This window comes from Emydura macquarii, unplaced genomic scaffold (assembly GCF_026122565.2).
Source record: "Emydura macquarii macquarii isolate MOO-44397 ecotype Brisbane River unplaced genomic scaffold, CSIRO-AGI_Emac_v2 contig_2897, whole genome shotgun sequence".
In the NCBI taxonomy this organism is placed as follows: domain Eukaryota; kingdom Metazoa; phylum Chordata; order Testudines; family Chelidae; genus Emydura; species Emydura macquarii.
Window position 1 is genome coordinate 19442808 of NW_027133034.1, and position 61712 is coordinate 19504519.

The 61712-nt window shown below is 40.1% G+C and overlaps 1 protein-coding gene across 6 annotated transcripts; it reads right to left on the reverse strand.

Annotated features, from left to right (window-relative positions):
• Nucleotides 1-23475: 23475 nt before the first annotated feature.
• PRRC1 (proline rich coiled-coil 1) lies at nt 23476-57175 on the reverse strand. Of its 6 annotated transcripts, none has more exons than XM_067568789.1 (9): nt 57010-57175; nt 53565-53699; nt 51795-52202; nt 51023-51186; nt 43266-43368; nt 36562-36725; nt 35622-35725; nt 32973-33075; nt 23476-24391 (listed from the first exon to the last, which is right to left on the reverse strand). In XM_067568789.1, exons 2-9 carry the CDS (start codon nt 53677-53679, stop codon nt 24182-24184), a joined length of 1371 nt encoding a protein of 456 aa, XP_067424890.1. In that variant the 5' UTR covers nt 53680-53699; nt 57010-57175; the 3' UTR covers nt 23476-24181. The 6 variants fall into 6 exon arrangements, with proteins under 6 accessions (XP_067424890.1, XP_067424888.1, XP_067424889.1 ...); XM_067568787.1 differs by having other exon boundaries at nt 53565-53715; XM_067568788.1 differs by having other exon boundaries at nt 53565-53715; nt 56953-57175.
• Nucleotides 57176-61712: the final 4537 nt, after the last annotated feature.

Consider the following 61712-nt stretch of genomic DNA (forward strand, 5'->3'; position numbering starts at 1 on the left):
GCCTGGGGTTCTTCCAGGCTGCACAGTTCCCTTCCTGCCTACACTGTGATATCCCCAGGAAGCCAGACTGCCTAAACAGACCATTGTCCGTGCTTTGCTTTTTCTTCAAAAGCTATGAATAGCAGTAATTGCCAGCAGTTACAAATGACCACGTAGCTCTTTCTAAGTAAGTACATTTATTCTTCATGTGAAAGCTTTACATAGAAAATACATTAAAACAACAAAAGAACCTACATGCATGCTAATAAGCTTATCAGAAAGCATCCTCCAACTCCAACAAGAACACTTGCAGGAGTCAGTCCTTCAAACCTCATCAAGGGGTTTTTCTGTGGTTCCAAGTTTATAACATCATTGGCTTAGAACTACTACAGTGAAGAATAGGTTAGTCTTTTCTTTATACAGCATGCGCCTTTGATCTTGAGACTCCAGGAACAGATAATGAGCAAACAATGGTCCTCTCCTTGGGGTGTGGCTTCAAAAGGCTGAGTTTTTGCATAACTGGAGGTGCTGAATTTGCATTCTCCTCCCACTTGAGAAGTTATGTACAGTCCCGGCCCACACTTTTAATAAACCACACTTTTAATATGGCGGACCCCAAAGCTACTTAAACTAAGTTTAATAAGTCTCCCAAGGAAACTGCCCTATCTACCACAGTAATTACTGAAACTGAGGATTCACAAACAGTGATTTACTTGACAAATTTAGTCTCTTTTCCTACTGGTGGAATATTTCTGTGTAGATCATGATTTCCTTGGATTTACTCTTTTGAAATTACTTGAAAAAATTTTCTTTCAAGGAATGAGCAAAAACAGCTCATTGCGAATATCCCGTTCATCTGCCTTATTGTACAATCTTATAGCTGAGTTGTGCTAGTTGGCTGTAACTGGTTTCATCAGTCATGTGGCATTGTTTCTGCTCTCAGACTGGTAACTCAGAGGACCTGAAGAAGTCACTGGCTGCATAGGTGGAATTCTCAACTACCTCTGTACAGCCTATACATCAGCGGTTCCCAAACTGTGGGTTGCGACCCCACATGGGTCGCAGACAGAGAGAATGGGATCGCCAGAAATAAAATTACTGCAATCTCTAAAATAGATAATGAATTTGTTCTCTACAATCTGTAAAATAGGTAATGAATTGCAAGGCAAAGTAATCGAGCTTCTCCAATGATATTTCTGTATGATATTTGTTACCAATACGCCACACACATACAAAATACAATACGCCACATCTACATAATGTATGTGACAGTCTTTCTGTTAGTTAGCTAACAGAAATTTGAGTTTAACAGGATGGACGAATTTCTGTGCAGACCTTCTACCTCCAGCAGCGAATTTTCTGTGGAAAAAGTAACTAAGAAATGTATTAGTAAATATGATGAGGCTTTTCTTGATTATGGGTCCATGAGTGTTTTTGACAAAAACAAAAAAATCCAAAATGCCTCATTTGTCTTAACGTACTGTCTAGTGAAAGCATGAAGCCAAATAAGCTTACGCGACGCTTGGAAACTGTTCACTAGGAATACATCAGAAAATCATGGTCATTTTTTCAATGTTGAAAAGAGGAACTTTCCCAGGAATAAGTGTAATTTAAGAGAGCCTTAACTGTCTCCGAACAATCTCCAAGATCATCTTTTGAGGTGAGCTACCGGACTGCACAGGCAAAGAAGCCTCATAGAATCACTGAAACTTTGATTTTACCTGCTGCATTAGATATGGTAAAAATAGTGTGTGGGGAGGCAGTGGAGGACTAGTGACATTTGAGTGGAATTAGCTTGCATCCACACTGCAAAATTGATTGTGTTAGCAACTGGTGAGTTGTGTTCACTCAAGCTTACATCTGGTCTCACTACAGAGTTAGGTCAATATAAACTGCCTTGCGTCAACCTAACTATGGAGGCATCTACATTTAAATGTCACTCCTGCCAATGTAAGTGCCCCACTACGCCAACTTAATAACTCCACCTCCATGAGTGGCGTAGAGTCAAGGTCGATGTAGTTAGAGCGTTAGTGTAGACACTGTTGCTTATGTTGACTTTTACTGGCTTTCAGGCCATGTCCCACAATGCCCCACACTGACAATACAATCAATACAAGCACTCCTGGTGAGGACATGCACTGCTGACACAAGGAACAAAGTATAGAAATGCACAAGCAATGTAATTACTGAGGTAGCTGTATGCCACCGTAAGTTAGGTTGACTTAATTTTGTCATGTAGAGATGGCTATACCCCCTGACCAGTCAGCCACCTCAAGAGTAAAAACACCACCACACTCAAGCTAAGGGATTTTTGTGTATGGATGGGACTTGAGTTAGGAGCAACACTTGAGCTATAACTTGAGTTAATTTTGCAATGAAGACAAACCCTTACAGAGATAGCTATCACTAAGATATTATGATGACCATAAATTTAAAATGTTTAAAAGCTTTTCCCGGCTGGACAAAACAGATTTGACAGAAACATTGTTCCTCAAAAAGTTTTTTTTTTAACATTTTTGAGTTGGGTCCAGAGTTTAAATTTAACATGGTCCAATCACATTCACACAAAGCGAAGGGTATGGTTAGACCCAGCCTAGATCCTTTAACTCCAAGGATGTACTTTGATGAGCATTCTGGGGGGTCCCCATCTATCTTCTGTGCAAAGCAGCATCTCAACCCATATACAATATACCACTTCCAGCATCCAGCACAAATACTTGAGTATTCAAGCTTACAGTTAGCTTTAAGCTATAAGAAGGCAACAAGCATAATTAAACCTGTATTTCTAGGTACAAAGTTATTGCCTATGGTGACGGAAAATATTCCCAATCTGCACCGATGCAATGTTTTAAATGTAGACTTGTCCATTGTATGGCATATTTCTGCAGGATCAATGGGGTCTGGTGGGCAGGAAAGATGGAACTTTGTCTTATTTTGATGCAACTGAGCAGCAGAGAATCTTGCACATCTTCAGTACAGCTTTTATGCTCTTCAGAAGGAGCAGCAGCACTGTGCAGATAACACTTAAACAAGCTATGACCATTCTCTTTCCACACACTCAAAGGGAAATCACAGAATCCATGACTCCCCTCGTGGCAAACCACCAGCACTACTTATGAGGCTTCCTCTATACAGCCCAAAGTTTAATGGGGCAGCCTTGGGATTCACTGGGAAGTCTGTTACCATCATCACACCCTCCCATGTGCACAAGCTTCAAAATGTGGAAGTTGTGAATATTTTATTTAAAACCATGAAAATCACAGGATCCGTGACGCCCATGACAAATATATATCCTTAGGACCTCATCCTGCAGCTGAGGTCAATCAGCCCTATTGTGCCATCCATTTCAGCATGAAACAAGTAAATAATAATGAAAGGCCCATGTTCACTCGTGAGAAGACTCATAACATGCCATCGATTTTTAAGCAGAACCTCCCCAATTAGTTTCAGTGGCACGAGTTGACCTAATGGGGCTCTTTACATGAGCAAAATTATTCACTTAAGTCTAGAGAATGTCATCTCTTTTAGGGCTGTCTTGCAATTTACTACCATGTATATATTAAAATGCATTACAATGAGTAGTCCCTTTGAAGACAATGGAACTGCACATGATTTCAAGTTCTACACTGGGGACTTGATGTTTGCACAATCAGGACCTTAGAGTGTAATCTCTTCTGCTCAGGAACCATGTCTTTATTTTGATTTAGAGAGTGTCAGTAATGGAGTCAATGGAATATACATAAGTAAAATTACTTGCAGGGATTTGCAGAATGGGGAGAAAGGATATTAATAAGCAATAATACACAAAAATAATAATCCAGAAAACCACATTGTGGGCAATATGTGCAAGCTATCACTGTGGCAATCTTCATTTTGCATTTGCTGACTTACTTTGTTTCCTTATAATTGTACTATAATTGCACATAATTTCACCTGCACCCCAGTTTTTTTGGAGGGGGGAACAAAGGAAAAATGCTAGCTATTGAATTAAAGAATGAAGCAGCTGTGCTTTATGCATAGATTGGAAACTATCTTACTTAGGATATAGAAATGTGATTTGTAATACTAAGTGTGACGCTGGCAGACCAGGTGCCAGCTAGTTCTTGCAAAGGCTTTAGGCCTCAGCCAAGCACTGACAAAATTCATTGCTGGAAACCAGTCCAGCTCACCTGTGTGTTAGGATGGTTAAGGTGGGTATTGGACTCATAACAATGTGTATAGTGTTTAGACTTTTTGAAATGCTTCTAAATTGCTACACGTATTAATCCTACTTATAATATCTTTATCACATGCTCTAAGATAAATATTTAAGTTTTTGCTTTTTAACTGTAGCAAATGTGTGCCCTGAAACTGTCAACCTGTCAGAAGGGATCATCTCCTGCTCATTAAGGCGGCCTGTCAAAACTACATGGACCATTGTGGGACATCACTATACAAAGACTGCTAATTGCCCCTTCACACCCATGAACAGAATACCTGCAAAAGGACTCATCCCATCAGCTTTAATTCTGGAAGAAGAAAATAAAGATAGTGGACTAGAAATTTTTTTCTCTTATGCTGTTTTGACTCTCATAGAGCTGAAGCTACAAAACAGAGGCAGATATCCCTAGGGCCAACCTGGGTTAGCCCTAAAAGACATTCAAAGCTGACCAATTACTACAATTCTGTCACTTTTTAAAACAATAGACTGTAACTCATGTATGTACATAAATTTTCTTCCTTTAACCTTGTAATAACACTTTCATTTCTTTTCTCAGTCAATAAATCCTTAGTTGAGTATAGGATTGACTACAAGTATTGTCTTTGATGTGAGATCTGAGGTACAAATTTGTTAGTGGGTTGGTGAAATCTAATTATAGAACATGCAACCATTTTGGGCAGTCTGCCCTGCTTTTTTGACAATCTGCTGTAAGGTTGGTATTCATGGTGGTGAACTGCTCCAGACGGCATGACACTAAGCAGTTCCATAATTTAATTTGCCGAACATCACAGTACTAGAGGCATTATACAACTAAAATCCGACTCAGTGTTTTATATTGTACATGCAGTAGAGTGAATTGTTTATAAAAATGTATTTGTTAAATTCCAGACTGGGCAGACTGACTATGATCTTTCAGGCCTAGCGTCATGAATAGTGTGAATTTTAAAAGTCAGCTGTTTGAACTATTTGTCCAAACATTCTGCAGATTTGTTTTAAATTATACTTCCTGACCCTGTCATTCAGCTAACTCCAAATGACTGAACAGATTTCCTGCAAACTTACAACAAGATTAACATTTGGGCCAAGCCAAACTGAGTGAAATTATAGGATTATAAAGCACCATGGGTTGCAAATTTATTTATAATTCATGCCACTGCAAATAGTATAACACTAATTATACAATAAAATTGCATTAACGTGTGCTTTCACATTGTGAGAAAAATTATCCACTAGGTTTATATTGCTTTCTCAGGGCTTGAGAACTGAGGTGCACCTATTGTTAACCTGCAAGGCAAAGTGCGGGCTAGCATTTCCCAGAGGAGTTTGTTTGGATGCCTAACAGGCTGGAGGTGTCAAGGAGCTGACACCCAGTTAAAGCACAAGCGATTCTTCCTCTAGCTGGGGGCAGGAAGGTAATAAGGAGACTCAGTCCTGGGTACCCCAAGAAAGCATCACAAGTGCCCATTATGAATTACTTAAAGAGTCTCTTTCTATGTATCACTTATCACCATAAATAGGATTTATACATTTTCATTATAATAATGAACTGGAAAAGTGTGTGTCTGTTCCAAGATGTCGACGGGCGGGGTGTTGTTTTGAAAGCAAACAAAGTACATCATACATTAATATTCTTCTCTATAGCTAATTCACATTTTATTTGAAAACATTTTTTAAAAGCATCTGAACACAATTTTATTTCAGCTGTATTTTCAATTTTAACATTTCATGGCCATTATTTGATCATCCTCTGCCTTTTAGAATATGCCACATAATTAATTTTTTTCTATGATGTTTCTATTTGTTTTATATATTAAATGGCAGATGCTTAGTAGACAAAAGTATTATTATTTTTGAAGGATAACTACGCTTCAGATAGATCCAAGAAGGGCTATAATCTTGATTAGTCAGTGTTATAATTTCATCTAATCACTGTGAGACATAGAAAATGTTCTGAAACTCTGTTACAAAGCTGCTTCAGATATAAATCTGTTTTGAAGTAGATTCACAACAAACAGCAGCCTCCACAGTAGAACGTCATGGAATTCCTTAAAGAGAAGCTGAATGATATTTATCTTGAATTACTGTGTCCGACATGCTTTAAAGGATTGCTGCAAGGATCTCCATCAAAATGGCATGTCTTTTTGCTGGGTTTTTTAATGCAACATCAGGAAAAATGAGGTACCCAGCTCCCCCTGACTTTCAAGGAATGGGCCTACATGCAGCTTATAACATTAAGCATGTGCATCAGTCTTTGTAAAATTGAGGACTTAAAGGTTTAGATCTAGAAAATGTTAAATGTTTAGAGTTTAACATCCATGAGATTCTCTTTCTTTCTCTGTCCCCACTACGCCTCCTCCAGTCCCCCGCCTCTTGTCTCCATGCTTTCCCTGGATGTTTGCACCCTGTTTCATGCCCTCCCCAGTGTCTTGCCACTCTTCCCTGACCCATTTGCACGTGCTCCATTCTAGGGCATCCTGTTCAGCCACCATGCTTGACTATCTAATCTCTTGCTCCCTTTCCATATATCCCTCTTCTCTATACCCCCCCAGAGAGCATGGGCTCCAAACCCCACTTTGATGCCATCCCACTCCCAACTCAAGAATACAAAAATCATAAGTCAGATGCAAAACTAATAGATCTTTTAAAAGTGTTAGATTTTGGATGTTCCTCAGCTGGATTACATCTGCCATGGTACACCACAGCCATGGGCTTCCCAAGATGCACCACAGCAGCTCACCAAGAAGTAAGGCCATGCTGCATCTTGGGAGAAATACGCTGACCAGTTGGCCTGGCCCACAGAGGAGAATAGAGCCATGAAGCACCTAAACTGCAAATACCACGAGACACCACAACTGCATTTCCCAATCAGTGTTTTTCGTTTTTAGCCAACATTTTTCAGGTTTTCATTTTTTGCCAAAATGAAAAAATTTTCCATGGAAAATTTTGATGTTTTTTTTTCTTTCATTTTCAGAGACATTTTGCTTGCAGAACAAACCTATTTTCTGACCAGCTCTAGATGGGATAGAGACATGGGGAAATCTAACACAAGAAATGTGCTGATGATGAAGCTACTGCTAGAGTTGCTAAAGAAACAATTGGAGGAAAAGATTTAGGAGCACAAAGTCCCAAAAAATTCAAGGATGAGAGAGATTAATGAGGGAACAAATCAACTGTGTCAGGTGTTGTCTACACAGGGGGAAATACATCACATTAAGAAATGTGTCAACTAACACCAAGTTAAACACGATTTTGTCCTTTTTGTGGGCAAGGACAGTCACATATAAATATGTCCTAGCTGGACATAGTTAATTCTAAGGTGGGGCTAACCATGACCATCTACAGTAAGTGCAAAATTATGTTTATCATCATATTGGTTAAAAAAATGTTAGTGAACATGTTATCTAACTTGATAAATTTTCCCAGTGTAGACATGGCCAAAATCAACAAAATGAGCAAAAGAAGTGGTTCTTTAACCTGCCTAAAAAGCAGTCCTTGGTGATCTTGATAATAGTACTCTCAGCTGAATGGGTGGCTGGAAACCAGATTGCAGGGCGTTCCAACAGGAATTAGAGAACAGAAGGTCAACGAAGCAAGAACAGAATTTACACTCAAGAACCCTAGAGGTGCTGAGGAGACAGGAAAATAAAAGTTGATGGAGTGGCAATTATGGGTAAGAAAGGATGTTGGATTTTTAAGAGCATATCTGAAAGCAGAGGGAAAGGAAGCCAATGAGAAAGTGGCTGGGAATCAGGAAGAGCGAAGAGAGCATAGAGGAAATGAGGTAAGTGAGAAGTTGCAAGAACTATGGTCGGGACAGGCCAAGGAGCTGGAATTTAATAGAACAAGAGAGTCAGCTTGGTATCTGAGACGAGGCTTCAGGAAGAAACGAAGTTTTACAGAGGACAACAGAAAGGGATTATGAAGAGAGAGCTGAAAAGTCTGCTTTGCTGGTGTCAATTCTGTTTTGATGAAACTAGTGAGATTTGTAGCTGAGAAGGAGGAAGAGTGACTGTAGTTCTAAAAGGATCTGAAGCCAAAGGAGAACCATTAGGCATTATCGGCACTGAAATCATTTGGATTCAGGCCCAGAGTTCCAGTTCTGGTCCCTCTTTAGTTGAGATAATTTAGTCAATAGGGATGAGGGAGGGTTGGTGAGGGAAGAAGGGACTGGGAGGAACAGGAAACTTATAGGGATTAAATACATAGGTAGAGAGACAGGTGAGTAAACAATTAATGGTGCTCAAAAAATAGGAGCACCTATTGAATGACTGGGGAGACTAATGACTGGTGAAGACAGGAGGAGATTGACCAACATAGCGAGTAGGAGACATTGCTTCAGAGGTGATCACATGAGAAAATCTGGGCCGAGAGGTGACGGACTTGTATTAGTTGTCAGTATGACAGCTGAAGGGTTGGAGACTGAGATGAGAGTGATACACTGACCATTATTGAAATGGATTTTATTGTCAATATTGAATGTTATTGCAAAGTGATGTTTATAAATAGTTTCTTCTGTTAAATCCTAACAGTTGGACAATGTATTTCTGGGGAAGAGACGACGTGAGTTAGGTAAAGAGAGGACTTCATCCTGCCAATTTCATGGCAGTTTAGGGTGCTGGGCACTTTGCAGGATCAGGCCCTAGCTCAGCAGTTCCCAACCTTGGGGTCACGACCCCATTTGGGGATGTAACAATAAAAAAAATGGGGTCACAAAGATGCGACAGCTCCCGGCTGAGAGCACTGGGCAGTGCGGGGCGGAAGCAGCACCGGCCCGGCTGGGTCAGAGGCAGGCAGCCTCACTCCTCCCCTTTCGCTTTGTGTCCTCCCCGCCCACACACCCTCCCCCTCCCCGCCGTGGTGAGGCCTGGGCACGTCACAACTCCCACCAGTGCCCAGCTCGGGGCGGCAGCCCTGGAATGGGGGGAGGCACTACTGGGGCAAGAGGGAGGCACAGTGCGAAGGGGGCAGGCGAGATGGGAGGGGTGTCATAGTGCTTGGTGTGGGGCTGCCTGAGGCAGTAGAGTAGGGAAGGGGTGTGGTCACAATGTTGTGGATGGGGCCTAAGTGAGATGAATGAGGACAATTACTGCAAGGCACTAAAGAGGTGTAGCACAACAAAACATGCAACCCAGGGGAAAGGGATAAGGTGGATTTAAGTCATTTTGTATCCTCCCATGTCTGGGCTGATCTGGGAGCCAGAGCCACCCATGGCAAAACTGAGACATCAGCAGGGAACAGCTTATATTACAGCAGTGTTGCTGGATACCTATACATAGCAGCAGTGTCTATAATCTCTGCAGTGTGCCCCCTTCCTACACTTCAGTCTCAATTTAGCAACCATGAAATCTAGGGTTTAACAGTATGACGGCACAGTAAATATAATCCACAGTTAAAGCAGAAGTAATAAATGTCAGATAAATGAATTTAATAGCTATTTCAGGCTTTGTATTCAATGTTGTATTTTTTATTTTAAAAAACATTAAAATGATTTTAAATGAAAAATATGAATACCATAAGCATTGCAATACCCTGACTTGTCTGCTGTGGTCACCAAAATTTTTCAGTGTTTAAATGGGGTCACGCAGAGTAAAAGGTTGGGAACCCCTGCCCTAGCTGATTACAAATAAAAAGGACTTCCTGTTTAGAAAACTGATATTATTTTCATATAAAGCTATTTTTCTGTGGGTAGTAAATGAAAAGTGGAGAATAACTTCAGACCAAGCATGCAGTTGTGCATATGGTACACAACAGAGAGAGCTTACACTTTCTTTTAATATTGTGGTTCTTGTCTAATATTCCCAGGCATCTTATTCAAGATTCAGTAGTTTCTTTTCTACTTTCCCTTGAAATCCGCAGCTCTTCTGTCACATTCCATGATTGACTGATAAAACAGATGAATCATCCCACAGGATAACATATCAGCCAAGGAAGTTTAAAAAAAAAAATATTTCCAGAAATCCACTTCTCAAAGCAAGAAATGTGGCATGAGGCAGATCAGTTGGGAGAAGAGCACAGTAACACATTCTACATAATTGTCTGAATAATAACATAAGCAGAGTCTGTGCAGCTAATTAAAAACCTATGGATCTCTGAGTGATAAACCTTGTCAATTGGTTGCTAAAGCAATTCCAGATGAGATACAACTTTTCTTTTCCAGAAAGTCCCTGACGTGCTTGAAAAAATGAAAAAGTTACTGGAGGAACACAGCTGTGAATTATTCTAGATATACAGGAAGCGCCCTTTGCACAGAGGATAGTGATAATACGCATGAAGTGGTTATATTTTGTAGAAATAAAGCTTGTGTGATTCAGTCCATAAAAAGGGTTATATTAGATCGTTCTTAAATGTAAATGTTAGATACCATTCTGTTTCACTGATAACAATGTAAACCTTTTATATCACAAATATAAATACATAAAATGTAGTGCTCTGTGTAGGAAGGTGCACTGGCCTTCCTCAGAGCCTGGGCCCGAGGAAGGGCCGCAACGCCCAGAGCAGACAGTGAAACAGCCAGCAGTCCAGTCTGCCTGGCAACCAGGGAGCCGGACAGGGATAGGTCCAACAGACCAGCCAATCCGGCCAGAGGGGCGGAGCCTCTGCCGGGGCTGGGAGTACAAAAAGCAGGTGCCACAGGTCAGTAGGGGACAGGCTGCTGCCAGAGGCAGACGTGCTGTCCCACTAGCTGCAGCAGAGGCCTGAACCCAGCCCCTGGGAGCGGCCCAAGCAACTGAGCCCTAAGGGGCCAGGGCAATAGACTGCTGGCTTGCCCGCCCACCCAAGGGGGGCCGGGCAATAGACTGCTTGACAGTCCACACAGCCGGAGGGCCAGGACTAAGGCTCGTGAGACACTAACATTCCCCTTTTTGGAAGGTGCAGTGGCCTTCCTCAGAGTCTGGGCCCGAGGAAGGGTTGCAACGCCCAGGCCACAATGGACAGTCCTACACTCTCTCCTCTATATTGTGTTCTCATTAATTGCCACACACATTTTTGTGACATGCAAAACCTTGAATATAAAAATCATATATACCTGAGAAGGCAGAAGCATTGCACAAGTATGTAAAACTAGCTTTCAGCCAACATTAGTCTCTTACATAGATTGACCCTATACAATGAAAATACAGTGGAATCTACTTCAAGGAGCCTTGGATATATTATGATCATCATAAGCATTCACTGAAATGCCATTCACCATAGTATCTAGGAACTCTACACATAGTGAATTATATTGAAGTACAATAAGGATCTGGATTTTTCAGTGAATTGTAAGTGTGAAAGTTGAAATTAATCTTAGAGTAAATTTATCCTGTAAAAAGGGTAAATTCACTAAAAGGCAAAGATAGATAAGTATCTGGTCCTGTAATTAATGTTCCTGTAATAAATAATCCTCAGAGAAACCACAGAAGTATACAAAAAAAGAGAATTTAAAAACTCTTGTGAACTAATAGGAGGACAATATCACAATTTCAGGGATTCACAAAATTATAACTGATTGTTTCTCCTACCTCTTTATCTTGTGTTTTCGTCACTAGTACTGGTTTCCTTACGATTCAGTGGTTAGTATCACTCAAAAGTACTACCTTAAAAGTCACATGTGGATAAAATGTTATTTGATTCTTGAATTTATTTAACTGAAATATTTTGCTAAATTTCACAAGACAAATTATCTGTTTCCATAAACTAACTGTATTGTTACATTTATAGCATATAGTTGCAATTGCTGAGGAGTGCTGTGTTGTTTAAAATGAGAATGTATTTTGGATTGTGTTGTTATTACTCTGTATTCACACAACACTCCTGTTAACACGTTTCATTTCAGGTTTTTTTTTTTTTCTGTCAAAATGTTTTAAACCCAAGTTTTTATAATGTTATTCTCATTATTAGGTTTATCTTATCCAGCTTAGTATTAAACCACCAAAATTTTATTTCTAATGCTAAATGGTGAAGAAACATCCACAGGGAATAGGACTGGAACCCTACATGCAATCACTTCCATAGCTTGAGAGAGAAATGAATTCTTGGTGACAGTTTATGTCCAGACTTTTGATATAGGAAATCAAGTCAATGTGTCTCATCTGGACTGAAGTGAGGGCATGAAACAGAAATTCAATGAAGCCATCAGTGTAACAATTGATGAAATAAAAGGTTATCCCAGGACCTGTGCACCTGACTGCCTTCACTGAAAGAAACAAGATTTAGATTACCATTTTATTTTTCTGCAACTGAATTTTGTATGCTATAGAGTGCTTCCTCTGTAGAAAGCAATTCTTAAGCATCTGACCATTTGGCAGTTTTCATTTAAAATAGATGTTAGTAATGGTGTTTCCTCACTAACCACTCCTAGATCAAATGGCCCTAGAATGGACAAGACCCATGTGTTTCCTCACTAGTTGCGCTTGGATCCAGATGTTTCCTCTAACACTTCCTTCACTGACTATATCTTGATTGTTTATTAACTGTACCTTGTGTTTCCATGGAACTGGCAGGATGATAGTATTTGTCAGTGATAGTGGCTGAAGTGGTCGGTTTTGCTGTGCTTCCCAAGAGCTCTATTCAACGTTGAAGTATGTGGAAGTTTTGGCTGAATAAGGGCTTTTCTCCTGAACAGGGGCCTGTACAGATATAGCAAGAATAAGAACATGTCCTGCAGGGCAATACATTAAAAAATATTTTTAAATGGGGCAATAATTTGCTACATCAGTGACTAAGCTGTGAACAAATAACTAAATTAATGTAATTAGGTAAAAGTCAACGAGTCATCTTAGTTCTTCCGGTATCTCTAGGCTAAAGGCTCAAGATTTCCTTAGTCACAGCTATCTGACTAAATGCCTTTTAATAGCAGCCTCTGTTTCAGAGATGTCCTACTCCTAGGCAAATACTAAATGTGCTTATCTTTCTCTAACTGCTTGGCTTATAGGTCAAAGGCGCACAGAGCCCAGGATCGCTGCTTTTTTCCTTTTAGTTGTAAATCTAAGTCAATTAAAAAAAAACCCTGACCCCTGGGAGGCAGTGTAGCCTAATGGATAGACCTGAGTGCTAGTCCTTGCTCCGCCACTGCCTCTAATGGGTGATCTTTGGCAAGTCACTTCAGCACCCTGTGCCTCAGTTACCCCATCTGCAAAATGTGGGTAATGATACTGACTTCCTTTATAAAGCACTTTGAGATCTACTGATGAAAAAAAGCCTATATAAGAACTAGGTTATATTTTGTAGTCAATGGGAGTTTTGACTTTGACTTCAATGGGGCCAGGATTTCACCCTGTAATTTTATATAAACTATTTGATGCTATAAAAGGAACAGGAGATGAAAAATGAACAAACAATACTACTAAAGACTTACTGCCGCCAAATTCTTGTTGTAAATTGTATGGTTAGCAAATCCTCCACACCTAGAAGAGAACACACTTGGACAGCTATGTGAATGGGGTAGACAAGCTAGGGAATTCCAATATCAATTAGCAAACACCGAAGAGATATTGATGTGGACTAACTATTTTCTGGCTCACATGCTTTATGGCAGAGAATATATACATTTGGGTTTTGCAGTGCAAGGCATTTCCCAAGACAAGTCAATACAAGTTCTATGGCCAGTGGTATACAGGAGGTCAGACTAGATTACCACAATGGCTTTTAAATGAATGAGCTTCTGGCTTTTAAATCTATGAGCCTTCAAACAAGCAAGTCATTAGTAGTATTTGATCTATAACTTGATCCAAAATACCTTTCCTTGTCAGAATGCATTACTGAGCACAACATGTAGCTCTATTCAAGCTGTTGGCCTGTGGTTTGCATCATTACTATAGGTCTAGCAAGTGAGTTCTACACTCCTAGTACTGGCGTTCTGGCACATCTGAAGTACCACAAGATGCCATTTTGGCTCCTCAAGAAAGTGCTGGAACAGCATCCTAGAATATTCCAGTAGGACTCAAGCACTGTATCGCTCAAACATTCAGTCTGAAGATATAAACTGAAGGAAATGAATATTTATGCTTCATCAAATATCTTAAACAAAAGTCTGAAGACCCAAAAACTAGACAGTTTACCATACATGAAACATCGTTTTGGGAAAGATTTGTCTCAATAAAATAGTGGATGAATGAATTAAAAATCTTTGTCTAATAGAGAAAATTTTTTTGGATCATGAAATTCATCATATAATATTATTTGGCTAATTTTATGGTTCATGCAACTGTGTTTTATTAGATGGACACCCCACCAACCAGAATATTTACTGGGATTAGCAAAAAGTAATTTTGTATTTGTTCTCCCATTTTATTGTTCCTCAGTTATGGAAACATTAACAATAGCCCACGTCAGACATAATCAGCAATGGCAAGTTACTATCCCATTTAATAGGGAGTTTTATGCAATCCAGAATGACACACAAGACAAGCAATGGCTGAAGTGCCAAAACACAGTTGGTTTGTGTGTGCTAGCTACTCCACTTAGATATATTTACTACAAGTCTTTACTTTTATCTGTCTCCGATTTCCAGAAAATGAATTTCTCTTAGAGCCAGGAGATCCTTGAAACATTCAAAGTTATTAGGTAGTATAAACCCCTGCAAACTGTTCTAATAGTTTGTGGGAGACTAGAGGAAGAAAGAACATTTCAAATGAAAGTTTGTTTTTTTCCCCCCTAGGACATATTGAACAAAATAAAAAAAAAAAAAGAGACATGTTCAAGTTTCTTAGATTACAGGCCAGATTCTGCTCTGTGTTCAAGTTCTACTCAGGGAGAGGGGAGTTAACAGGGAGCTAGCTGCAGCTTCCTGATGACCTGTTTATGCCAGGCCTGGCCCTAGTCGGAGTGAAGTAACCATTTGTGTAACCATTACAAATAAAAGATTCCATTATTTCTTTTTAAATTCAGCTATATAAAGTCTTTCCAGGACAATATAATTTCTCACAGAAAGAGATTGTGTTATTTTCTACAAGTTATCATATACATAAACCCAGTGCGTGCCTAAGACCATCAACACAGTTTGCATCTCTCTTTATCTCAGTTTTATGGAGAAATGAACACTTTCACAGGGTTCATGCAATCATATGCAAAAAGCTAATGAAATACCTGAGAGAATTCCCCCACTCAGTGCCACCAGCTCTCAAGAAATTTCTGTAGTAAAAGGAGAAAAAAAGAGAAGGACCATGTTCAGCTCAAATACTAGGAGGTACCCTTTACCATAAGGATATTTCATACATTAAATTAAACTGGCTTTAACCCAAGTGGCTACACTACTGCGTCAATAGCCTGGTTAGAGCACTCACCTGGGATGCAAGAGACAGAGGTTTAAGTCCCTACTCAGAATCAGCAGCAAACTGAACCTGGGGGTTTGTCTCAAGGTGGAATGGGAAAACCTTGACAATTTTTGAAGGATGGCATAATGTTTCCCACCCAGTCCTACCTATCAAGCTAGAGAAATGTTCTGTGAAGACCACTCTAGCCATTAGGCATCAAGGTCAGCAAGATGGCCACTGAGATTAATTGGCTCTGAAATACCCATTGGAAACATCTGCAATATATTTTGCAGTTCAGGCATGCCACTACATACATTTCTCCATTCAAACATCTGAGCTTTCTGTGCTAGACAAAATAGGTAGTTTCCTTTTAACGAAAAAGCTGAGCTGCACAGACAGGCCCAAATACTTCTACAATGCAGATGAGCTGTCAGGCACAACACATCAATCATGGTAATCAGGTAGCGCATGTCCTCCTACGCTAGGCCTTTCATAACTAATGCATATTCAACAGCTCTGTTTAAATAAGTGCAGCAACCCCCCTTTGAAAAGTCATTCTGTCAGAAATTCCACATACCAAAATGATCTAATCAGCAGTGAAATGATATCTATGCAGGGAGCAAGTTGATAGGACAGGCACACCTATAAATATTACCATTCCATTAATGAATCATCCTATCCAACCAAGCTGTAAAAGTGTTGGGCAGACACCATTCAGGAAAACAAAAACTCACCTGCTATAGTGACATCATAATTCTGTTGTGTCAGACCCTGGCTCTTTGAAGCAATCGATCTTTTGTTCTAATTGTCCTCACTGATGGTACTAAGCATGCCACCTTGTCCTGTATTCATGTATTCTCTAAACAAGAGGCTTGCTAAAGCTCCCATCTGGATCCCTGACAACTGATTAAACACCACATCTGATTCAGCAACAGGCTACCAAGCTAAAACCCGCTTCCCCTCAAAACATGAGTGAGGAGTTACACTCATGGACAACAGTAGCCATTTTAAGTTTAAGAAATACCTGCTTTTTGACTCTCACCCAGTTTTCAGTGAAGTACTACTACTAGCAAAAAAGCGGGTATGTGTACATGAACTGAATACAAAGAAGAGTCATTTGGTCCCTAGTTTTAATAACTAGAGGCTGAGCAGTGAAGAAGCTGCTACCATTTTCACCATTTCACCTCCATCAGAAAAACATTTTTAAAAGATGTCTGCATTTAAATCAGTTTAGCCGCACTTTAGTAGCATTATGGCCAGTTCGTAGTGCCTTCCTCCTCCCCCTTTTGGTCCTCCAGTAATAAAAATACACTATTTGGAGTCAAGGAAAGATTCCCGTTGACATCAACGAGAGCTGGATCAAGCCCATACAGCAGTGGTTCTGTGGGCTCCTCAGGAGGGAAGAGAGTATCCCACTGGCTCGATTCCTAAAGGTAGATAATAAAATACTGAGCTCATGCAGCAATTTTCATCTGCAGATCTCAAAGTGTTTTAGAAAAGAGGATAAACATCATGAGCTCCATTTTACAGGTGGGGAAACTAAGGCACAGAGATCTAAAGTGATTTGCTCAAGATATTATAGAGCAGGCCAGTAACAGAGCTGAGAATATAACCAAGGTCTCCTTATTCTCAGTCTAGTATCCTAGACACTGGAGTGGGACCTTTCCTTCCCTTTGCAGTTCCTTTGCTTCCAGCCACATTATACAAAGAGAGGGGAGCGTAAAGGTGTTGGAGACAGAAAGCACATTAAGACTCAGGCTACAAGCACCTCTTCATCTATGGACTGCTCCTGAAATTCTATTAACCTATAATCAATGATGTGCCACCTTTAGCATAGATTTCAGACCAATGCAAATTATTTAATGATTTCCTGTCAGATAGTAGAATTTTATAAATATTAGTAGCTGTCAGCACATTCTCAATAAATCATGCAACACTTTGTACCCTCATGTTTCCCTTTAAGGGCCAGTGTCTGTTATGCTCCTCAAACTGGAAAATACAAATGAAACTATACTTAAGTAGAATTTGGCTTTTGTGATGAACAGAGCAATATCACTGTTGCCACTTTTTTAAGAGGGGACAAACTATGGTGCAATAAAGGGGGATTCACTGCAATTGGGATCATAAAGCTGCTGGGTTATTAGCCAGGCTGTAACTTGGTGAACATTAGCTATTGTGTACCCACTCCACCTCCCACCTCCTTTACAGTAAAAGAATGTTATGATAGCAAAGGGAGCTAGTCAAAAAATGACCAAGTTATGGCTGCCTGCTTATGCCTTCAACGACTAAGAATACAAAATTATTTGTGATAAAAAAAATCTGCATTATGATGCACACATGGGGGCTCTGGAAACTGCAAAAATGTCCATCAGTTTTTTGTACATAGTAGTTCTCATGACAGATTTAGAAGACAGCAGCTAATCACCAGCAATAAATTGCTGCACAATTGAAAAATGAGATTTCAAAGGAACAAAGAATTTGCTAAACCAGTGCCTTATTCAATTCAGTTAATACTGTAATGAGAGGCTTAGTGTGTACATATAACATTGCCACCTTCTGGATATAATCAGAACTGCTTAATGAGGGCCAGAGATCCTTTATTAATTATTATTATTGCAGTGGTCTCAAAGCTGCTAATGAAGATTTCCCATGCATTTATGTGGTAGGGGCCTGTGTCTTTTAGAACATGAGGAGCTGAGTTCTAGCTTCTCTGGAACTGTGAAGTGCTAAGCAACCAAAAAGAAGGTAGCATTAGCGACAACTATAAAGTTCTAGGTGGCCATGGTTTTCTTACACCTGCATAATACAAATGAGTTTTAATGCATATAGGAGACAATTGATGAGATGAAATCATTAAAAATTACCTTTTAAAAAGAAGTTTGTTAGATGAAAGGATTTGGCCTCTGCTTCCTTATCCTTAATTCAGTGAAAACTTTACAAACATGAATATACCCAAGTCTCTTCTATGGTAAAATTACACCATAAATACTCCTTTGAATTATGGCTTCAAAGCTGTTTTTTAAATCTTCTCCCAATGTTTGGGAACATTAAATAGGAGTAGGTGGAATTCCCTAGGAGTGTCAGTAGATCCTTTCTGCCCTTGAATACCTTTTCAAATACATAATTAAAAGCAATCAATCAGAGGAGGGGAAAAAAACAAAAAAAACAAAAAACAAACCAGCAAGAGGGGAAACGTTTAACATCTTGCTTTGAATGCTACATCAACACACATTGATGTTAAGGGCTGAATGCAAAGAGAGAGAGACGGGGCAGCTTACATTCTCAGCTGATACTCTTTGAAGCAGGAGCTCTATGTAAGTTGAATGACATGATGACAACAGTATGAAGACGTGATGGAATCAGAAAGTTCAGAGCGACAGCGAGAGAGAGGATAAAAAGTCTGAGGAAGATATAGTAACAGCAGCAGGATTTCCACTGAATGGAGAGTGGTACGATCAGTTACATGAAGAAAGTTTAAAGAAGAACAAAATAAGAGAAGTGACTGTTTGGGAGGAGATGAGGAGAAAGCGACTTAAGTAATGGAAACTAAAAAAGGAAAGTTAAAAACAGACCAAATCAGATGTCATCAGAATGGAGGTTGTGTGGCTTGCTAAAGAAGTTTGAAGAAAACTAGGGTCAAAGCAGGGGAATCCAAGTGTAGCACAGAGAAAATCCGTACAAATAATCGCAGTGATAACAGGAACAGTTTCATTTTGAGACAGCATAACAAGTATGAGAGATCTGGAAATTGCAAAGAGATGGTCACATGTTTACAGGTTATTCACAAACATCACGTTTTGTTTTTGTCTTTGTTTTAAAATTTTCACTATCAATTAATTGTAACAGCAGAATAATGGCATCATAGTAAAAATGACAGATGGCAGTTTCCTAAAATATCCTTGGGAGACCTTACTGAATTAAGTATCTTTGGGGTCCATGGTATTAAATGAATGGTTTATGTATTACTGTTAACCAGTATTGTATATAACCTCTCGAGGGGGGAGATGTGACAGATGAGACGTCTCGTGGGTTCAAAGGACTCCGTTGAACAATGTGACAAACACAAATGGACTTTTGGATCAAAGTGTTAAGTGTTTCTCCAGGTGAATATCTTTTGAAGCTTGGCCTGTGGAAGGGGTCAGTGTCTGTTTATCACCTGTTACATGATGCCATGATCAACGGCCCAAGCTGTATAAAAAAAAGAACTATTCATGGTTGATCTAGTTCTGAACCTGAAACAGTTATGAACTTGTAACCACAAGGATAATCCTGTTGTAGATTTTTAAGGACTGACACCTACTAGAGCCTGAGGGTAGAATTGGGCTGACCTCAGGTAAGGTTTTTAGTATGACTGTAGGTTCTTTCATTATTTTAACATTTTCTCTGTAATGTTTTCACCTTAGAAGCAAGCACATTTATTCTTATAGGTTAACTATAGGCTGGCGACACGGCCCAGCAGGGGCATCGTGACCCTTCCTCAGGCCCAGGCTCCGAGGAAGGCCAGAGCCTTGCTTTAAGGGGGAAAAGCTAGCGAGTTAGGAGTCTTTAGCCCTGGCCCCCAGGCGGGGCAGGGCAAGCAAAGTAGTCTATAGCCCCGGCCTTCAGGCAGCAGGGCTGTTAAAGCCTGGTATCCTCTGGCAGGTAGGTTCAAAGGAGCTAAGCACTTCCAGGGTGGCTAGGGAAGGGGATAGGGGAACACAGACCCAACCAATTCCATTGCTTCCCAGCCTAGGACCCTATCGGTGGCAACATGCTGACTGGTTCGACTGCAGACTCAGCCAAACTATATTCAGCTGTCCCTGGGCTACTTCCTCCCACCCTGAACCCGGGTACCTGAAGCCAAGGGTCTTCCTGTGAGTCGCTGGGGTAGATAGCTAGCGGGAGTCCCACTAGTCAATCATCGTCAGCCGGCAGCAGGTCTGAGAACTCCTCAGGGTCATCAGTGGATGGCAGCTCCTACACCACACAGGGATAAAGCAGCTCCAGCGGGTCCCTGCTGATGGGCAGCTCCTCTAGGTCAGGGCCAGCCTCAGGGGGTTTCTCCCAGTCAGTGGTCTCGGATAGCTCTTCCCAGTCACTAGGGCCCGGCAGCCCGGGCAGGCCTTGGAGGCTCCAGTTGGTGGGGTGCTTGTTCCACACAACCGCAGGGCCTGAGTCAGGCCCAGACCACAGCCTGGGGGCAGGCACATCCTTCTCCAGCAGCAGCTTTTTTCTGACTGAGCTGCTAGGCTGGCCTTTTATACTTCCCCTTCCTGTCCTGGCTCCACCCCTCTGCTCCCAGGTTATTTGGCCTGCAGGGCCCTGATCTGCCCAGCAGGGGCATCGCAACCCTTCCTCGGGCCCCAGCTCCGAGGAAGGCCACAGTGCCTTGCCATAATAACTTATAATTGTGGGCAATCATATTGTTCACCTGAGAGAGACCACCTCATTCTCCCCATGATACAGTCACACAGTTACCATCAGCAGAAGAGCTGATGCTAGATCTCCCTTGATGTAATAGAGGAATTGGAGCAGCTAGCAAGATGTTTCTCATAATGGCTCAGACTCTGCAATGGGCTCCTATGCTGGTCTAAAATAGCCTGATGTGTCAGGTTTCAGAGCACAGTGCAGGGAGCATGTGTTTTGCCTGGCCTTTAGGAGAGGCTGAGGTACTGGCATGTATGGGGGCATTACTATTTGTCTGAGGAGCTGCTGCTTGGTAGGAATAAACTGACTGAAAATTAATAAAAGCTTATATTTTAATTATTGATAGAGTGCTCAGCTCTCTCATTTAAATCAAAATAAATTAAAAAAAAGCCTTCCATGGAACACCTTTTCCATGTTCATCTGGAAGTCTGCTGCATGCTCTGCTGCATGCAAGTCTTTCCCACTGGCCCACTTCTGCCATGCTGCCTATGAGAAACTAGCTCACTTATACAGATACATTTTAGAAGTAATTTATATATCCTATCAGGAAAAAAACCAAGTTGACTTTACCTTATACTATCAGGATGTGATGTGAAATTCAAGCCCTACCTGCTTGCATTACAGACAAGCAGGGTCAGTGCTTCATTTTTCTATCAGCAGTCAGGAAGGTGTTTGATATCACTGAGGAACTACTTGCATTCTATAGAGTAGATATGCTCCTGCCTGATACACTCCAACTGTTCAGAATTTAATATGCCATTTGAGAAGAAACTATCCCTTAGCAGTGTGATTTTTGTACAGAACACATGAAGAGAATTCCTGGTCTGAATGAGTGGCATCTTTAAAAAAAATTACCATCTACCTGGAATTTTGGAGCCATGCTCCTGGAACATTTGAAGAAGCAACTGTTATTGAGGATTCAGAGACTGCACTAGCATGGCAGCTCTTGAAATGTTTTATATGGTGATGGACTCTCTGAGGTAAAGAGTTATAATATTGATGTATATTCTACACTACACAATTAACCTGGGTCAGGCAGTTGGGTAACTTCAATCCTACCAAGTAGCATCACCGAAGGTAGATGTCACGGCCATCCATTCTTGAGTAGCTGTCATTCTGAGCAAGGTGCTGAAAAACTAGCAGCTGCTTACTTCTTCATGGTGACAGGAGAGATGAAAAAATGCCAGGAGAGATGATAAAAAGGTCCAGGTGAAAAACAAGATACCTATTACAATGTTAATAGTTTGTCTGATTCATGCTTGGACATGTGATTCGACCAAGTATTAAAAATCTTTTACCTCCTCCCCCTTTGGAAAAAAAGAGCAGCTAACATTTTGCACATCATGTATTGAAAAAACAGGATCCATGAGTTGGAAGGGCAAAGATGTCCTTTCTGAATACCAGCAGATAGGAGGCTCCTGTATCATCTTTTTGGATTATGATGGAAGAGTCTGGGTTGTTCATACAAACAGGATTAGACACAGGAGCAGTTTACCATCTTTGCTGAAAATATTTTCCAGGTAGCATGTTACCTGCCACAGTACTGATACAAATGAAATTGTCCTGGGGACACACTCATGCTGTAAGGGATTGTGTAAGACAGAACTGACTCTCAGTTTGTTTTCTTCTCCTGATACCATCTCAGATTCTTGGATTTACTTTTATTATTCACTTATTTTAGGAAGCTTCATGAGGAAAGAAGAGGCAACTCTGACCAAACATGAAAAGTCTTTCTAGATATATATATTATCCAAGCCCCACTTTTAAGCTATTTTCCTGCTATTTGAGAAAGAAAAGAGGACATGAGATAGAATGGTTTAGAGATGCGAAGCAGCAAGGAAAATAAAGGGCTTATACTGGTCCACTTCTCTCTCTCATTTTGAAATGCTGGTCCAAAAAAAACTAAATCAGTACGTTACTTTTTTCAGACAACAAACTATGCTATGTCACTAAATACCAGTTACACAAATAATCTGTGTAAGATATAGTAAACGTTACACTCATTCAGGCAAACTATTAAAAAAAATCAAATGAAAAAAAAGTATAATTCTGTAGGGAAAACGTTTATTTAATTTTAATTTACACTGAGCCAATTATGGCAAAATATATTACTTGGAAAAAGGACAGTTTTCACTAGGTACAAATATAATAAAATTGCCTAGATAGTATATTGCATATAAAAATGTTCTTTGAAAGCATCTACAAAAGATAATGGTAGAATAGTTCAATCTGAAAAGCTAGTGTTTAAGGCAAACAAAGTATTCATTGTTTGTTTTTAAAACAAACCTATTATCAAAATATTCTCTCACAATTAACTCCTGTATTTCTAAATGGAGATTTAGGATTATCTTTGAGCATAGATACAGAGTATCTTCAGCTGTGAAGAACAGATATCAAAGATTTATAGGAGCAGTGAATCAATGACACCTATCACACAAGGCAGGATTCTATACCCACTTTGGAAAATACAGAACGGCAGAGCAAACAGTATGAATGTCACAATGTGCTATATAAACTTGTTGGTGGATGAAAACTGATAAAAAAATACGTAAGATTTTACATTATGTACCCAGAATGACTGACTGTATGTAGATAAATGCTGGAGAAAGTGTACTGTGTTATACTGAGTTGCTGACACATTTTCATGTGTATGAAGTGCCTGATCCACTGTTTTCCAGGGAAGTTGGATTGGACTAGTCTGAAAATTACTTCAAAAAGTTTTTTTTTTTTTTTTTAAAAAGGTATATGGAAGATGAAAATTCAAAGTCATTTTGGCCCACACCTCGGATATATTTGAGCACGGACTTGTGCCCTTCTTTAGCTATTCACCTTTAAGATGCTTTAGAACTACTCAGCAACAGTTCTGAGATCATGTACACATAAGGGCCAACTCTCTGAAGTGCTAAACACCTCCTAAACTTAAGCCCCTAGAAAACAAAGGGTAGAGCCTCCACCAAAATGCAAAAAATACTTGTACCCTGCCCTCTTTAAAAAAAGTTATACTTGAGTAAATAAAATATTAAGTTAAGGTCTCAGCAAATACCTATTAAGTGTCTGAAATGAAAATGCATTCCACTTTATAAATTTTAATGCTATTTGGCCCTGCTATAAATGTATGTTTGGATCTAATTTTCTCTCATTCATTATATTGAATGTCATTTGATTATTCAAAATTGGAGTTACTCATTTCCATTATTGGAATAGTACCTTCATTTTTTAAGAAAAAAATTACAGTTTACAGGTAGATTACAAAATTGTGCTATATCCACTGAGGACTCAAATATTGGCAGAAGCTGCAATCTTTTTCTTCGTATCGGGCTGAAGAGAAAAACAGTACTCAGTGTGATGAGTCAGGCTTCTTTCAAATGGTCCTAGGTGGTAAATGTTGTTTGTACATTCCTGCTATAGCCTTGGCTGCACTGTAGATCATTTGTCGACGTGACATACCAGTGAATGCCATATGCCAATCAATCCTGTTGATATTCAGTAAATTCTTCTCCAGCACTTCACCCACTGTCACCAAAAGACCTGACCATCTTAGATTGTAGTCCTGAGGAGTGAGACTCTGAGCCTGTATAATATGAGATGTTATATTAAATGAATGAGATAAAGTGTCAGAGTCTAATATCCATATACTCTGGATTAGTACTTTATTTGGTCAATAGTCTCAATAATTTTAACAGGATTTCCTGAGTAAGAATATACAAGGAGAAAGGGTATCAGAATCTGAAGTTTGTCCCACAATATAATTGGTTACCTCTGCCCACCCAACATAGTTTTTCCACAGTTCTACATAATACTTTTCTAGACAACCATTAGACATTCCCAGGGCTGGAGTACAGCATAACTATTAAAATAAAGTCACCCTGTCATTACCAGAAAGTTATATAAAAAACTGCCAAACAGACGTGATCAATAATAAAATTACTTCTATATCTAGTGATTTTCATCTTCAATCACATCCAGTGTGTGCACTGTCTATGCGGAAATACCCATATTGTGTGCACAGCCTCACTAGAAACAATACACTGTTAGATGACAATGCATGCATGCAACAGGCAGTGTCTTTTGATGCAAGACCAAATTTTCCTCTCCAAAGAATTAAATTAGCAGCAAAATAATTGTTTAATAAAGGGATAGCTAGTTGTGACAGATGACAGCATGTGAGAAGCAGTCCCCAATGGCTGAGGAGGAGGAGTCACTTGCCCCCAAAGCTAGAAGGCTCACGGTTACCCTGCCCAAGAAAAGGCAGTGCGTTGGTAGTCAGGGTCTCTCTTCTAAGGGGATGGAGGAATCCATCAGCTAACCTGGCATGATGTCCAGGAGGTGTTCTGCTTGCCTGGAGCCCACATGTGAGATGTTACAGAAAAGTTGCTAAGGTTCATCTGTTCTCCAACAATGACCTCATACTGCTCATCCATGTGGTCACAAACAACTTGCCAGATATGACTCTGAGCAACTCAGCAATGAGTACAAGGCTCTGGGAGTGAGGGTGAAGGAGTGGGGGGTGCAGACTGTATTCTTGTCCATCCACTCGGTTGAGGGTAAAGTCCCAGGCGGTGGGGGAAGAAAAACAGATATCCTGGACATGAATGCATGTCTGTACAGATGCTGTTGATGGGAGGGCTTTGGCTTCCTTAACCATGGGATGCTGTTCTGGGAAGGACTGCTAGGAAGAGATGGGGTTCACCTGACCAAGAAGCGGAAGAGCACCTTCACACATTGACTCGCCAACTTAGTGAGAAGGGCTTTAAATTAGGTTCAAAGGGGGTAAGTGACAAAAGCCCACAGATAAGCACAAAAAAGGCAACCTTAACAGAGGGCTAGATGTTGGGGAAGACATGGAAAATTACATTAAGGTCATAGGACCAACAAGGGGGAAATCATCAGTTCAATATCTTGGATGTCTTTACACAAATGCAAGAACAGGGGGAAATAAACAAAGTATTAGTACGTAAGCTAAATTATGATTCAACTGGCATTACAGAGACTTGGTGGGATAAATGTCATGACTGAAATATTGGTACAGAGGAGTAAAGGTTGTTCAAGAACAGTCAAGGAAAATAGGGTGGACATGTTGCATTATACATCAATAATATGTACATTTGTTCTGAGGCACAGAAGATGAGAGGCAAGCCACTTGAAAGTTACAAGGTAAAGATAAAAGGAGAAAAAATAGCAGTGACATCATGGTAGGGATCTAATACAGACCACCAAATCAGGAGGAGGCATTTCTAGAACAAACAACAGAAACAGCCAAAATTCAAGACATGGTAGTAACTGGGGAATCTTACTACCCAGATATCCACTGGAAAAGTAATATGGCAAAATACAAAATTTCCAATAAGAACATACTGGACACAACTTTTTGTTTCAGAAAGTGGAGGAAGTAACTAGAGGGACAGCCATTTTAGACTTTATTCTGACCAAAAGGGAGGAATTGGCTGTGAATCTAAAGATGGAAGGCAGAGTTTGGGTGAAAGTGATCAAAATGATAAAATTTCATGACTCTAAGGAAAGGAAGGAATGAGAGCTGCGAAATAAGGAAAATGGACTTCAAAAGAACAGACTTTAACAAACTCAGAACCGGTAGGTAAGGTCCCATGAGAAGAAAATCTAAGAGAGTGGAGTTTAAGAGAGCTGGCAGTTTCTCAAGCAATATTAAAGCAAATTATCCTGATGTAAAAGAAAGATAGGAAAAATATGAATAGGCCAATAGGACTCCATCATGAGCTCATTCATGACTTGAAAAATCAAAAAGGAATTTTACAAAAATGGCAATATGGACAAATTGCTAAAAAGGAGTACAAAACAGCATAAGCATGTAGGGAACAAAATCAGAAAGGCAAAGGCACAAAAGGAGTTACACCTAGCAAGGGACAGAAGAGACAATAAAGGGTTATTTAAATACATTAGGAGCAAGAGAAAGATAAAGGAAAGCAAAGATTCTCTGCTTGGCAGGGAAGGAGAGCTAATAAAGGATCATCAAGTAGGCTAAGGTGTTTAATGTCTATTTTGCTTCACTATTCACCAAAATAGATTATGGTGGCCAGATACGCAATATTAAAAACAAGGGAAAAGACAAGCAACCCAAAACAGGGAAATGACAGGTTAAAGAATATTTAGATAAATTAGATATATTCAAGTCACCAGGGCCTGATGAAATTCATCCTAAGGTACTTAAGGAACTTGTTTAAGCAATCTCAAAACCATTAGCAGTTATCTTTGAGAACTCAGGGAGGAAGAGTGAGGTCCCAGATGACCGGAGAAGGGTAAACATAGTGCTTAGTTTTAAAAACAGGAACAAAGAGGACCCAGGGAATTGCAGAACAGTCAGCCTAATTTTGATACCTGGCAAGTTACTGGAACAAATTATAATCCACTGGGTGCTTACAAATTGTTTAATGAAGTTATAATGAATAGCCAGCATCGATTTGTCAAGAACAAGTCATGCCAAACAAATCTCAATTTCCTTCTTTTACAGGGTTACTGGCTACTGGCTGGGTGGAAGCAGTAGAAGTGATATATCTTGATTTTAGTGAAGCTTTTTACACAGTCTGACATGACATCCTCACAAGTAAACTAGGGAAATGTGGGCTAAATGAAATTACTATAAGGTGGGCGCACAACTGGTTGAAAGGCTGTACTCCAAGAGTAGTTATCAACAGTTTGCTGTCAAACTGGGAGGGCTTATCTAGTGGGCTCCCACAGTCCTGGGCCTGATACAATCCAATATTTTCATTAATGACTTAGATAATGGAGTGGAATGCATGCTGTGACACAAAGACCCATTGGTGGTTCACTACTCTGTGTCTGCAACTCTTGTCAGACCTGACATGTTGACTATACCTGACACACAGTCATGATACATATCCAAAAGATGACATATATCACTGGAAAGCTAATAACTAACTGATCATTAATATTGCTGTGTAATGTATATTCAAGGTATGTACAAAGAGTCATGGATATGCTAGAATTATGTTCTTAAAACATGTCTGGCAAGCAATGCATAAGGCCAGTGTGGCCTAAACAAAGAAATATTTGTTTAGTTGTCATCAGGCAGACAATGAAGGCACATCTATATAGAAGATTTGTAAAAAAATCTACCTTGAACAAAGGCTGTAGCTTGTTGAGTTAGGTCTTAGCCATTACAAATTACATTTTTACTTGTGTGTTTGTAATCTGTTCCCCCTTTAAACCCTTCTACTTAGTACCACAATCTATGTCCTTTTGTTTAAAAAAATATTTTATTTTTACTACAATCTAATTCAGTGCTGTGTTTGAATTGAAAGGATTGTTAATTCAGTTAAAGTAATAAGCTGTGCTTCTGTCTCTTTAAAGGAGCAAAAAACCTGATTAATTCTCTGAGTGTTCCAGCAGAGGGCTGAACACTTCATTGTAGATGATTTGGGGGAAATACAGCCTGGAGGTGTGTTGGGGTCACTCTACACATAGTAACCAAGGCTGGTGGAAATCAGCTGTGGGGCTGTTGTGTTTAGGCAGGCTGAGTGCTGGAGTCAGAGTGCTGAAACAAAGTTGTATAGGACACAGACACTGAGGGAACTGCACATTTGTCTGCTGGCTGTTAAGTGTCCAGGCTGTGAGCCACAGAAACAGAGCACTTAAGGCACCCAGAGTTACAGGGCAGATGGTGACAATATCTTACTAGTGTGGGTTACACCCCAAAATATGACAGCTTCTAAAATTTGTGGAGGAAGGGTTTACAAGCATTCTGAAGGACAGGATTAGAATTCAAAACAACTTTGACAAATTAAAGAACTGGTCTGAAATTAATACTGTAATTCAGTGAAGACAAGCCCCCAAGTACTACACTTAGGAAGGAAAAATCAAATGAATAGCTACAAAATAAGAATGCCTGCTTAGGTGATAGTACTGCTGAAAAAAAATCTCAGTGTTATAGTGGATCACAAATTGACTATGAGTCAACAGTATGATGCAGTTGCAAAAAAGGCTCATGTCATTCTGGGGTGTATGAACCAGAGTGTCATGTGTAAGACACAGGAAGTAACTATCCCACTTAGCACTGGTAAAGACTCAGTTGGAGTACTGTGTCCAGTTGTGTGCACCACACTTTAGGAAAGATGTGGACAAATCTGAGAAAGTCCAGAGGACAGCAACAAAAATGATAATGTTTAGAAAACCTGACCTATGAGGAAAGATTAAAAAAATCTGGGCATGTTTAGTCTTGAGAAAGATGACTGAATAAGGACCTGATAATCTTCAAATATGTTAAGGACTGTTAATAAGAGGACAGTGATCAATTATTCTCCTTATCCACTGAAGGAAATAACACAGCAAGGGAGATTTAGGTTAGATATCTTACTGTTACTACCTGGAGGGTGTTTGGTGTAAATTCAGTCATCCAAAAATGGTCTGGGCAGATAGGCAAAGGATACTAGAGGTGGGTCATCCCAAACCCCTGCTCGCTTAATAAATCTCAAGAACTTCCTGGAACTAAGGGAATACACAAATTGCAACAACATGTAAGCTTAAAAGTTCACAGTCATTCCTACGTTGCATCTACAGCATGGCTAAGGTGATACTGAAACAGGGTATAGATCAGTTAAAAAAGATGTATTTTCCATATCTCTCACTTCTTATTCTTAATAAATAAATTGTGCTTTTCACAATTAAGAAAAATTGTAACCTCAAAAGAGACCATACTGGATCATGGTTAACAAAAGCTAACAGTGGTTGCTGCTATTTAAATAGTAAAATACAATGTATTTTTAGGAAACATGAGAAAGGGAGCTCATTAAAGCATAACTGTAAATCACTCAATATTGATTTTGAAATCTCTATGAACATTTATCAGGAGCACAGCAAATGGTGTCTGTGAGAATATACCCCATGTTCATACACTACATACCACTGTAATAATGTTTGAGCAAGTATGCTTGGAAGATATAATGTGAAAACTCAATTTTCTGGTCAGTATTGTCCTAGTAAAATGTGTGTGGCAACACTGTATGTGAAGTTATCCCCTTTATGATGTTATAACATGTGCCGAACCCCACAATTCTACTCAAACAGAAGTTGGCAAAGAGGTGTCCTAAACAAAGGAATGTGTTCTCTACTGCTTAAATGCAAATTAAGCAGTAAACAGAGTCATCAAGCAGGAAGGGAAGACAAATGAAGTTCAATCAGGTGAAAAAAACAGCAGGGAATATCCTTCCACATTGACTATTTGTCTCCTGGCTCTCAACTGGAAATGGCTTTAAGAAAGGGACTGAACCTACAAAAAGGAGGGACAAATACCTAAGCATCCCTCTTCCTTTTCTTGCCCTCACATTCACTGCACCTGAAGAGACAAAGAAAGCAGCTAATGGACTCTGGGGGAGGAGTCGTGACCTAAATAGTTTGGTCAGTAAAACTGCTGAAAGCATGTGGTGAGAAAATATTGCTTTGAATCCAATGTAATTTGCTAAGTTAAGTGTTTTATCTTTATTTTTCTTGTAACCATTTCTGACTTTTACGCCTCATTACTTATACTCACTTCAAATCTCTCTCTTTGTAGTTAATAGACTTGTTTTATTGTTTTATCTAATCCAGTGTGTTTGAGTTGAAATGTCTGAGTAACTGCATTTGGCATAACAAGTCAAGTGCATATTATTTTCTTAAAGAATAACATACTTAATATAGTTGTACTGTCCAGAAGAGGGCTGGGAAGTACAGAACATATATATATTTCTAGGGGGGAAATCTGGGTCTGGAAATGTGTTGAGGTCACCTTGTGGTGATTTTTAAGGCTGCTAAGAGCCAAGATATGGATGGCTGGCTGCAGCACACACATAGATGTAACTGGAGTGACTTACATGCTGAAGGCTGTTTGTGAGCAATCCATCTTGGAGACTACAGCAGCAAAACACTGTAATGAGCAACCCCGGATACCGGGCAGGGATGAGACAGCTACTCATTAGTCTGGATTGTACCCTGATATGTCACAGTGCCCAAAAAGTAATTTCACATTGTCATGAAAATGATGAAGGATCAACATTTATCACTGCTATCAATGGAGTCGCATCCATTTAAACCAGTGGTGAATGCTCCCTCCAGCTTTCATGGTCTTGTTTACTCTTTCTCAAGACATTTTGAAAAGGCAGACAGTGACGAAGTTACATTTTTCCTTTTCGCACCCCGCAGTTTCTCCAAAGTTGGACAAGTTCTGAAAAGTTAAAGTTTAAAAAAAAAAATCCAGACAGTCTTCCATTGGATTCAGCAGCGAGAGAGAGAAAAACACTCACATTTTGGGTTTTCAAAAACCGAAACTGAAGTTTATACTCAAAACAAAAACTGTTTTGTTTAGAAATTTTTCATGGGAAAGTTCCTAGAGAAGAATGTTGGGAAACAATAGGAAAAAAATTCTTATTGGTTATGTTTTGCAAAAGCTAGATGATGTTAGGTCATATTTCACTGAGTGCCCTTTAAAGTGGATGAGATGAACTAAGGTATGCAGTATAGTAGTTGTAGTCATGTAGGTCCCAGGATATTAGAAAGACAAGGTGGGTGAGGTAATATGTTTTACTGCACCAACTTCTGTTCCTGCATCAACTTCTGTTCCGTGCAACTTCAAGTCCTGAAGAAGAAAAGCTCTGTGTGGCTTGAAAGCCTATCTATCTCAGTAACAGAAGTTGGACCAATAAAAGATATACCTCACCCACCTTGTCTCTCTGAGATCAACTAAGACATTCTGAGGTTTAAACCTTCAAAAGGCATTCTGACAGGACAGTCAGTTCTGAAATTCTTGCTCTTTGCTGGAGTGCCACATCCCAAAGAGGAAAGATCACAGCCTACACCTTCGAAGGTCACAGGCTCAGAACAGACAATCTGTTTATGCAGGGTTTTAACCCATACACAAGTTTGGATAGGAGATGCTTCCCACTCATTAAGAAATGAGGAGGCAGTGGTTTGTTTAGTCTAATTTATTCCCTGGTGGATGCTGGTATTGAATTTTGGGATGGCCTGTTTGCTGCAAATTATTGGCAGTTTAAACATTTATGCACTAAATTTTTTGTCAAGTTGTTAAAGTTTGCCTCAAGTCTTATGTGATAGCCACCTGTTTTATAAATGAAGATCTAAATGGAACCTAAGTCACTTTGCTAAAATGCTAACATTTATGTATACGAACAATAATTTGCACTCACAGAACTCATCTCAGCCAAATCTCTCAGATAGCTTTACTATTAATTGAAACTCTCAATACTTCTGTGGAGACAGTAAGTAAAGAAAGGCGAGCTAAGTAACAGAGTGGCTAAGGGCCTTAGAAAAGGTGCTGCCGAGTCAGTGGCAATGTTGGGAACTGAATCTAGGGAGTGGCGAATCTCAAGTCCCCTAGATCAAAGCTACACTTCACTTTAAGTGATGAGAAAAGGGTCAGTTTTATTATTTTAAGTTATGTGAAAAATAACTTTAAAACAAAATTAAATAGACTAAACAAACGGGGCTTGACCCAGCAAATCACCAAGCACGGAAAGACCCTGGCACTTACATATAAGTTCACTGAAGACAATAGGGCTCCATGCTGGCTCACTATTTGGCCATCTGTAATGTATTGTGGGATTGGGCAATAGCTTGTGCTGCCATTAAGTCACACTTAAAATAAATGCAATCATTATGATTCAGAAGCTGCCATCCTTCTCAATTATGGAAAAATATAGCGACTCAGCAGTAACCTGAATAGCATATTTTAATAATTCATTATTTTCAAACATTCCATGATTCTTTATTGAAAGCACTTTAAAATTTAAATTACTTTCTTGGGCACAATCTAGAGCTTTATGACATGGCTTTTGACAACTGGCATTTTGGATTTAAATGACAATCTATAAAAAAATCACATTTGCAAACTGAAATGTATCTCTACACATTTTTGGATATTTTTAATTTAAAAAAGTAATTAGCATTTGTATAGTGTATATCTGCAAAAATTCATTACAAACATTGAGTAATCTTCACAGCAGCATTCAGGTCGACCTCATCCCTCAGTGTATAAGTGGAGAAGTAACTTCCCAGAGAATCAATGTCAGTGATGAGATTAGAACTCATGAGTCCTGACTCCTAATGCTCAGGCCCTAAATCCACCTCCTGATAAAAGATACCAAAAAAAAAAAAAAAAAAAAAAATCTCACCTGTTGAATGTATTCCAGAGGCACTGGTGTTGCTTGGGTAAAGGTTTCCAGATGAATCCCATGGAGTGGATCTTCAACAATCAGACATCCTATGTCAAACCACCTGCAATGGCACACAAGTTATCCAAGCTTTAAATAGTAAAGAATATCAACCAATTGAAGAATGGCATGCTGGCAATGATGCAACTCTGGCAAGACATTGTGAGGCACTATCTGCATGAAACTAAGTTATCTGCAATGAGTTTCATGGGTGTATTTTGATACTTTACAACTAGAAGTCATAAAAAACCATGGTTCTAATTATATAAACATTAAACTTACAATTCACAGAAGAATAAATAAGAGGAGCACCAATGGGATATTTATATCCTTTAACAGATTTATCCTAGTATAGTTTTCACACAATTTTTATAAAACTAAGGTTTTGCTATTAAGTCAGCCTTCTCCAGCAACAAAATATCTGCTCTCACTGTTCCCACAAAGAACCTGACTTCTGTAGATACACTGGCACACCCATCTATATTCAAAGATGTTAGCACCTCTAAGTTGAATTACTGTATTGAAGTCAAAAGAGCAATAAACATCTTTCAAAGAAGATGGAGCATGTTCCAGTAGAATATTCTGGAGCAGGAGCTAGAACATCTCCCTAGCCTGACTTGTAGATATTCAATACTTTCCTTCCAGAAGAAACTAACAACACGGACGTGAACTGCCCAAATTAAAGGTTGACGTATCATCCCTATCTCAATTTTATTTACTTTCCGTGACTGGGTTTGCAATTAAGTGGTCCCAGCTAGGAGAGCAGCAGCACAGAAATGAGGATGGTAGCTGTTGCACCAGTTTTAGAAGGGGGAAGACTGTTGTGGTGCTCTTGATCTTTATGTGGGCATGGGAGGATGTTGCTATGGGAACTGTGGAAGAGTCTGGAAGAAAGACTGTAGAAATTGATGGTTATGCCACATTTGTTTCATGTAATGGCAAGAGTTTGCAAAGCATTTTGGAAGGGACCAGCACTTTATTACCCTCAGCTCCTTGATTAAGTTGCTTTGGTTTTCTGGCCAAAGAAGAAGAGGGTAGGGGGAAGGACCACCTTTCTTTTGATAAGTAAGGCTTACATTTAGTTGGGAACAGCCCCAAAGGAAAGCTAGAAGAAAAGTATAAAGTACAGAGACAAAACACCCATGAAATTTGGCAATCCCTCCATGTCATAACACTAATATAAGGACAGTAATGAGTGGCTTTCTGAGTGAGAGAAGCTCTAGAACAGATGAGAACTTAGCTTAGTCTCCCGTTGAAGGAATTTCTTTTTGGGTTAGAGTTGTGGGGGAGAAGTGTGGCTGGTGTCCGACTGCAGTAAATTGCAGAACGAGCCCTTTGATGATAAGCCATCTATCATAACTACCAGCACCAAGAGGTTGTTGGGTTGCAGAATCCAACAAGGTGCCAAAATAAGTTAAGTTGCCAAATCCACTAGCTTAAATATTTTTATTCCATTTGTAAAGAAACCTTTAATGATTTTCCTGTTTCATCAAGCCTTAAATGTGCTGAGTAGTTTTGTGGTGATGTAGTATTTAGTAATAATTACATGCCAAAGAATAGGAACATTCCTTGGACCTGTAGGCATGGAAAACCAGGTGCCATTCAAATCAATGACATTGCAGTGCTGGATCAGCAACTCCACTTTGAGCAACATCTATCACACTTACAAACATTCAGGAACCAGTAAAACAAAACAAAAAAAGAGAATCTTTTGGGGGGTAGATTTTCTGTTATCACTCCTTTATGGAGGCATTTTCTGTAAGATAAAATATTTTTCCATCTAGTTTGATTTAGATGAACAGAGATTAATACACTTGATTATTTGGTCTACTTTTAAAACCCAAACATCCATCTTCTACCTAAGGTCACTTTGAAAAGTGTAACTGAATGGAGCAGAGTAGTTCAAAAAATAAACAAACCAAAGACTAGCAGTTCAGCAAGGATATGGAGGTTTTTTTGTTTTGTTTTGTTTTTTAAAAAGAAATCATAGGGCAAACAAGAAACGGGCCCTAATGCATCTGAAATTGTATTATGAAACTAATTACCACAACAATTATTTGTCAGCTCCACCTTTCTTAGAAAAATAGTTTTAGAAAACATTAATGTGAACTCCAAAACAAGAGTCTGTCACAATTGCTGAGGGCAATGCTGGGAAGTACATTTTGTGTGAACAGTAAAGGAAAACTGACCAGACTTGAGAATACCATATATGTTATTAGATCAAGGTACTATCTCAGCATAACATTACTACAGTGTCAGTACCTACCCACTATACTCTTCAAATTAGTCGTCATTTCAGAACAGAACTAGAAACCAATTCCAACTCTTGCTTTATTATGTCTCTCACTTTTCTATAGATGTAAGTGTAACTGTGACATGTTTTTCAACTGAATCTCATATATCTGACAGAATTTAGCTATTAAGCGCTCAACATTTTTGGACAAGAAGCTGAACAATTTCATCAAAGCAAAGCATGCCAAGGTATTATAATATACTGACAGATTCTCTCCTTTCATCTCCCAAGTAGAATACTGCTAACAACTCTTTATGGTGCACTTGGACCCAATACAGAATGATTTTTCTTCCAAGGAATACATTTAAGCTTCTCACTTGTCAGGAAGCAATTCTGCGATGAAATTTTCTACAGATACAGCAGGCTGTTTCTCATGTATCACTCCAGTCCGACGCAAGCTGTCTATCCTTTCCTGAGCTCCCTAAATGACAACGTAACAAGTTGTTAGAGAACAGTCTCTTTAGGCCACAACACAGCATAAAACTGATGGAAGAATGCAACCTTTACCATTCAAGATACATCCGAGATATTGTTCAAAAACCCTTTGGTGTTGAATAATTAACATTCTGAAGTAAAAAAATGCTTCTTTAAGAATCCCGAAAGTTTACAGGAACTGTGATAAAACTTTTCTACAGTTTCAAATTTGCTTTAGTTCATTACAAATCAACTTATTTACTACCTGTGAAAAACAATTAGTTTTATATTGAAATAAATTTAAGATAGCCTTACTTGTAATGGTCCTGAGTTTCACCATGGTTAAAGGTTGTAAATGTTTCCATTACTCTCCCCTACATTCTCTAGCATGATATTCTGACTGTTTAATCATCTAAAACTTTATCAACCTGGTAATGTCAGAGGAGAAACTTTTCTTTAAAACTAGTATAATTTATTTAAAATGGTACTGCCAAGTGGACTGGGGACCGAGAATTGATACATTTTGAAATTCTTATAATCTGACAATATGCTAGGTACACAGTTGTAGTCAGTGACCATGTAGAAAATTGACAAAATATTTATGCTCTTTAGCTGTCTTTGCAACAGAACACAAATACCTGAAAGCCCATTCCAGTAACTGACCTGGCATAGATGACACCTATTAACAAGTAATGAACAAGAAAGCTTCCCCATTTAACTTTTCTGAGGAGACAGAAAGGATCGGATTGTTTTAGGTAAATTACACTACTCATGATCACTGACATTTGAGATATTCTTCCCCATAGATATTCTCCCTTTCTACATTGCCATTAACCCACTTACTTTTAATCCAGCTGCATAGCCCACAGGTTGTGGTGCAATGTTAGACAGTCCAGCTTCTCCTGTAACTGTGGCCATTCCAAAGACTTCTTGGAAAGCATCTCGAATGGCAGCAACTTTTACTTCTTTATTGGAGGTAACCACTATATCCAGTTCTCCCCCAGATTCTACAAAGACAAAACATTTTTTTTTTAACAGAAGCTAGTTCAAAAAACACTCACATCTCAGAGTAGGCCCAGATACAAATCTGAGTAGTCCATTTTCCCCATCTTCCTCATGTACTGTACAACACATTATCCATCAATACACATCAAGATGAGTTTCTTGTAATGGATACTGGAAACGGGAGTGCTGGTTAGAAGGAAATTATTTTCACTAGCCATCTTTTATGTAGTAACCTTTACTTAGAAAATCTTTTAGGTGAAGAGTTAAGATTCTTTTAAAGTAATTTTTGCATTCAGAGAAGTCTATGGGAGCTGATGGGTTTTCAGTCCTTTTAAAAAATCAAACAACTTACAGAAGTCAGAATATGGATTTAGAAGCCTAACTTTGGTAAACACATTTTTTAAAATCCTGGCCATGGGCATAAATTCTGATATGTTTTGGTGATGTGGAAGCTTGTCCTCAAGCAAATGAACTGACACTTCAGTCTTGTTTCATAAATGTCACTGAACAGTTGTAAGATAGTAAAAGCCCAAAAGAAAGGCTTTTTCCAAGCATGTCCTTGAACTGTGAGCGTCAGTATAGGTTGTTTTACTAGGTCTGCTTGTTTGCAGCTCTAATGGTTCTGCATCTTTGTAGCTCATAGACTACCTTAGAGAGTTAACATCTATGAAACATAGGTTGTATTTTTAATCAAGCAAATAAATTTTAAGGAACGAAATTTAAAAACCTTTTACAACAAACAAAATTCATCCTTCTGGAAGAAGCTTAAAAATTACTCCAAATGGCACATCATCATCACCACCACCTCACAACTGTTTTTAAACTGCTTCTAAGACTATTTCAGATATTACATTCCCATTATTTTCATTATCCAATCTTGGATAAGCTTAATTCATCACAGCACCTTCTAAAAGTCCTTGCTGCAACATGCTTCACTTCTTAAGAACAGCTTAAAAAACCCCTGAATGTAATGTTGCTATTTTCAAACAAACAATGCTGAACTTCAAGTAGTTTAGTTGGATGTCAATTTTCCCTTGCAAAGTATCAAATATGAATATTTTGTACAGACGCAGAAGACTGGAAAGTCATTAGTCTGACAAGGTTGCCATTTCTGAGAGTCGTCTGACAACAGGAACAAACAAAAAATTAAAGCAACCTCTTAAAAAAAAGACTAAGATACACTAATGCTTTTGGAAAAAAACAGATGCTACAAACATCAAATACAGCACCTAGAAAACCTGCTGATGAAGTCTGCAGTACTTACCCCAACACGTCATCAACAGTAGCATTTACCACAATCAACATGAAGCTCAAATATTGGGAAAAGAACAGTTTTCACCTTGGACCTCAATTGTCAACCCTCAATTATAAGGCATACTTTCTCTTTGTTAAAAGCCACTGAAAGTTTGCCAGAATGGTGACAACAGGGAATTCTATGCAAGCCTTTCATTTTTAAAACCAAAAGCTTAAAAAGTAATTGTGTTGCTCAATGGAATTTTATATATACATCACTGAGCTTTAACAATTGCATTAAACCTCAAGGTACAGTAGGACAGAAAAATATACAAACTTCTGAGATCTTGATATGAATAAGGAATCAGGTAGTATAACTTAAGATTTGAAGATTCAGCTAGGATTTATGCAGGAGTAAACCCTAGTGGAATGCCCTGATGGCATAAAATCTTTCAGAAAGAGGCTGGCACTAATGCTAACCAACTTTATGCCCAATAAACTATTCATTCTATATGTGGTACCCTCTTTATTGTAGCAAGCACTACAGGAGCTAGATATTGTAGCTTGTCAAACCAAAGCTGTCAAGATTCAAGGACACACTGAGAAATGTAACTATTTGAGAAGGAAAGTGATTCAGGTAACACTATACTCACTGATTTCAACAGATGTTTTTCCATCAACTCTATTAAGAACAGGACTCAATCCTGGGTTTATGATAATTGTTTTTCTGTAATGAGCACTATTATCAAAGGGAGAGCATGTGTTCACTCATCTTATATGCCATATAATTCTACAGTATGGAAATAAAGGTATGTGCAAAAAGCTTTGTTAAATTTGAAGTTTTAACCATAAGTCAGGAAATTCAGAGTTAAATGTCAAAGTTACAATTTGCTAGAGGAGGAAAGCTAACAAAGGATTTTGTTCTGTGATTACAAAACTAGTAACACGTTTCATATTAGAAGCAGAGCTGGCAGCAACACCAATAGTAAAGGTTGCTCGACACCTTCCTTTATAAGACCCCATTTTCAGCAGCTTACAATTTGGCTAAACTTTAACAGTTCAGACTGGAATCTTCCATGCAAGGTGCCTACATTCAGCTTTTTTTTTTTTTTTTTGTTTCTTTTTTTAAGAACATGTCAGCTAAAACAGTTCAGCTCTTTCTAAGAATGAGATAAAGGAAAATATATTGGTTTTGCCCACATTAAAAAAAATTCTTACAACCTTTCCATTGAGCAACTCTAGCACCCCCATGTTTGGAGCAGGGATTTGACGTTTTGTAAAGAAGGGGAAAATCACCCCGGTGCTAGGGATGAGCCTTTTGCTGTTTTCATGAAAACGAACCTATCTTGAAAACAGGAAGGTTGTGAATTTATGTCCTTATGCTGCAAGATACAGGTACCTCAAATACAAAAATGGCAGTATACATAAAAGTTAAAGTTCCAAGAACAACCATCCCCTTTGGCACAATTTGTGTTTTTTTAGACAATTTGATACAACTTAGCACATGATATATGCAATGTGGGCTAGTTCATTTGGTTAACTGAATCTTAAATTTCCAAGATTATCATTGCATTAGATAATATTGTATTGTTTGCTGAATACCACATCAATACTAGGACTTATATGATCAGATCCTGTGAAAAGGGAGAGAGTTAAGATTGCAGTGGGAACTTTAACTCTAAATTTCCTGAACTGTGTGTAACCAACATTTACTAGAGCTTTGGGGTTCTGTGCCCCAAAAGCCATTTCCCCATGGCCGTTTGATCTTGTGATTAATTTAATACCACACACACTAAACCCTACTTAATGAGCAGCTATGCCTTTGCCACTTAATATGAGGTTCTCAGTGCTATTGAACAATTGTCATCTTTAAGGGCATATCTACACTACAACCTTTAGGTTGACTTACAGCCATTATTGGCTGATGTCCACACAATTCTCCTTGTGTCGGTGGTGCAAGGCCGCCCGGGGCATCTCACCCTTCCACTCCCAGTCGGGAAGAGGGGGAGTCGCCCAGGGCTTCTCACCTCTGGTGGGGATATATGCACAGGGAGTCCAGTTGGTGCAGAGCTCCTGGCAGGGAGCCAAGAGCATGCGGTGGCCAGCCAACTCCCTGCCAGAAGTGGGGATCCTAGGAGGCGGCAGGGTTCCTTGTGGGAAGCCCAGGTGGCAGCTCAAACCAGGAGCCTGAGTGGCAGCCTGGCTTGGAGTGAAGAACCAGTATCAGCTTTCTTCTCAATTTCACATCAATTTCACAGCTCTGCTGGATATAAGCCAGCCAACAGCTGATGTAAGGAATGACACTGTGTTGCCCTAACTACACCAACATAAGCCCTGCGCCTCTCATGGAGGTGGAGTTATGATGTCAGTGTAGTAGGGCACTTACATCAGCAGCAGCAAGGTAATAGTGTACAAACTGACATAATTAGGTCGACATAAGGCAACTTATGTCAACCTAACTGTGTAGTGTAGAGCAGGCTTAGCTATTTTAGCTCCAAAGATATCAAGAGTCTATAGGTTCGCATCCACTTCCCAACTTCACCTTGGCTCCTGTAGTTTTCAGGGTGCATTGGAGTGAAATTGCTCTCAAATCAATTATAAGTAACATATTGTGTATTCCAGACACTTCCAAAGTGCTGAGTACCACGAAATCTCTCTTTGAAGTTCTACTGCTGGCGATTCTCAAGCAGCAATGCAAATTCTGTGCTTTTTCTCTCAGCCCACTCACAATACTCAACGGTACTTCAGAACTGCTTGGGCTGCTTTAAAGTTTAACTTTTAAACAGCTCCCAAGTCATCTATGAGTAAAGATCCCAAATCAGTTTGTTAAATAAAATGTAAAAAATTCTGCCAACCCAGAAAAGCTGCAGGTCTGGAGGAGAGGAGAAAACATTGAAGTATTAGCATTTCCTCCTCCTGCCTCCACAAACTCTTAAATTTTTGTTTTGTTTTAGAGACTTTTGATTCTCACTTTCTTGTATCAGAGCTATGCTAGATGATATTTAAGTACCCTGTTAGACAGGCTTTGCTACAGAAAGCTGAAAGTGGCTGTACAATGACAATGTTGCATGAAAATCCAACACGTTTAAATGGAGGTGCACTCAATGGAAGATTTCTATAAGCTATTTAGAGAACCTTAAATAAAAAATATTAAAAATGTATACAAAATAATTTTATATTTTTCTCATACTAGAAAGCTGTGTTTAGTGAAATTCACTCAAACTTAGTTAAAAACAAAATTCAATGGACTTTACCACAAAGGCACCATTTTAGAGTAAGTCACTAGTTGGATGAGTGTTCCTTGGCCATTAGCATACTTATTGGATTACTGAAGGGACAAAAACAAACTCCAACACACTTGGGGCATGCATACACATTTTAGCACTAAACCACAACATTACATTTTTTTCCCTTTAGCCAAGAATAACCCCATAATTAAAATATTTCAGAATTGCTGTAAAATCTATTCCAAGATTTCAGGATGCTCATGGTGTGTCACTCTGGAGTCTAGAATGTCTGTTGAGCCAGCATGAAGCAAAGCTCTCCAAAGGTTGAGAGCTCATTTTGTTCAGAATATCACCAGGTTCAATCATCACTGGGATTCAGAGTCTATTACCATCCAATTTAAGATCTCAGCCATTGTGACTTTACAAATTACATCCATGCAGTGAACTGCTACAATAAGGCATATATCTATGCCATGCAAAGTCTTACATAATTGTGATAACAGAGGTAACTCAACAAATCACCACTCTTATTTTACAGCTCATTTGCATGCAACAATTTCATTAGTTGTATGAAGGAGACTGCAGGACATGAATTACTTGACCCAGTTGCCATACACATGGATGGGCACGGGCTTTCAGCTACTAGTTATTAAGGAAGATTGCAAGCTCTTCCCTCCCCTTCCCACAGTTTTTCCATTTTCATATGCATCTATACAGACAACTACAGCAGAGAGAACTGCACAATAAAAAAATAGCTGCAGGTGCCCAGATAAGCATTCAACTTCAAAAGTTTACACCTGCAAGTATTTAGAGACACCATGAGGGATCTTTCTGAAGTTAACATATTGTGCAGACATAGTAAGCTATATATTAGAGATCCAACCAACGCTAGTGTAAGCAGTTTGGTCCAGTAGGTAGGGCACTGGCCTACCCACTGGACCACACTGTAGACTTGCATTTTATTCCCAGCTCTGCCACTAACCTGCTGCGTTAAATCACTTTTACACACCTCTGCCCCGGTTTTCCCTCCCATTCTTGTCTGTCCTGTCTATTTAGACTATGAGCTCTTTAATGCTGGGACTCTCTCTCACTGTGTATTTATACCACATCTAGCACAATGGGGCACCAGTCTCAGGTAGGTCTACTAGGCGCTAGTGTAATACAAAGAGACAGTTCCTGCACCAAAGAGCTTACAATCTAAAGAGTGGGAGAAAGGGATATAACATACAGACAGAAGATTAAAACACAGACAGATTAAGGCTATGACTCCCTTGCTTGTGTATACAAGCTGTGCCAGTTCTTATCGAGCTATTCCACGCATAAATAGCAGTGCAGTTGCAGTAACATGGGTAATGGCCGTGGATATATACTCAGCCATGCCTGAGCACTGCTGCCACTTGTGCTACCATGTCTACATTGCTATTTATGCTCACACTAGCTCAACAAAAGCTAGCATGAGTGTGTGTACACGAACGGGGCAATCACACCTTTGGCTCATAGTGTAGATGTAGCTGTGTGACTTAAGATCACACAAAGTCTGTGGCAGAGCTGAGACTAAAACCCAGGTACCCTGAGTCTCAATACAGTGCTTTACCACAAGACCATCGTGACAAAACATCCAATTAACTCAAAGGCAACAGAATGGATTTTTATACAACTTCCCCAAAAGTGCCTATTTTTGGAAATTATGGCATACTTGCTGGGCCCAATTATAGAGATTTCAACCCCAAGTTTAATTGGGGAAGTTACAAATTGATTGAAAAGTGAGATGTAGAGTGATAGCGGCTTTCCAAATGTAATGACTCCATCCGTACCACACCACGAAACGCCAGTCTTGTATAACTTGAATCACGTTCCAATGTTAAAACAAAACAAACAATTAGTCTGTCTTATGTACAAAATTTGGTGTACCACACTCCAGTACTGCTTATTATGATAATTTATCAGTTACAATTATCAGTTTCATTGTAAACCTGAACGATACCTGAAAGTTTTTCCAAATATTGTAGGATCCACTTTAACTTTACAAATTCTGTATAATTCACACTTACTACTCTCTGGCAGTTTGCCTCAAATACTTACTAATGTATGGAGCCATGCCAGGATCCAGCGTGGTGATCATGGACTCTACTGAGTGTTTAGTTTTATCAAGCACTGACTTTACCACAGGATTCCCAGCTACACCCTAAAAAGTTAAATAAATAAGTAAACACCATAAATCGACTTTATTCTCAAACCTTCAGGCCTTTTCTTAAACCTTCAAATATCACACTGGAAACAAATCTGGGACAGCCAATTGCTTCAGGTTTTCCATTCAGAAAGAAGTCAAGACACTCAGTAGGGCATCCAAGGAAGGTAAATTCACACTTTTGAACAGTATGCATTGTGCAGCTCAAGGCAGAAACCAGGCTGAAGTGATTTAAATCAAGGTTATTTAAATTTTATTTTAATTCACTTGATTTATAATCATTGATTTAAAATCAATTTGGGGTTTTGTAAAACTAATTCAAAACTTTGTGCCACTTCAATTTTAGATTAAAATTTACACAGAACTAAATGATAAATGCTTTTGTAAAATGCCATTATTGGTGGTGTATCCTAGCTGAATTTTAAACAATTGCTATATGCAAAACACTGAAAATTAAAGCACTGATCCCGTAAGTTCTTGAATTCACTGGGACCACCCCTGTTCTTGAAGCTAAACATGTGCATAATTGCTTCCAGAATAAAGACAAAGTTTTATTACAAATCTTAGTGGCATGAAATCTTCTTCATGAAAGTTTTAACAATGAAACATTATTTAGACTTTCAATTAAAGTTACTGTGGACTTTTTAAAAAAAAACAAACACAGGGCAAAGTTTAGAAATAGAAGTCTTAAATTAGATTTCTAGGCCTGAATTTAGGCTCTTAATGTTGGCATTTTCAAAAGCACCTTTGTGATTCAGGCACCCAGGTCCCACTGACTTCTAACTGCAAATCCTGATGAAAGAGGATAGTCTGATCAATGCATTTCAAACTTTCTTGAAACATGGAAGTTCAATATTTCAAAGAGTTATATTGGTTGCAAACACAGCTCAGACTATTTTGCTTATCTATTTTGTGTTGGAGTTTATGTTGTGCTCACAGTAAAGATATTAATGAGGCCCTGAATTTGTTTCAGCGTAGATGAGCATTTTAAGAGTGAAATGTTTCCCACTGAATTTCAAACCTCAGTTGAGGGAAAGGGTGGATCTAACAATTAAATTAAGAAACAAGTACTACTGTAACAATTTAAGGCTATAAAATGAAAATAATAAAGAACAAGTTTTTTTTTAAATCATTATTTTTATCCACTGAGCAGAGACTGGGTTTTACATTTTTTCTTGACTAAGAGGCGCACTCAGAGAGAAAGACACAGAGTGTGTGCACGCATGCATGTACATGTAAACACATCAATGAATTTTCCTCTTCCACCACAAGCATTTTGGGGTCTCACTTCCACAGTATGACTCTTTTCATCTAGGGCCCACGCTGCTCTGCTCTGCCCGTGCCTCTAATGCTACTCCATAAATTCACTACTGAAAGGCTTTAATGAGATGCACATTAAAACAACCTATGACCAAGAGCATTATCTGCTGTAGCTTGTCTAGTACCATTACCCTGAGACCACAAGTCCAGGGGTCGTATTTTTGCATGGGTCCCCAGTATTGACTATGCATGCTGTCAAACCATGCAACTGGACTGTCTGAAACAGTTTTAAAAGAACATTAAGAGGGAAGGTTTTTTTTTTTACCTTCTTGAAAAGCCAATGTGATCTATTTTTGTACAGTTCACTGCTAACAAAGATTTCTGAAGCTGAAAGTCCTTTATTTACATGTAGGTTCTAGACAATACTGGCAACGTGCCTTATGCTCCTCTGCCAATCATCACAGATGTAACAGTTTTCTACTGCATTCAAATTGTATTCAATCTAACAATTATTCAATATGAATGGAAATACTACCCCCAAATAAGAGTGAATGCCAGTGTCACTCCAGAACAGTTTAAATTGGATTTAGTTTAGTTTATGTGGTAAATGAGTGAGGAGTCAATGAAGAGTCAGCCCAGTAACTTTTCACAAGCAAAAAAAACAATATAAGTATAAAAACAGGCTTAAAAGCCATTCTGCACATTTATATACCTACATTTTTTGCTATAGTGAAAGGCACCTTATAGCCCAGCACATTTTTTCTTAGTATGAAGTGTTTGTTATTTACGTTGTTCAGTATATTTACAATATTTTGAGGAAATGTACAATACTTAGAAAAGTTATCAAAGTATTTTAAATTGCTGTCCACCAAAGCACTTTCCACAAAATACTGATGTTTTCCATTTCTTTGTTGCAGATACAGCACATAAATCCACATAAATTATAAAACAATAACCATGGCCATTACACGTTAACAATGATAGTCAATTCTCATTCATCAGGTCACAAAATATTTGGGGCAGGAATCAGGATGGAATCTCTCTCTCCATCACCATGTGCAGCATTGCAGAAGTAACCATGTGCATTAACCTGGGAATCAAGGAGGTGGGTGAGGAAAGACATCTTCCACTTTCCTATGAACCATCACACTGATCACTGCTAGAGGCAGGTATCAGGCTTGATGAGCTAATGGTCCAATTTGATACAGCAAATAAAACAGTTGCTTACCTTACAATAACTGTGGTTGTTTGAACTGTTGTAGTCAGTGTAGATCCCACTGTAGGTGTGCATGGGCCGCATAAGAGAGGAAGGGTTTTTAATTGTTGTGTCTGTTGAGGATACACATGAACCCTGCATTTCCATGTGCTTCCAGAGGGGTGCATAAAGGGCAAGGCCCCCATGACCTTCTGTCAGTTCCTTGCAATTCAAAATTTGTATTGCTGGGAACTCCAAAAAGCAAGACAGAGTGCAGGTCATGGGATCCACGCAGACTACAACAGGTCAAAGAACCAACGACTATAGGGTAAGTGTTCTCTCTTCTTTAAGTATGTTTCAGCGTAGATCCCGCTGTAAGGTAGTGGCAAGCAGCAGCATCCATGGATGGTAGGATTGAGGAGTTTTGGCTGTATCATTCAAACAAACAGTGAAGATTGCTCTCCCAAAAATTGACATGGCTTGGCTCCAATGTCAAATACATAATGTTTCTGACACACAGTCAGCTGTTACTGGATGCAAAAACAACAAACCCCAATCTCCAGAGAAGCAGCTGTAGGTAGTGGAATACACCAGGAAGTTAGAACTAGAACGTGGTCTGGCGTATGTTAATTAACCACAAATCATCACAGAAGCCACTAAGAGTGAAAGGGGTTTGGGGCTTACTCCAGTAGATGACAGTCAACTCCAGGAAAGGTGTGCTGTTCTTTCCAGAAGGATTGCCTAGTGAAAGCTGGAAGTCTGGAAACTAACAAGTAACCCAGAAAGGCTAGAAAGGAGCCCAAGAGATTGTGGAACACCACAGACCTTCAGAAAGGAAAGTATCAAATCAGAAATAGTAGGCACAGGGGCCTGCCTCTTCCTTTAAAGTTTGAGTTCCCAAAAGGAGGAAAAAAACGTTCAATTGCACTTGAAAAACAGCAGAAACTTAGGGAATTTGGGATTAAAACTAAACAGATAAAATAAATACTGAAACACTTCTGTGAAATACTGCTAGAGTCTCTGGCTTCCTCTCCAGAGGTCAGGTCATCCTGGCTCACCAAGAAATAACCTGGTGGCACTTTAACGCAAGTTAGTGAGTCTCTCCATATAGCTACCTTGTAAATCTCAGAAAGGCATGTTCCTGAAGCAGGCAGAAGATGCTGTTTCTGCCCTGACAGAGCATGCCTTGGCATTTGGAGGGAGAAGCTCCCCAGCCATTTGATAGCACCTGAAAATACAATGCGCAATCCACACAGAAATTATCTGCTGTGTGATAGCTTGGCCTTTAGATGCATGAAATATGACCACAAAGAGGTGGCATGACAGCCTGAAAGGCTTGATCCTGTTGGGGCAATAGAGCAAAGCTCTGGAGACATTCAGAGTACGCAGTTCTTCTCCTAACATCGAATGAGGCCTCATGAAGAACATCAGTAAACAAAATTTGTTCAGGTGGAATTTTCAGAGCACTTTAAGGATGAACTCGGGGTGTAGTTGCAACACCAGCCTGTCACTATGGAAGTGTGTATGCCAGTCTGGCCATTAGAGCTTGGAGTTCACAGACACTCTATATTGAGGTAATAGCCAAGAAAAAGACAGTCTTGCTGGTAAGGTGGTCTTCTGAGCACTCTGACAGTGCTCCATAAAAGCCTTAGGAAGATGACACCAAGATCCCACATGGGAGTCAGGTCTCTGACTGGAGCGAAAATATGAAGGAAGCCATTGAAAAAACGTTGATATCATAGAGTGTGAGAAGACAGAGTACGACTACCAGAGTGTGACATGTAAATACCATAGCAAGGTGAATTTAAGGGTGTCTGTGTATTCTGGGAGCAGCATATAGTACAAGATCTTTTCAGGATTGGGGCATCCACTAAATCAACATTATTCTGAGTTGCCCATACAGAGAATCATTGCAAGGAATAAGTCTTCCTGATGGAAGCTTTCCTGTTTTGTATAAGTTTCTTGAACTTGTAAGGAGCTAACATCAAAGCAGTCAGGTGCAACAATTGCAGGTTTGAGTGCATTATCTGATCTTGGTTCTGAAGTTATATACATGCCACTGTGCCTGGATGTGGGACATATGTAATAGGTCTGACAGCTGAAAAAAAGTCTTGACCAGTACGGGGCTATTATGACAATCCCAGCCTTGTCCTGTCTGATCTTGGATATTATCCTGAGAATCAGAAAAACTGATGGGAAAGTGTATAGGAGTCCTTGAGACCACAAGAGTAGAAAAATATCTGGCAGAGAGCCCAAAGCAGAAATGCAAACATTTGGCATTGTCCTCTGTGACAAATGAGTCTATGATAGCAGTCCCCCCTCTGACTGAATATTGTATCTATGATGGCTTTCTGCAGTGGCTGCTCAAAGTTGGTTAATCTAGGTTTGCTCAAGAAGTCTACTAGGTTGTTGACCTCTCAAAAGTGTTGAGCCATTGGGGTTACTCTGGTGATGACATCATATCCAGAAATTGATAGCTTCCTGGCGAAGAGGGAATGATAGAGTACCTCCTTGTTTGTTTAGAGTGCATTGCAGATGTGTTGTCAATCAGGATTTGCCCCACGCAGTTCAACAGAATAGGCAGGTACACTGTGTAAGCCAATCGGATGGCCCTCAAGATGTTCAAGTGTAGTTCAAGACCATGTGCCTTGCATTTGCAGATAATCCAGGTAGATGCTCCAGTCTGTCCCCGATGAGTCTGATTAGAGTCATTAGGATGGGGCCAGAGGGGCAGCCCTTTTCTCATATTTACCAGATCTAGCCATGAAGCAGGCTTCCATAGAACTTGAGGCAGGACTGTGAGCCTTCTGTTCATGTGATGTCTGGACAGGGGGTATATGGACCTCAGCCACTGTTGCAAAGGCAGTAAGTGAAATGTGGCAAGCGGCGTCATATATGCACACCAACATGTGACAGAGTAGCCCCACTATCATCATAAGACTAGGATGTAGGTCATGCACCTCTGACTGAAGAGTTTGGAACCTGTTCTCTAATGGGCAGGCTCTTGCAAATTTGGAGTCTATTAAAGCTCCTATGAAGTCTATAGTCTGCAATGGTGCGAGACAGGATTTCTAGTAGTTCAACAGGAGCTCTACTTGAGAGAATAGGGAAAGAACTTATTATACAGCTGTAGCAATATCATGGCAGGAACTGCCCCTGATCAGCCAATTATCCAGGTATGGGTAGACATAGATTCCCTGTCATTTTAAGCCCACTGCCCGTACTACCAAGAATTTTGTGAATATTCTTGGTACTATGGAAATCCAAATGCTACAAACTTATATTGATAATGAACGGGCCCCAAGTCTTAGGTACTTCCTGCAGGCTGGATGGATGGCTAAATGGAAGTATGCAACCTGCACGCTATGAATCAGTCTTACGATCAAACAATGGAGGCAAGTGTTACCATCTTGAATCTAAAAAGACATATATATTTATTGAGTCTCCTCAGGTTCTGGATAGAACAAAGACCTCCTTTCTTCTTCAGAATGAGGAAAAACTAGGAGTAGAAACCTCTTCCACAAATTCTGTTGGGACCTACTCTATGGTTCCTAGATGAAGCAATGAGGCAACTTCTATTTTGAGACTTTTCTCACAAGACCATGCTACAGAGTCAGGGAAGAGGTAGCCAAGGCCACTCACAGCTGGAGCTAAGCTGAACAGCATGACTTCCTGTCAAATAAATCAAGTCATTTGGGTATTCGTCCTTAGATGTGCTTTAGCTCAATCTCTACCTCTCTTGCACAAGTCACACAATTAAGAAGCCCAGCTTGGGGAAAATGCAGAGGTTTTCAAATCCCATGGAGGGCATCCAGTACTTCTCAGCTTGTTTTGCCGTTAGTGTTACTGTGGCTTGTGTCTGCCACAAAGCTTTAGCAAGGTCAAGCAGTTCCTCATTAATGGGGTGGGTGGTCATGACTAGACCAGAAGCTAACACGGTTTTCAAACAGCTGGAATTTCTCTGATATGAGGGTTGTTGAAACTGGAGATCAAAACAAGGAGCATCTGGAACACTCTGAAGTTATCTGGTGCCAGTACTGGTGTCAAGGATACAGTTTCATCTGGCAACAAAGAGAAGAAAGCCTTTAGCAGTGAATCGGGGTGTTGATGTTGCTCTGACGCCAGATCTGGCTATTTCTGGCATTCAGGCATTAGTGTTCTGGCTATGAATACTGCTAGCAAGAGAGAGCTCTTTCTTTTCTTTGATGATGGAAAATGGCTTCTCAATGCCTGCGATATTAGCTGTATACCATAGTAGTACATTTGTCTTTGTTGGATGTTGGACAATCTAATGCCAGTCTTGATGGGCCAGGGTGGTTGAAACTTCTAAGAGAAGCCCATAGGTCTCCTAACAGCATTGATCGCAGACCACAGCGGGGAGTTCTCTACTTGATGATGGGAAAACATATGCCACAGTGATGGTAAAGATCAGTAAGCCTCCTCTGGAACAAAACCAACATGTTAGGTGCTCTCAGTACCAGACTCTGTAGCAATGCTAGTAGGTGTTTTAGCACCAATGATGAATCCAGTTCTGCCTTAGTCTCATCTCCCAAGGCCAGGGTTAACAATGAAGGGTGCATTGTTGGAGGCAGGACTAGTGTGCTGCATAGTAGCCTGCCCTTTCTCAGTACTTAAGTCTATACAGGGCTTGGACTTCTCTATGAAGGCTTTGCGGTAGCCTGTTCTTATGGGATGACAGTGAGCTTCTTCCTGAGCGTCTACCTCAGTGTTTGGAGCAGCCCCGCTCAGTGCCCAACTTCAACACCCGAGGTTTTGGTGCTAGCTTCAAAATCGATAGTGAGGGCAGCTTCAGTGCCAGGCATGCCTGTACCAGATCTTTCCTCAGAGTAATCTTCCAGGAGGGTCTGACCAGTAGAATTCAGCCTACACTGGTTAAATTAGTTCACGGCAGTTGAACATAAGAGATAGAAGTAGTTCTGAAGACTTTGTACGGTTTTGAAGTTTAGCCTGAATTATGAACTAGTGGGTCAGACAAATGCCAGGTTCTATGGCAGCAAGAGGGAACGGAGAGAGGGATGCAGCCTTCCTGCCCTTAATGCCTTCTGATCTCACATGCATGAAGCCCATATGCACCTACAGTGGAATCCACTCTAACACATACTTGAAGAACCTATGTTCCATTTCAGTCTGCTAAAAGACTTACCCCTTGAACAGTAAGAGAAGAAAAAAAATTACTTTTATAAATCCCCAAAGACCTCCAGCAGATGCTTCATCCTGTATGCCAGCCACTCTGGGGTCTTCATGCTCCTCTGGGAAAGTTATTGAAGAGCCACTTCCAGTCCCAGGCACCAGAGAGGATGGGAAAGTTGTTTGCTGAGTAACAGGATTTGTCAAGACACCTGATAAGCAAAAATAAGTCACATACAAGCATTCATGCATCTTACTACAATTAATTTGCTATAGCAATATTCTTTAGCTGTCTTAAAGAAATAAAGCAAAATTTCTCTGAAAATAAGAAAGCAGAAACCAGCACCACATGACCAACCAGCTTATCATCAGAAAGTTTGAGAACTACTGCATTAGAGTATGATTTATGGATTCAAAATGTTACACCATAACACCACTGTACAGCAGGCGGAGTTTCCACCTTGCTATGAACAGAACCCACATACATTATGTACAGTGGAGTTTGACTACACAGGTTAGCCTGAGCTACTTTTTGTTTCAGTTACATTTTTTTCCCTAAACTTGGCTGTTCCTAGGGTTTCCCTGAAGTGACACTTCTGTTCTAGACCATGACTACTTCTCGCTAAAGAGCCACTGCCACCTTTTTATACTCAGATTGAGTTAGATACACCTGGAATAGTGCAGAACTCAGCCAGAATTTCCCTATCAGGAAGCAGGATGAACAGAAAAAATGCTGCCACCCTATTACCTTTATGTTACACATAAGGACACTAATGAGAACTAACCCCATTTTACAAGACAGAACAAAACAAAATACTACCTGTGACTGAAGGTGCAGAAAACGATGGCATCAGTGGGGTCTGTGGTGCTCGCCCAGCATGACCTCTGGTAATGTCATAGGATGAAGCATTGGAAAATCCTGAAATGGGGGGTGCCGTGGGAGGTGCAGAAAGATTAGGGCCAGCAATACAGCTTAGTGGAGGAGTTGCTGAGAAATGGGACATAGTGCCACTAAAAGCTGAAGCAGTTGGAGGGGTAATAGGAGGTGAGGCAAGTGTTAAAGGTGGTGCTATAGTTGAAACTGTTGCAGAAGACACAAATGGCAAAGGTGCTGATGACCTCATAGGAGGAAGTGAAGACATTGGGGGTGACAGAGGTGTGGAGAATGACTGAGGAGGAAAAGGTGGGAGAGAGGATATGTCTGGAGCAGTGAGGGGACCAGACAAAGCTAGGAGGGAAAAAAAGAGGAAAAAAAGAAAAGGCACTTTAATAAAAAGTTATCATAGCTCTAAAGTTCTTTGCAAAATATCCGAATAAAATACCTAAAGCTTTGATCTAGTTTACTTTTTCCCCAAAAAATAAGATTGAGTTCAAAACCTAGCTATGTGTAGTAATGATTCCAGTTACTTTTTTGGTGATAGTTTACTTGTAAGTGATGCCCCACCTTCCACCGTGACCCCATCTGATATCAAGCTCAACAGCAATAGGATGGGTCAGTACTTGAATGGAGACTTCCAAAAGTGACTTCATGTGCTGCCAGTTCAATAGGTGACACTCTTCTTTAGGAGTCACTACTCAATTAACTCTCCAACATGGAGAGGAATAGTGCTACTGGAAGAAGCATTCATTACAGATTATAGTGGCAGCATTTTATAGACTTTTGCAATAATTCCACAGTTTTCCTCAGTGTTTAGCTAGATTCCACCTTGAGTTATTAAATTCCAACTACCTTATTTTCACCTAAATTTTAATTAGACAGGTATGATGTATGCTGCTATACTTCCTGTCCTAATCTCTTGGGTAGTATTGCTATACACTGTCAACAGCTGCCACATTTCGGAAAGCTGCCGGAGTTAGGAAAATGCATTAAGGTTCTCATAACATTATTGCATACTCCACAGCACATACTGCTATTATGAGAAGAGTGCCTATGTAAAAAAATCAAACCATCTTACTCAGTTCTGATCCCTGTTACTTTGTATGCCTTTTAGGAATTCAGAGCCAACATAGCTACTGGAAAGGAAACTAGAGTCTAAGTATCAACTGGAGGGTCAGATGTTACTTTAAGGTTGCACAACTGTAATTGCATATGCACCAAAAAGGTGAAAATATAGTCTACAGAAAATGGTGCACATACTAAAAAATCAGGCCAAGTGAGCAGGTAATTTCCCACCACATGATCCTGCAAAACCTTCAGATTATTTACATCACTGTCCAACTCTATTATTCTCTACACAGCAGTCAAAGCATGCTCTGTTTTTACACCTTGTCTGTGTTCATCACACTGCTGTATGCTGTGATGGAAAGTTGCCTCCTCTGTGCTCCCTGACCACTCCTCCATAAGAACCCTATTGATACACCCGCATAATTTCTTCTAGCAGTGTAAGTTTAAAAAGCCATATTCTTAGAAGATGCTGAAAATCATTTAAGGAGCACACTACTAGGATTAAGGAACAAATTAAGTTCTTCAAATTAGTCGGGAGAAGTGCACTGCAATTATACTGATTATAATATTGCTTTCACTTGGACAAATTGCTATGCTTCAAACACATGAATAACGAAGACCCAATTGCATGGGAGCCTCTTATACCTAATGAGACAGGTGTGGTGGTAGCAGCAACGGTGACACCAGTAGCCACTGCCCCTGCTGTGCTTGGTGGGGGAGTGCCGGGTGGAGTTGTCTCTATTCCACTCTCTTCCATCATTTTTCTTCAACTATAACAAACTGCAGAGAAACAAATCTGTATTGAGAAATAAAACAAAAGTATTTCAAACTGAATTACAAAGAGAGAAGCATCATACAGTACACTGGGTGCAGCTCAGGAGCCCAGGACTGACGAATTCAAATATCAGCTCCAAAAAAGATCTTTTGAGGGGCCTTGGGCATACCATTTACTCAGTGTGTCTCCATGTCCCGCATATCTGTACAATATTCTTTTCCTACCTTATACTATTGAGAAAATGTTTCAAATTCAAAACTTCTCTCTGAAATCCTTACTTCTATAACACCTTTGATTTAAGGATATCAAAACATTTTACAAACACTAAACCTCACAAAACCCACACAAGGCAGATAAGTATTCCCATTTTACAGAAAGATAAATGAAAGCACTCAGACTGACCACCTGTTTTCAACAGGGTGCTGAGCACTACAACTTATTTCAAAAGAAGTTGTGGTGTTTAGCAGCTCTGTAAATGCCAAGTCACAAAGGAAATCAGTGGCACATCTGGAAACAAAACCCAGGAAATGTGTCTCCTTGTCCTCTGCTTTAACTATGGCCTTGTCTATATTAAAAAACATGTGCTGATGTAACTAAATGAATATAAAAAATCTATGTTGTACACCAGTGCAAGTCCCTAATACTGACACAATGGAAAACAGTTTTAAATTGCACTTAAAGTGATTTGCTGCATTAAGCTTAAGCATGATTTAAACTAGATTCAGTGTGTCTACGCTAGGAGGTTACCCCAGTATAACCAGATTGATTTTTATAATGATTTAACTACATCAGTTCAAGTTTTCCAAAACCGACAAGCCCTTGAGACCACACTATCTCTCACCTCATTAATCTAATGAGAACATCAAAGGTTAAGACTGAATGACAAACTGGTTTTCTTTCACACCCAGAGTCAGTAAAGGTTAGGAGTGTCTTTCACCACACTAGCATGCTGGAAAATCCACTTTACCACAACAAACATGAAAACTAGACCCCTGCTTAAAAATATCTTATTAAAAAGATAGCTCATGTGTGGGAAGCAGGAGAGAGATAGGTGAAAAGGAGAAGTTGAGAATTCATTTACATATTTTTCTGATATATTCTACATTACAAAGATAATATTAAAAATAAACAGTGCCTGCTCCTTCACAAGTCCAGTAAGCCAGGCAGTTTTAATTTGCTCCTCGGAAGAACGTTTTCTAAGGGAGCTAAAATGAAATACAAATCCCATATGAACTAATTATACACAACAAAGAGAGTCTTGATAAGAATTTTCCACAATATCCATTACATCAGGAGCTATCAAGCTCTGCCAGCATATTCCTTTAAAAAGACACACTGGGAAAGTCTTAGAAAATGTGCTTATAATACAATATATAGATAGAGATTGCCACTTAGAAAATTACAGGGTTGTGTTTTCCTTCCTAGTAAAAAGTCATGTTCCATGTAAAAAAGCCTACATATTCAACTACTGATTTAACACTAAAAAAGTTCACATTCTTGTTACAAAGTTGAGGAAGGTAAAATATATACCTAGATATACACAAACACACACAGATATACAGATAAGAGTAGGTATAGGAACAGTCAATGTTGATGTGCTCACAGGTGAACTGTAAAGCTCCTGAAAATAAATGATAAATTGATAAATTATCCAGGGACCAGTTCTGTCACACCGAAAAAACAGAAGCAGAAGAACCTTTTACCCAAAGCCTACGTGAAAAGGAGAGAGATAAAATATTTAAATCAAGTTACAGAGAGGCAATGATCCATTCCATGGCTACTATGCAGAATCCTCCTTGGCTGCTGAGGTCTCCAAATATGGGGGGAATTCCCCATATGCCATTAGATCAACTGCCAACAAGCCAACTCAAAACCTCTCTTCATCCAAGAATGGATGAAGGACCTCTAGAGTAGCATTCTGCAGCCTTTAAGGGTATGGATCCTATCTACAGAATCTTACCATCCACCCCAGTTCCCTGCAGTAGAACTGCATTGGGTAGGATCTTGTTAAAAGCAATCACACAAGTTCATACTTCACAATAAAAACATTCCTAAAGCTCTTCTTTCAATTACCTGTCAAAATCCAATGGTTTTTTTTTTTTTTTATGGCTGTGAAGACATTAACTATTGTTGAACAAATAAGAAATTCTCAATTCATGTTCTAGCAGACAAAGACAACATTGGTTAAAAAGACTAAAACACACAGACTATTTGATCAAGTCTCTGGAACATGTTGATTAACAGGAGCATTTCAGATAATGCTGTGAGTAAATGCTGTTGATAGGTGCTTAAAAAAAAACCAACACAGTGTCCACGTGGAATGACACCCCCAAAGCATAGCTGTTTTCTAAAAATCTGCTTGCCAAACGATGAGTATTTAACATTTAATCATCATCACTGTACTAACAAGACTGAGGGACAAGGGGTAAATATCAGTCAGAGGAGCTGGTCTCTGCCCCAGGAAGTGTACAACCTAGATCAGAGCCACTAGTGCACAAATGCTTAATGAACTAGAGGTCCCAGCTTCGCGGGACATATTTTTGAGATTTAGGATAATACTAGCTCATTCTACAGGCCAGTATGTTACACCACCCGCCCCACTTACCCATGCAGTAAAAACAAGGCTGCACACGGACATCTGCCGGATGTGCAGGGGATTCCGCACACCTGCCAGAAAAGCTCGCTGCAGACTCCAGGCCTGCATTGGTTGCATGAAAGAAAACCCTGACGAGGTAACCTGCGGGAGGGGGGCTTCCCGAGCCGGCGACAACAGCTCCCGGCAGGGGCGTGAGGACGAGCGCGCTGGGCCCTGCTGCACGCCTTATTCCAATAGCAGCGGGGATTATTTTACTTCTCCTCAAGTCCGCGGAAGCGCACCCGTGACCCGACCCGCCCCCAGGATGCTCCCGGCTCCTCCATGTCAGCGGTCAGACTCGGCGCCCCTCCGCCCTGCTGCGGGGTGGGGGGGAGACCCTGTGAAACGAGCCCGCTGCAACGGCAGCGACAGGCCCACGTCGCTACGTGACTGACTGACCCACCCCGCCGCCGGCTCCGAGGCGACCGTGGCCCCAGCCCCAGGTCACACGGGGCAGAGCGGGACGGGACGGGACACGCCAGTAACGGGCGCAGCTGGACCTACAGCTCCCATGAGACTTTGCGGCCAGGGCGGCGCATGCGCAATGCCGCCCACCGTGCCGTGTGGCTGCTGCCACGTCTCTCAGTCATCCGCCGGCGGCTCCGGCAGCTGGAGCTACGTACCCAGGCCGGGTCGCTCCTCTGCGCGCGGCCCGGCCTGGCGCCGCCGCCTCCCCTCACCTGGCTGCGGGTTCCGCCTTGGCCCGGCCCCGGTGCGCTGCTGCCCTGTCGTTCTCTGCCCCGCGGCGCCGCTCGCTCGCTTCCCGCATCCAAAATGGCCGCGGCGCCCGCCCGGGAGCGAGCGAGTCGCGATCACCAGACGCCGCCTCCCTCCCTCCTGCTGCCACGTTCGTCTGCGGCGGGCGGGGGCGGCAGCGAAGGAGCCGCGCCCGCGCTGCGTGTGACCTGGCCTGGGGCGGGGCAGGGAGCCGGGCCACGTCACCGGGCCACGTCACTAGCGCTTGGTACCCCGCGCGCACACGCCACGGTAGCCCGCCCAGCGCTCCTTGCCCCGCGGCGGGGACACGGCGCTTCTCTTTTCAGCCTGCCCGGACACCTCCCTAGCAGAGAGCCCCGTCCTGCCAGCCACCACCCCTGTGCGGGCACATTCACAAAGCAGGGCACAGACCTTTGCACCCTCCCCAGCAGCTCCTCCAAGCACCGCAACAAAAGCGGGTGGTGAACACGTGCAAGTGTGCACCAAGTGGGTGTAATGGGAGTGTAATGGGTGTGACGTTAAGGGGAAAAAAGCGTAGGCTGCATGACCCTGGCAGGCCGGGTGCCAGCTCATGCCCAGCCTGCTGGGAGCCACTTGTGCGTAAATGTTGTTAAAACAGATGTTAGTGTTATAAGAATTTGTTTAGCTTTTATGGACAGGTTGTAGAATGCTGCCTGCATTGATCTTACTTGTAATATCTGCAGCCCGTGTTATTAGGTAATATTTAAATGTTTGCTCTGTAACTAGCAACATTTTGCTAGACATCAGACAAGCCCTTGGGGAACATCAGGGGGTAAAAGACTGTTGATTGCTTCCCCCTAACACATGAAGAGGGTATGTATGCAAGCTCTTGTCCCCTCACAGCTTGAACACTGGGGGAAGGGACTAAAAATCCATGTTAAAGAGAAATTGTTATCCCTTACACTGAGGGGGAGAAGATTTCTAAACATAAGGGATCCCCAGCTGTTTAGCTTGGGTTAGCACTAAAGGACATACAAACTTGCACATGATAGCAGCTATCATTTGGAACTTAACATTGTATCTCATTTTTGTGTGTATGTTTACCTGCTTTAACATGTAAATGACTATTTCTTTGTTAGTTAATAAATCTTTACCTAGTTTATTATAAGATTGGCTACAAGCATTGTCTTTGGGAAGGGATCTAGTATGTATTTGAATGACTGGTTCTTTGAGATTGGGAGTAACCTGATGTGATTTTTTTTTTTTTTTTTTTGGTGTAAGAGATCATTATCATAAAGACAAGCTTGCCTGGGTGGCCAAATAGACCAGAGTGCCCAAGGGGACTGTCTGTGTTAGGAGTTCACACTTGTTGCTTGGTTGGAGAAATCTAATTATAGAGCATACAACCAGTTTGGGGTTTTGTGCTCTATTCCTTGGCTGTCTTCCCTGAAGCTGGCACTCATGGCGCCACTCTAGACAGCTTGACAGACTGAATACCAAGAAAAGGCTTCTGTTGGTCTGTGGCACAGACTCCTGAAGAAAGCATTGGCAGCCAGACTTTTACAAATAAGACTAAGCAAAATTCTGGAACGTGTACTGTAGGGACCAGTCCTTCATGGGCAGGAAAAAGGATTAGGTGAGTGGGTTCTTTTTCTGTCTACACATTCTGAGCCAAGGGGGTTGAAAACAGGCTCCTAGAATTCTGTTTTTAAGCTACAGACTCACACATTTACACTTGTAATGTTGGTGCAACCTAAGTGACTGATAACCAACTTAAAATGTAGCTGTCATTTCAAGCTCCACCCACTACAATAACAGAACTAACTTGGTCCAATCAACATGGACTGAATGGATTTATCTCATGATACAATTTACCTGCTTGTTGTAGTACTTTAGATTAAGGATGGTCATGGATAAATTGTACTTACTAAATTCCTCAAACTCATGAATGGCATCTCCCCTGCGTATGTGAGACATTGCATGTGAAAATATTACCTCATCCATCTTGTCTTGCAAAAGAACCTGATATTTTGGACAAAATATTAATACATAATAAAACAATTATGGTAGGGAATTGTAAGAAGCATTTCTTTTTATATAATTTATCTTCATTAAAAGAAATACACTTAATGCAATATAGAATTCACACATGAAAAAGATTAAGAAATGCAAAGTTATAGGTCTTACATCAGTTGAAACATTGTCCTTTTGAGTATATGTAGTATTTTTTTATTCTTTAATATGCTTAGCCCTTTTATGCCTTAAAAGAGAGGTGCAATTTGGCTGAGCTATGGTAGTGAGATTTCATGTCTTTGATATGAATGTAAATTTTCAGCCCTATCATTTTATTCAGATTCCATAAATGTGCTTGATATTTTTTGAAGAAAAAAAAAAGAGTTGTATGTAAAAATAAACACACAGCCTGGTTCTCCACTGCTTTACTTGCACTGTGTGTAGTCACTTACATCTGGGGAAAGTAAGTGTAATCTGTTACCATTCTCCTTTTGTAGCAATTTTACACCCACATTCACAGATGTAAATAACAGTCACAAGGTACAAGCAAGGCAATAGAGAACCAGAACTACAGGGTTTTGATGCTGAGCTCAATTTAGATCACCTGAAACTCAATTGAAATCAGCAAAGCTGCACCACTGTAAAACTGGTATAAGAGGAGTATCCATTGGGCTCCGTGTTAATTTCAACATGTGACATGAGATCCAAATTATTACTAATTTTAAAAAATTTATTTATTATGTCAACTGTGTGTAAGAAAATACTGATTTAAACCAGCATATCACATTGGTAAATGTGAGAACATACAAAGAAATCAAATATATTTGAATAACAGCATTCATTTTAGAGTGCAGATATTCATACAACTGGTGCACATTTAAAATCCATAAAGGAAAGGTTGCACTGTGCATGTGCCAGATGCACTCCATTATACTGTTACTTGATTTCTTAACATGGCAAAATATGCATTCTTCATTGGGGACTACATACATGCCAAATTCAAAGTCTTAAAAAGATGTTTCTATTGTTATCTTAGTATAGATAAAAGCAAACTCATATTACCAAATTAAAATTGGCCAGCTTTCCAAAGAAATTCACATCTGGGTTGAGAATAAGCATGAACATGTTAATCCCCAAAATTATTTTTTCCAGAAAGTTATAAGCACCTGAAAATAGGGACTTTGAATGAAAGAATCTGACAGCCATATAGTGTTCCTACAGTTACCCCTTTTAGCCCAAGTGTTTAGCCAATATCCGGGGCCTCGCAGGTTATTTCTGTTCAAAGGAGAAATTGACGAAAGTCAGGTATTTCTTTGGGGCAATCCCGTTTATTTACAAAGAATGTACACAACTTTCTGTTTCCTTGAAAACTGTACAAACAAAATCAGGAGTCTGCTTGCTTGTTCACAATTCCAAGCCTGCCTTTCCAGCCAGCACTGCCCCAAAAGCTCTCTCTCAGGGCCACCACTACTAGTGCTTTTACTTCTTGCTGTCACGGGCTTTCAGGTGGCTTTCTCTTGGCTTTCTTCTGCTCTTTCTGTCTCCCTGTTTCCCTTTTTATCCACACACCAATAGACAGCTGCAACCAATTCATTCCCAGCCCATGCGGTTGCATTCAGTCTAGTCCTTGGTTGGTGATTTCCATTGTTTCAGCTATCACTTTAAAAAAAAAAAAAAAAGAGGTATTTAATGGCTCTCATTAGCCTGAAAGGAAGGTGGCTAACATATCCATCAGCTTCAGCTAGGTTTGTGATTGCCCATAGATCAAAGACATGCTTGCTAGGACCCATCCAATCTTCAGCATAACACTACTGAGTTGATTGAATGATTTTTTTTTTTTTTTTGCGCGCTGTAGGTGAAGGGCTTGCGTTCCTAGCCCTTAGGAAACCATCAAGAAATGCTCTAGTAATACTCCTCACCCCAAATCCAGCTTTATTGCCACTATGCTAACCATCTTCCCAGGGAAAGTGTATGACCTTGAAAACAAGCTCCAAAACCCAAGCCTGCAGCAGCATATAGAAATATAACTACATGTGAATACCTTAGTTGCAACCTTTCAAAACTGTTGCCATGTGTTTAAAATTATCTTCATAACCCTTGTCATTCCAATTATCAAATAGTATGGTGAACACAAGGAGAAGTGATTATGATTACCCCTATAAAATGCATAATAAAAAGTCTGCCCTGGAGCTACTATCAACTAAGTGGTTCAGGAAGCACTTACTTTTTTTTTCAGTATCACATTTTTCTTTGATTCACTCTAGTTCTAGTAAGTTCTTTAATTTTTTTGTTGCAGATGCGTTGTCCTGGCTCTGGCACACACCACCCCCGCATAATGCACCAGCAAGCACAGCTAAAGCTGGCACAGGGCGAAGTAGTAATATGCTGCTGGGAAGGACAATAGAGAGACAAGGTGGGTGAGGAAATATATTTTATTGGACCAAACACGGCTACAACACTGCATAGATTAGACAGGACAAACAGATTACCACCCTTCTGAGGCAAGAGGGAAGCTTGAGAGGAATTGAGTATGCCTAAAGGATGATTCTTTCTCTGTGCTACTCCTGCAGTCACTGCAGTAGCACATTTACTAGGGAAAATTGTAATTGCACGATCAAGCCCTTAGAATTATGTAGTGATTCTTATCATTGCTGTATTTGAATACATCCCAGGTTAATTGGACCAGTATAGT

What these genes read in the sequence shown, in the direction of transcription:
- PRRC1 (XM_067568789.1), bottom strand. Translation starts at nt 53,679, where the DNA reads ATGATGGAAGAGAGTGGAATAGAGACAACTCCACCCGGCACTCCCCCA. An exon ending in GTCTTTGGGGATTTATAAAA is followed by an intron (nt 43,369 to 51,022) that starts GTAATTTTTTTT and finishes TTAACTTTTTAG; the next exon opens with GGTGTAGCTGGGAATCCTGT. An exon ending in GCAGAATTGCTTCCTGACAA is followed by an intron (nt 33,076 to 35,621) that starts GTGAGAAGCTTA and finishes GTGCCATTGCAG; the next exon opens with GTGGTTTGACATAGGATGTC.